General features: G+C 37.3%; 1 protein-coding gene and 4 pseudogenes across 1 annotated transcript; all 5 read left to right on the forward strand.

Annotated features, from left to right (window-relative positions):
- Window positions 23,198-30,777, forward strand: LOC18778056 (annotated as a pseudogene).
- LOC18777060 (olee1-like protein) lies at window positions 38,365-39,101 on the forward strand. The gene is made up of 2 exons (XM_007208749.2): window positions 38,365-38,560; window positions 38,663-39,101. The coding sequence occupies exons 1-2, from the start codon at window positions 38,392-38,394 to the stop codon at window positions 39,022-39,024; spliced, it is 531 nt and encodes a 176-aa protein (XP_007208811.1). The 5' UTR covers window positions 38,365-38,391; the 3' UTR covers window positions 39,025-39,101.
- LOC18775687 lies at window positions 40,184-41,221 on the forward strand (annotated as a pseudogene).
- LOC18777645 lies at window positions 46,092-47,068 on the forward strand (annotated as a pseudogene).
- Window positions 67,470-68,630, forward strand: LOC18777357 (annotated as a pseudogene).

The following is a 70,564-nucleotide window of genomic DNA, read 5'->3' on the forward strand; positions in this document are numbered from 1 at the left end:
TTTCGGATTAATTTTAAATTAATTTTGAATATTTTGATATAAAGACGACTGAAAAACCACGTCAGGGTTAAGAAATTGAAGACGTTGTAAATTATAATAGATGACTTATATATTAAAATGACGTCATTTAAAGTAGAAACCATGTCGGATATTTTACTGCACGACGTAACATATGTATTCCACGACTCAACCACCGTCGTTAAAAATTAATACCCTAAACCCTTAAAACTAAATTATATAATTTAAAATTTTAAGTTTATAAAAGGGTTTATGGTTTTACAGCCTAATATATACCCTATACTACTCAAAAATTATACTTTAAAAATAAACCCCAATAAATAACAACCCTAATCTCTAAACCCTAGACTCTAAACCCTAAAGCATAAAACTAGAAGTGATTTTATGACTCATCAAAACAATTTTGTTTTGGATGGTCATTTTAAATTTTTGTTATTCAAAATGAATTTTTTCAAGGTTTAGGGGGAAGAAAATATATCAATGACTTCATAGGAGTTGACTTTGCATTTTTCTGATTTATTTTAAATTTATTTTGAATATTTTGATATAAAAATAATAAAATATTCTTATCACAACAACAAACCACGTCGGTGTTAATAAATTGTAGACGTTGTAAATTGTAATAGACGACTAAGTTGTTAAAATGACGTCGTTTAAATGAGAAACCATGGCGGATATTTAACTATCCGACGTAAAATATATATTCCACGACTTAACCGCTGTCGTTACAAAGTACTACCCTGAACCCTTAAGAAATTGAAGACGTTGTAAACCATAAACGACTCAATTGTTCAAAAAACGTCGTCTAAATATCTTTTTACGTCGGATTTGTTTAAAACGAAACAACAAAAAACGACAGTTTTTGACTTTATTAGGTCGTTGGAAAAGTATTACACGTCGGTTACACAATTTGTATGTTTGTTTTTTTTTTTAATTTAAGAAAACCCCAACAAATTTTTACATTATATATTATAGACAAAATTTGTACATTATACATAAATATCAAGTGGTCAATAATTCCCCTATTCCATGTGAAGGCAAACAAACTCTGCCCATTCATTCCGGACTTCATCAATTGCTTCTTGGGGGTATGGCGCTTCCTGTTTTCCCTTGGCATACTGCATAAACAATGACTATTAGGGTTTATAAATAAAAAGAAATTCAATCACAGACGATGATATTTTTCATAACCGACGTAGTATATCTATTCAACGACGGTAATTTTACATGACCGTCGTTGATAATACAAAAAACGACGTAAAATGTATGAAGGTAATTTCTTCTTACCTTCTTCTCAAACCCCAAGGAAGGATCCATGATGATGTCCCTCATGAAACGCATCACATAATACCCGCATTCGACACTGCTGGGTTGCTTTGGTGTGCCTGACAGAGTTTTCCAAATTACTGTTTTACGGCCTGATCTGGCTATGTGAGAATTATATATTTTTATAGCACTGTTCACGATGTTTTTGCCCTCTTCATCGACCACACGATTTCCAGGCAGAGGATCCAGAAAATAGACGGTTTCCCTCTTTGCTCTCACAATCAGCAAGATCCAATGACAGCTGCACAAAATTAATATAAAAACGACGGTTATTTACAAAAATGACGTATTATAATATTTCACAAGACGAAATAAAGTAGCAATCGACGACATTATATATTTATCACGACGATAAATAACTACCGACGTGGTTAGTAGTTTCAAACAACTCAATAAAATAAAACACCGACGTGGTTAGTTTATACGCTGTCATTTATTGAAAATCATAAAAACAAAATCCTGTTAAAGAGACTAACCCTGGATTGTAAGGCATCATGAAAATCTGTTCACCATCAGTCTTCTGAAGTCGAGCTGCTACCAATCGTGATCTGTCAGCTATTGTCCCAGAGTTGGCACTAACTGTAGCAGGGTCGATAAAGCCAACCATGCTGCACATATTTGCTTGTTTCAAAAGATCATGTAAGTACCTAAATATATAAAATAATATAAACAAGTCAGCACAAAAAAACACACGACGGTTATGTATAACAAAACGACGTATTATAAAATTTCACACGACGTACTGAAATAGACAACGACGTTATAATATATTTATCACGACGGTACATACTAACGACGTGGTTAGTTAGTTAAGACGACGCAATAAATAAACCAACGACGTATTATTTTAGAATGACAAACCTCATATATACAGCAACCACAGTAGCTCCTATTTCTTCCATGCCTGCAAATTGTGTAATATCTTCAGGCAGAACGAAGGTATCGCGTTCTAGACCAAACACCTCCTTATCAATTGTAAAGTTCAGGGTCTTATCCTGAGGCACGAGTGTCGTTTCCACATAACGACAAAGGGATTTTAAAGAAGATGGCGCCTCCACATTTGAATAATCAACAACTTTAATAACCTGTTTAAAGAAATAAAAAAAATGACGTGGTAATTCAATAAAAACGACGGTTTAAGGAATAAAACGTCGTCTGAAAAGAATTTAAACGACGGTGAAAAAACCGTCGTGGTGAATAATTTATTACGTCTTAGAAAAAAATTCCGCCGTCTAAGTTGTAAACAAACGACGGTTTAAAGAAAAAAATTCCGCCGTCTGAAATTTTGAAAAACAAATAAAAAAGGCAAAGTTATGTGAACATACCTGGTTGTCATGCTTTTCTTCATCTTCTTTCTCCTTTTCATCTTGTTTTTCTTCTTTCTTCTCTTCATCTATTACGCCGGGAATGACTAACACCGTCGTCTAAAAACCACAAAGTTTTAAAAATAACGACGTTTAATGGCGTGTAAAACATGTAAACTAAATACGACGTGGTATTGAAATACAAACGACGGTTTATTTTTAAAATCGTCGTGGTATGTATTTCAAACGACGGTTTTATTAATAATAACGACGTCTAATAGTTTTTAAAAAAACAGAGAATTCAAAGTTCAGATATGTTACCTTTTCTTCCTGATGTTTCCCATTTTTGGCAGTATCATCCTCAAAATGTAGGGATCTCACATCACCTCCAGAGCAGCTTGCTTTGTCAGACATTGGATTTTTGGGACTTTGGCTAATTCTTGGTTTAAGCATGCTTGGATCAAAATTGAGAATTAATTGGAAAAGCTGACTCAGGAAATGCTCCCTCTCAGCCTCTACCAATTGTTTGGTTCTAGCCTCCATCCTTAAAGCCTCTTCCCTTGCCTTAGCTTCCATCTTTTTATTCTCTTCTTGAAGGAGAACTCTTAAACTGTCCTTTAAACGGTCGTCAAAGCTCATCCTCTGTGGTTTGGGTAAATTGAAATATTGCCTTGGGGAAATCCCAGCACCTACACCTCTCACTCTGCCTGGATGCTCGGGGCCCAAAGCCATGGTCAGCACATCATTGCTGCCAGATATACTGACTTTGCCTTCCGAGACTTGTTTTTGCAATTCATCCTAAAACAAAGATATATAAAAAAGTAAGATCAAAAAACACACGACAGTTATTTATATACAAACGACGTATTATATAATTTCAGACGACGCAATAACATATAAATCGACGTTATTATAATTTATCACGACGGTAGTTATACCGACGTGGTTAGTTTTTTAAAACGACGAAATGAATAAACCACCGACGTCTTATGCTTTATTTACAGGTAACAGAGGGATGATTCAATATTCACACCTTTAACGACCTTGTTTAAAACATTTCGACATAGTAATTTAATACAAACGACGCGAAAATGAACCATCGACATCTTATGCTATAATTACAGAAAATAGAGTACTGATTCCTGATTTAGACCTTTAACGACGTTTTTTAAAAAATTTCGACGTGGTAATATCATTCACACGACGCAAAATATAACATAAGACGTAATAAGAATTATTCACAGTTTAATAAAAATTTAAAACAGAGTGAGTAGGCTTACAATTAATTTTGCTTTCTCTGCCACCTTTGGATTCGGGATGTTACCATGTTTGTCCTGTCTAGCTCTCTTCCATAAGGTAGATCGATCAATTTCTACCCCAGGCATGGTTTCCTCCAATTGATCCTCCAAACCAGCATATCCTTTTCGAGACCTCTTCCCTTGCCTTAGCTTCCATCTTTTTATTCTCTTCTTGAAGGAGAACTCTTAAACTGTCCTTTAAACGGTCGTCAAAGCTCATCCTCTGTGGTTTGGGTAAATTGAAATATTGCCTTGGGGAAATCCCAGCACCTACACCTCTCCCTGTCATTGGTGTATCGAAGGATATAATGCCTCGTTAGTGTAGACTTGAAATCCTTCCATTTCTTGGCAGCAGAAGCTAACACAGAGTTCTTGCCCCCTTGACCTACCACAAAAGCAATGTCAACTGCTTCCCAAATCTGCTCCTTTATATCCTTGGGGATTTGAGCCCATTTCATGTCCACAAGTGGAACTCTGGAGCGTGCCAACACACCAATGTAGGACTGCATCTCACTATGTGCTTGGCCAATTCCTTTCCCCCTTTTATTGTACTCAACAATTGGCCTGAGTTTCTGAAGTTTTCTCTTCACAACACGAGGCATTGTGCTCATACCTCGACCAGACTTTGAATCATCAGAGATTGTTGTCGTGCTGGTTGGTTCTGTCTCAGCAGATGATGAAGCAAACTTCATCTTCTTCGAAGACTTCTCTTGAGGAGTTACCATTCCAAGCTCCTTACCTCCATTTTTCTTGGAGCCAGAGTCCTTACTTTGGTCTTGAGAAACCATTTTTACAGACAAAACTGCAAGTGAAAATATTTCAGGAAAAGATTAAGAACACAAACGACGGTTATTAATAAAATACGACGTATGATATGATTTTAAACGACGCAATGAAATAATCTCAGACGTAATAAATGTTTAAAACCAAGGTAATTAAACAACGACGAAATAATATAAAATAAGACGTAATAATAACTTATTACGTCGATATTTACCGGACGACGTGATAATTAACTATAAACGACGAAATATTTATATAACGTCGTGGTATTGATGTTCACACGACGTCAATAGTAATATACCGTCATCTATATAAGGATCCAAAACCCTTCTTTCTTTCTCTGTAAATGTTTGATTGCAGATTTGATTTTTCTGAACCATGGTTTTTGTTTTCTAATTTGATAAAATACAAGGCCAAGAAAGAAAATTTTGGAATCTTATATAGACGACGGTATTTTAATATGACGTCGTGGTATTAACATTCACACGACGTAAAACAATAAGATACTGTCGTCTATATTAGATACCAACCCTACTTTCTTTTTCTTTATATTTTATCAAATTAGGGAAAAACAAAAACCATTGTTCAGAGAAATCAAACCTGCAATTAAACAAGCAAATAAAAAAAAGACTATAATTTTAAAAACAACTTTGTCAATTTTCAGACGACGCTAGAACGACTGACGAACCGTCGTGGTCTACATATTTAACCACGTAAATAAGAAGCTACCGTCGTCTTATTTAGTTGAGGTAGTTGTCTTCAAAGTAGGAAACTTTCCCTCTTTGTCTGTATATTTTATCAAACTTGGAAAGAAGTAAAATGATTTTGGCCAGAAAAAAGGTAAAAAGATTTTTCAAATAAAAAACGTATGAGCATGCAAAACAGCAACCAAAATAGTGAAAATGAAAGCTTACCTTTTGCGTGCAATGAAAGCAAGAGGAAGACGATGTTTAAGTTTAGAGACGACGAAGAAGACGAGAGGAAGACGATGAGATACTCTGACAGTGTTCTGACAAGGAAAAAAGACAAAAAGTTTTCTCTGGGAGATTGAAATTTTTAATCGGGTTTGGAAATAGTGCATGTGTAAGTCAGGTAGACGAAAAGTTGCTTACATATAAAACCATTTTAAAAAAATAATACGGCGGTTACATATAACTACGACGTATAAATTACAAAATACGACGGTACATTTAACTTCGGACGTGATAAATAAATACGACAGTAGAGTTGTAGGTACCGTCGTAGTAAACTCAAAAATTAAAGTACATAAGTAATAACTCACGTCATGGTAGATTATTTAACACGTCGTTTTTATTAATGTACCGACGTGGATTTCTGTAATATATGTCGGTCATACCGACGTTGATTTTACAATTTAAACGGCGGTTTTTTTGTAAGGACCGCCGTTGGTTTTAAAAATTTATTCTATAAATTTGTCGCTTTCATTCATTTTCGGTTTACATTTAGGGTTCCAAGTTCTTCCTCTCTCAGAGACACTGTCTCTCACATCTCAAAGACAATAATTTGGATGTCTTTCTCAAAGAGAAATTGAGCTTACTCGCATCAAATCTATGTCCACAAGAAGAAGCTTGTCAACTAGCCTTCTCACTTCCTTGATCAAGCCTGATAGGACACTTAGTGCTTCTGAATACTCCTTGCTTTCCATCAAAAGAGATGCAAGCCTGGCCTCCACTCGCTGTCGAAGGAAAGTTCGCTTCTCAGGGAAATCTGAAGATCAGATGTGCCTGATCCTCTGCTTGATTTTCTTGGCTAAGAAGATCCGTCAAATTTATGATAGCCTCTTCCTTTATCCGTAGAGCTTCAGAAGAAGAAGATGGGATTCAAGAATGCGATAAAGAATAGAAATGGCTTCAGATGGCCTCTAAAGCATGAGCAATCGAATCAGTAGTTGCTGGGAGATATGATGAAGACATTGTCAATGCTTTGAACTATACAAGTCCTGCAGAAAGATAAAGGACCAAACTGTTAAAGAAACAGAAACAACGGCGGTTTTCTGTTCTACCGTCGTCTTTTCTCGTCGTCTATATTAAGGTAAGATGGCGGTAGATTTATAATTACCGACGTAGATTATTTTGTTAAACGTCGTTAAGTGTAATACAACCGACGTGGATTTTATTTTTAAATTATAAATAGAGTTTTTTTTTCCGAATTCTTTCAGTTTTAGTTTTCAATTACAAAGCGTGATAAATAGATTTTTCTTTCCCGAGGAAATTTAAAATGAGGGAAATTAATGTTCTAGAATTTGTAAACTAACACGACGCAATATTACTAACCCGAGGAAATTATAAATAGATTTTGCTTTCCCGAAGAAATTTTAAATTAATTCAGTTTGAAACAACGACAGTTTTTTGTTATGCAGTCGTTTTTAACTAACACGACGCAATATTTGTTTTGCGACGTGGAATCTTTTCATTTAACGTCGTTAGGTTTAATATAACCGCCGTGAATTTGAATTTTTAAATTATGAATAGAATTTTTTTTTCCGTGACCTTTCAGTTTATTTTTCAATTACAGTGCGTTATAAATAGAGTTTTTTTTCCGGAGGAAATTTAAAATGAAGGAAATTAATGTTCTGGAATATGTAAAGTTTTTTTTTTGGATGACAGATTTAAATAAAATAAGAATATAAAAACAACGACTGTTTTTGTATTACTGTCGTCGTTTTTCGTCGTCTTAAGTAAGACTCAGACGACGTAATATATTTGTTGAGCGACGTTGATTTGTTTTTTAAACGTCGTTAGGTATAATATAACCGTCGTTGAAAATTGTCTCTCTGATTGCAAATTTACAACGACGTTAGGTATAATATTTGTAGATACACAAACGCACACACATCATCAACTTCCAAAAAATTGTCTCTCTGATTGCAAATCTGTGTCATCTGTTAAGATTATGATGTGGAACAGAGTTCCATCTGGTAAGATTTCGTAACCCTTGGGATCTCAGAAAAATCTGATTATGTCGGCGGTTTTCTATATAAACCGTCGTGGTTATTTCAATTCTTGTCATTAAGTAGATCTACCGACGTAGGATAAGAAAATCAAAGAAAAAAATTGTTAACAAAAATTCTTATTAAGACGACGGTTTAAATTAAAGGTACGACGTATAAAATGAATAAATACGACGTTAAATTTTATACGATTTAAAGATAACGTCGTAGAACTATACGAGAATGACGTCGATATATTTATATTTTCCGTCGTTGTACATTAATTTAATACGGCGATATTTTGTATTTTAAAGCCGTGGATTTGTTTGTAATTATACGGCGTCTTATACGAAAACCTCGTCGTGTTATTTTATGAGTAAAAACGGCGGCTTTTATGGAAATCGTCGTCTTTACTTTCTACGTCGGTCGATTCATAACTTCTGCCGTTCTTTGTTGGCTTTGATTTTACACTGCGGAAATCTGTTTCAAATAGACGTCGGTTGTTTAATTAGGTACGTCGTTGTTTTTGAACAGCCATTTGAATCTCCATTTTTTAGTTGTCTAAGGTGGTATTACACGACGGTGTTTTTAGAACCGTAGTCTTTTTAAAAACCACGACTGTTTTCACTTTGACCGTCGTTGTTTTCTGGTTGTCTTTTTCACTTTTTGTAGTAGTGTCTTTTGGCCCTTTCAGGGCTAGGGCCCCATTCTTCCAAGAAAATGACATTTAGGATTTGGATTTTGGGGAATGCTATGGTGTTAGCATTTTCACCTCTATGACGATGAACGATATTAACAGACTTAGTTTCAATTAGAAGAGTTTCATAGAAAATACAAGGCTTATTCAATGGAGGAAGATTATCCCTTAAATATTTTTTACCCAGAAAATTTGGGTGTTTATCTAGATCATTCATTTCAATGATTGCTATAGACATATTCATATATTCACGGAATGGATTTTCAGCAATCTGCTTCTCCTTACCCTTATTATATGGAGAAGAAGACATTAGTGGCTTTGGATCATTAGGGGATGACTTGGTAAGAGCAGAAGAGCTTTTACTTGGAGTCATTTGTCTGGAACTTCTGGTTTGCACCTTGCAAAAATTCTCGAGTTAAAAAGTCCGGGAGTGTGTTAGTTTCATCTTTAATAAATTCAATATCAAAATCGAAAGCAGAAACAATTCCTTGCCATCTTGCAAAATTTTGTTTAGATGCTAGATTTTTAACATCCTTGAACAAAATGTCTTTGGCCGCCTTGCAATCTACTCTTATAAAAAATTTCTTGTTTAAAAGATCACTTTCAAATTTAGAGACAGCATGGATGATGGCTAACATTTCTTTCTTAACAGTGGAATAATTCTTTTGAGCTGGTTTCCAAACTCCAGATGTGAACCTAACTAATTGTTTCGAGTTATCAACCCTTTGTTTTAAGATTCCCCCATACCCTATTTCTACAATTTTAAAGGGAACTTATCAGCAAAGGATATTGCTCTATTAATCGGAACTATTAGTCGCTTATTAATATTATGTCCCAAAAAGCGAACTTTTGAAGAAAATAGTTTCATTTTCTTTGCCGATACCACTAATCCTGCATGTTTCACAACTTTCAAGAAAATATTCAGATGTTTAAAGTGATGTTCCAAAGAATTAGAATAGACTAAAACATCATCAATATAAACAATGGTGAAAGCATTGTAAGGATTAAATATATCATTCATAATATTTTGAAATTCAGAAGGGGCATTTTTCAATCCAAAAGGTAGAATGTTCCATTCATAATGTCCAAAAGGGACATTAAAAGCTGTTTTGTACTTGTCCTTTTCGGCGATCTGGATTTGCCAATATCCCGATTTCATGTCAAATTTAGAAAAGATAACTGCCTTATTTAGTCTGTCCAAAAGATCTTTCTTATTAAGTATCGGATATCTAACCCATTTTAAGGCTTTATTTAGAGGTTTGTAATTTATCACCAATTTGGGTACTCCTCTTTCTAATTCAGCTGCGTTTTCAACATAAAAAGAGAAACAGCTCCAAGGAGATGAGCTTTTCCTGATTAACTTCTTATTTAATAAAGCTTGTATTTCAAATTTACAAATTTTCATTAGCCTAGCATTCATTTGAATTGGCCTAGCTTTGGTTGGGATTTTCTTTTCATCAAAATCAGGCTCATAGGGTAATTCAATTATGTGCCTCTTTCTGTTCCAGAAGGCATTGGGTATTTCCGCACAAACTTGGCTTTCGAACATCTTTTGGATTTCAGCAATTTTTTCTTTTATCTTTTTATTTTGCAGCTGCTCTTCTATTTTCTTATGCTGCATTTCTTCTTTCAAATGGCATAGATAGTTTTCCTTCCTTTTTATTTTTTCTTGGATTTCATTAATATACTTATGCTTTTGGTTGAGAAAACCTAAAGATTATAGGTTGACCTTCTACCTCGGTTCTAATTCCTTCTTCAGAGACAGAAAAAAGGTAAAGCATATTAATGAATGGTGTTCCTAATATAAGAGACGGGTTTAAACCTTTCATCAGAACAAAAGGAGTTACAAAACAAATACCCTGATTGAGCACAGCAGCGTTAGATAATTTAAATTGAATTCCCATTTTTTGGCTATTAACGGCTGTATGTAGAACCTGGGTAGTCTTCTTGAAATACCTAGTGGGTACCACTTCCTCATTTATACAGTTAAGATCGGCCTCTGTATCTATTAGCCCTTCAATTGTATATTTATAGGTTCTATCAACCACAACAGTTATCATCGCATACCATTTCTGAGCTATCACTCTATCTATGCTAGTGATGATTTTCATGGTACAAACCTGTTCTTCTTGTAGGGATTCATTCACAGGTTCTATTTTCTCTTGAAATTCTTTCGTTAGATTTTCAAATTCTAATTGCTCCGATTTTTCCTCTGTATCTTTTTCCGAAAATGGGCTATAGAGTTCTAGAATTCTAACCCTATTTTTTAACTCTCTAAGTTCTTCTTTCACATCATGAACTTCGCACTGAAGATCATTGAGAGTAGGTTCTTTCTTGTGAATTATTCATCCTGTTCACTATAGTTTTCAACTGGTTGTCTCACATTAGTTGTAGCTGTCACTTGGTCCTACTTTAGCTAGTGAGATATAACTTTCTAACACCTCTCCCTTTTTCTCTGGATCCTCTATTTTGTCAATTAAGTCTATTACCAGACTCTCTTCTTTAGTTAAAACACATATTTTGAGATCATTGAATTGACAGGTGCACTCAGTTTCACTATCTGAACTAGTGTCAGTATCATATTCAAATAATTCTTCATTTTTGAGTTGAGCTAGTTCGTTATCATTATCTTGCTCAGAATCAGAGGAATTAAGCATTATTTGGCAAAGTTGTTGCTTGAGTTCTTTGCTAATGCTTAAGTTACTGATTTTATCTTTCATTTTACATTCGGATTTATAGTGTCCGACTTTTTCACATTTGTAGCATGTTGGGACCGCACCTTTCTTTCCTTTACTAGCCTTCTTACTAGTTTTTCCTGCGTATTTCCTTTTTTTAAAGGTCCTATACGGTTTCTTAGGCTCAGACTTAGACTCGTATTTCTCATATTTCTTAGTCCTACGCCCCCCAAATTTCTTTCCCTTTTTATGTGGTTTATGTGAATATGATTTTACTGGTTCAAAACTAAATTGTTCACAAAAGTCTCCTAATTCTTTTCTTCCCAAGGTTTTCTGCTTATCAAGCTGTTTCTTTAGTTTCATGTCTGTGCATTTGGGCTAAGTGCCACCATCCTTTCAATTGACCAACAAAACTCGCGATAATAGCTTCAGCCACCCTTCTATCTCCATTTCCTTTTTATCTTAGAGGCTGTAGCGTACATCATCATATGTTTCATTGTATTAATGATCTGATATTCTGTCAGACCATCAATATTCCATTCAACTATGGAGCTTCCGTCATATTGAGCGGAATTCCACATTCCATCTTCCTCAAATTGTAAATCTACTGGTGCAGGTCTAGGGTAGTAGTTTTTAGTTTTAGCAGTTTGAGTAAATCTATTTTCAGTCATTAACCTATTTATTTCAGGTTGTTCTTGTTTAAACATTGTTTCAAGGTTATCTATTTCCTCCTCAGTGAGAACCGACACTTGATGACCTTTTCTTTTATCTGACAAATTTAACCCTGATAATTTTTTGGCCAAGGCGTCAACAAAGTTTTCGTCTTCAGACAAAGTCCTTCCCATCTTAAAGTTTTTTATTATCTAAGGCAGGAGGTGGTTTAAAGAATGCTTGACTCACTTCCTTATTTCTTTTAGTTTCTGAGGGTCCTGGTTCTGATTTCTGTTCCTTCATTGAAACAGATGTTTCAATCCTGGTAACTTGCTTTCCTAAAGATTGCAAAAATAGGTTGGTGTAGTTATTCTGCTGAATGACCGCACCTATATCTTCTTTACTGGCTGTGCAAAAATTATTGGCACTATCTTCAAGGAAAGTAGTTTCTTTGTAGGGAGCTGCAATTACGTCCTTTTGTTTTATCACCATCTCGGGTGGATGTCTGGCTTTGACTAACTGTCCATCTTTGGAAGTATAAGTCAAAAATGGGCTTCCTATCATTTCTATATTATTCATGTATTCATGAATGTTATATTTTTTAGCACACCAATCTAACCAAGCAAAGAAAAAATAGTTGAATTTCTTTTCTTTCATGAAAGTGGTGTGGGCTTTCCAGAGATGGTCTTGCCTATCCTTCCTAAAGGTTGTTTCAAACCAAATTCTTTTATCAACATTTTCAATACTCAGATAATCTCTTTTAATCTTTTTGTGTTCGATTTCAAAAGATTTTATCATATTTATTTCAAATTCAACATCTAAAAATGTTGGTTCAGGTTGAGGCGGATTCCTTCTAAAACTTAGGTCTGGAATGGTTTGTTCGAACCTATAGGCTGGGCTCTGTATTTGTTCTTGAGTTCTCCTAAGTCCTGCTAGAACCATTCTTTCATGTTCTAGATCATAGGCTCTATCAGGGGAGGTGCTTGATCTATGTGGTTCTAGGTTAGATCTAGAGGGTGCCAAATCAATCCTAGTTCTTCTAGCACTGGAGAATTGTATATTTCTACCTCTCCATCAGCGAATTGCAAGATCCGTGTAGGCTCCTGATTTTCAAGGGGCTTTTTTGGGGCTACTTCATCCAAAATCCATTTTTCTGGTAGAGTTATATCACTCCATTTTATCATTTTTGGGACTGCCACGTTTGACTTTTCAAGGTTGGTTTGGAACAAGGTAGTTTCACCTTTACTGTCTAAGTCTTTAGCTTTGGGACAGACAATGTTCATAACCTTATATGAAACCCTATAAATGATTGCTAGATTTTGGGATCTTGGGTCCATATCATAATCCTGAGTTTGAATATTCAACGTTAAGGCTTTTAAGACATTTATATCAGAAAGTGCAACAGAAAAGTTTGGAAAACAGTTAAAATATATCGGGCCTTCCCCTAAGGTTGACCCGACTATTCCTAACAAAGAATCCGTGAACTTTCTAAGTCTTCCATCTCTTACACATAGCAAGATTGAATTGGGCAATCCTGTTCTGGTAAGTGGTTTCACCGCTATCTGCACCAAGCCTATGTGCAAATAGTTATATTTTTTATCCAGATGCTGGTTGATTTGACGCTGAGTAAATAGCTGGAAACTATCATTTTTATCAATGACAGATATAGTTTTTTCAACAGTTTTTATTGCATAATCAGATCTAAAATTGAAAGATCCTTTATAGTAGATATCAGTGATGGGTACTCTGGGTATATCCCAGTTGCATAACTCCTTTTCTACTTCTCGCATGGATATTTCTTGAGAGTTTTTCACCCTTAGGGTTTTATGGCTAGAACTGCTACTAACACCTGCATCTCCAGAAGAACGAGTAGACAAGATTCTCCTAAGGCTTGCAATTTTAATAGTCTGGGTTTTATGCTTTCCTTATGTTCTCCTCCTAATTCAAGGTTGCTAGTCCCTGCCTAGGTCACTTCAACGCCTTACACCTTTCTAGCAATGGCCAACGAGCCTATCCGACAGCTAGACAACTCGATGACTAGTGAGTAAAGGAAACTTGACAGAAAACCTTCAAACTAACAACTCTTCTAGGGACTTTAGGCTTTGATACCAGGTACTGGCTGGGCCTCTTAAGAGCAAATTTTTAATCAATTTTTTGCTTTAGTTTATGCGCGGAAGGTAGTGTAGAGATGTAGAGAATAAACAGAATAATTATCAAAAATTTAAACATACAAAGCCAAAAGCAGGGATAAGAATATAACGAAATTAAAAACGATATTAACGATAACATTAATATTTAGCAAACTTACATAAAAGTAGAAGGGCAGTAGTGCTTAACAAAAGCTTCGCAGAAGCAGCACTTGGAATATAAAAACACTCAAGCACTCAAACACTCAAAAGTACAAAGTTTATTTCTGGAGGCGATAATTTTGCGATATATATATCCTCTCATATAAGTCCAAATTATCTTGATATTTACCCATCGCATTATGATATTTGTCTTTAAAGAATTAATTAACATACATATCACCACGCAGAAAATTGATTTATGTCTTCAAGATGTCTATAGAGCATTATTAAACTAACCCGAAAATAAATCTATATTTTTATTCTTAGTGCAATGTGGAAATATCTTTAAAGAATAGAATATTTCACCAATATAGCAGAGCGGCTATACCCAACAAATAGAAAATTCAATACTCTAACCGAGCGGCTATACTCTATAAATAGAAAATTTTTAAATGTACAACTGCATGGCTATACGCTTTAAATAGAAATTTCAAAATTATAGCCGCCCGGCTATACTAGTTAGAAATTTTCCAACAGTATAGTCGCACGGATATACAAAATTGCTTTTCTCATCCAACGAAGTAGTTTTTCATTCTTATTTTTTTCGTAATGGGGCGGGTCAGGGAACTAATTCTGCAATGAAGGCTGGTATGGGCCAATGGCGGATTGAAGACCGGCATATTCTGAATATGGGCACCAATATACCGGTCGACTAGTTCTCCAAGCCAGTGGCAGTGGTTGCAGTTGATTTCCCCCATTATCACCTATTGGACAACCTTTGCCTTTTCTGTGTCTTGGTGTTTCACCATTTTGGCCAACCATAGTCTCCAGTACCTCGGCCATACTTAATTCCAGTCACCTTAAATGTAACCGAAAATACTTGCTCGAACTCATTCATTTTGGCCCGCCCTAGTTGACTCCCATTTATTTGTCTGCTATTCTAGATCTAGTCATTATCAATCACCATAATAAAGCTCCACTCTTGTAGTTTCAGTTTCACCTGTGCCTTTGATTATTTAGAACAATTTAGACTTTAATGATATGGTCACGGTTACAGCACAAAAGACAAATACCAAAAGCGGCCCTCGTGAAGAAGGGTATGGTCATTGGTCACCCTCAGTTTCACCTGTGCCTTCTCATCACTTTCATTCTCGCCTCCTCATCACTCTCTGTCGTCTGTGGTGCTCAGGAGCACCACCACCACAACGGCATTATCAGCCATGGAGCTCTCTCCGACACCGAAGCCCTCTACATCAAGCAGCGCCAGCTTCTCTACTACGGGGACGAGTTCGGCGACCGAGGCGACCTAGTCACGGTCGACCACCATCTCTGGTTTTTGAGAACCAGAGAATCAGAAATGCTTACATGGCTTTACAAGCTTGGAAGCAAGCCATTCTCTCCGACCCGCTTAATCTCACGGGTAATTGGGTCGGATCTAATGTCTGCAACTGTATTCAATTTAATCAACTGTAGGATTCATTTACAAGGCGAGTGGAAGGAGTCATCAATTTTGAATTAACAAGTTTCTACTTTAACGTATAACAACTATGTTCATATTTATTGGCTGGATAACTTGTTATATTCAGCCAATTACTTGGATAACGTATGCACTTAAGGTGCAAGTGCTTTGACATTTGTGCCACATAGAATTACATTCCTTTTTAAATATTTTATGATATAATTTTTTTTTTATTTTTAAAATTTTGAAATCATTTTTTGGTCCAATGTTACCCCTTATGACTTGAATTGGGTAATAGTCATTTATGTCATATTGCCTACTACCTATTGCATAGGTATATATATATATATATATTTTTTTTTTTTCATATTTTCGACAATGTGTCATAGTATTTTATGTACCTTTTTTTAATAGGTAACATATAATTTTATTTTGTCTATTTTTGTATCTGACTTATGGGTAGTCTTCTAATTTATGTTCCTAACTTATAGATAACACGATTTATCACTAAATATTTTTCGTTGCTAATAATAACACTATTTACTTGTATGTCATGTACATAATTTAATATGGGTGCTTGTCTGATCGATTGGTATAATATGTGGGTCTTTACTTTTTATTAATTAAATCGTATTTTATCCATATATTAGGAATATTATCAAAGAAAGAATTTAAATTTTAAATTATGAAATTCAATTACAAGGAAATAATGCATTAAATTTAGATTTTCAATGTGGTTTCCTTATTTGCCTCAAAGGGTAAAATTGACACAACAAAAAAAAGTAATAAATGTCAAAGGACTTACGTCTAAAACCAAAAACGCGAGCACTAAACCCAATGATAGCTAATCGTTTTGGGCCTAGATCTAAGAAGCCCTTTTATTTATTATCTAACATCGTTGCATGCCATTGATAGTGTGCCTATGGATGAGGAAGAGAAAGTTGTGCTTGACTGATGATTGACGGAAACTTTCGCAAGTAAATCCTCGATGCTACTGGTTGAAGGCCCTTTGATGTTAAAGTTAGCTTAAGGGGATGAGCGCAAGCTATCGACAATGCAAGGGCATAAGTGTCAAGTAGCAAGTCTTACCCTGTATCTAGGGTAAGGAGTTATATATATAGGGAATTCTGGGTTTTTTTGGGTGCTTAGTTTCGATGTGGGACTCGTGGGAGTGCCTTCCAAGGCTAACACGCGTCCCAGCAAATATCCTAGCGATGAACTCAAGAACATCCTGCAAGATGCCTTCTAAGGCGTAGAATTTGGCAAGGCATGCCGAACACACTTACCGGTCGTGGGCCGATCAGTGAACAATTGGCGAATGGAGCTAGAAGCGTCTGCCGTTTGTAGGATTAGACCTACCAGGATGGGTTACAGGGCCATGTTGTGCGTAGAATCGGTCGTGGGTGCCGAAAAGACCTACCGATTAGTACTACTGGGCTTGCCAGGGCGGGCCATGGAGCCTTCCTTCACGTGTCATGGCATGAGATGCGGGTCAGGTATGATACAAACAAACTTAAATTAATTAAACCCATCATGCAATGCATTCCCTTTCAATTTTTTGTGATAAACTCATAGATAATTGACTAAATAAACATCATCCAAAGTTTCAATAAAAATTACCAAGTTTTTTTTACAATTTCCGTAGTTTTTATTCAATTTTTATCGATATCGATAATATCCCGATATTTCCATCAAAATTTCCGTGTTTTTGAACTATCGATATTTTTAATACCATCAATATTTTATACCTTGGCTGTAGGCATTGATTATCAAACTAATTATCAGGGGACCAGTTGTTGGATGACACTTGGGCCAGATTAGAAGTGCATTAAATGTTTCCTTTAGTAATTCTTGGAAACCTGTGCAAGCTAGATTGCTTATAGAGGCGATCTGTGGTGGATTTTCCAGTTGTTTTTTATTTTCTTATGCTTGATTTAATCAAGAAGTGTGAAGGAGTTATTATCTAACATCGTTGCATGCCATTGACTATGGATGAGGAAGATAAAGTTGTGCTTGACTGATGATTGACGGAAACTTTCGCAAGTAATCCTCTCTAGCATTGCTCGTGCCGGAAGTGTAATTGAGGAGCTGTATGGGTTTGGTGTTGTGTGATGAGTATATTAAGGCGTATCAAGGGTATTTTTGGTAGTTAAATAGGATGTACTTAGTTAATTTTATATTTTAATTTAAATATTTGGGTGTACTTAGATCATAAGGTGTACTCAGTTAATTTTAGAATTCGTTTAACCACACTATATTATTATTAATAGTTTTCTATCAAAACAAACCCTTAAGGTCCTTAACTATTGGCTTGCAGCCACATATAATTACTGTGGTGACCTTCTCGAATCATCAATTTTTATTCATTTAAGTTGTTGATCAACTGCTGCAGGCAAGTTATTCTCCTGAACTCGAGTCCCATCAAGAGCGGGTCAAGGGGGTGAGTAATTGTCTCAATTCCACACGTAAACAAACAAAGGCTCACAAAACTCTCCAAAATATACGCATTAATTCTTTGCTTCTTTTCCCTTTATAAGAAGAAGAAAGCCGTCTAATTCATCATCACCAACACAAGCAAACTCAACATCAACAATGTCGACAAAGTCTAGCATTACCGTCCTTGCCTTTGCCTTTTGTTTCTTGTCCCTCCTCAGTTTCGCTTACTCCAACACCACCGACGACAAAATCTCTACCTCACCGGCCTGGTCTACTGTGACAACTGCCAATTGAAGTCTATGACCGAGATGAGTAAGATGATAAGATTTGAATATGAGATTTATGCATGCATGCATGCACATTGCCCATTGATCAGGTGCACATCTTTTTATCTTTTACTTTACTAATTCTTAATTAAGATTCAATTTAGGACCTATTTAAAGAGAAGAAAAATACGATTTAAAATATATCTTATAACCTAATAATCTCCTAATCAAAATATTAAACTTTTAAAATGTCACATATCAATTTAGCCCTTAATTATACTAAGCTTAAATTCCATGGTCCATACTAGTTTGATTTTTATTTTTTATTTTGGTGTGAAAATTTGGTATTTTCTTTAAAATAATGTGCTTGATAGCGTGAAAGTAGCAAATAAATAATGATGTGTTCAAATTGGATTTGAACACACATCACAACCCATATCATCATTAAGGCCCTAAAAATTAAATCATTATGTGCTTGGTTAATACGTTAAGTAGTTTATGAAGTGATTAAGATCAAAGAGGATCCATGACTTGTAATGGATCACTTGTTCATTTACTTAAAAATAAATAAATAAATAAATAAAAGCAAAGGACCCACTAGTGTAGTGGTTTGGAGTATTTACTCCCTTAGGTAAGGTCCTGGGTTCGAGTCCTAGCATCCGTGTTGTGTGTGTGAGTTTAATATGCTATCGCCCCTTTCAATAGGAAAGGACCTCAAAAAAAAAAAAAATAAATAAATAAATAAACTCGCAATACCGACTCCATTCGTAATTCCATCAATTACGCGACCAAAACTTCGTCGCTCAAAGTCTTGCGCGACGAAAAACAATTCGTAGCGCAAAGTCACTTCGCGCGACAAACTTTTGCGCGACGACAATACATCGTCGCTCAAAGTCTTGCGCGACCAAATTTTGCTCGACGAAAAAAATTCGTCGCGCAAAGTCACTTCGCGAGACAAACTTTTGCGCGACAACAATACATCGTCGCTCAAAGTGACTTTGCGCGACGAAACAATGAACTTCGTCGCGCAAAGTCCTTATAAAAATAAAATATATATATTTTAAAATCTTTGCATGACGTAATCCAAATATTTCGTCGCCTAAACTAATTTATTTTTGTTTTTTATTTTGTATGCATAACACTTAAGAAATTAAACAGTATATATATTTATTAAGTAGCTTTAAATTTATTATTTTAGATCAGATCGGATTTTTGTTAGAAAAATATATTATTGTTGTTCAGATTGGGTTTTTGTTAGAAAATATATATTTTAAATTGACGATCGAATTAGTTCATTGTATTCATATATGGTCAAGGAGTGTAGCTATAAAAAGCATCAAAATTGGAGTTAAAATAACCGTTAAATCGTGATTTTTCATTATAACCGTCGAAAAGTTTTGTCCCATTACTTGATCTCTGAATGTTTATTTTTTCTGATTTTTGGCGTATATGATCTCGAAGTATAAACAAACAAGTTTGACGGTTGGATCGTTGAAACTAGTTTTGGTGAATGCATATGCCATCAAAACAATATATTCACTAACAGTTAAGAGTTTATTTATACGTTCGTTAAATATAACATAAGATTTTGTGGTATCCACTAGTGTAAATATTTTAAATTGAAGATCAAATTCAGTCGTTGTATTCACATAGGGTCAAGGAGTGTAGCTGTAAAAAATCATCAAAATCGGAGTTAAAATAACCGTTAAATCGTGATTTTTCATTATAACCGTCGAAAAGTTTTGTCCCATTACTTGATCTCTGAATGTTTATTTTTTCCGATTTTTGGCGTATATGATCTCGAAGTATAAACAAACAAGTTTGACGATTGGATCATTGAAACTAGTTTTGGTGAATGCATATGCCATCAAAACAATATATTCACTAACAATTAAGAGGTTATTTATACGTTCGTTAGATATAACATAAGATTTTGTGGTATCCACTAGTGTAAATATTTTAAATTGAAGATCAAATTCAATCATTGTATTCATATATGGTCAAGGAGTGTAGCTGTAAAAAAAATCATCAAAATCGGAGTTAAAATAACCGTTAAATCGTAATTTTTCATTTATAACCATCGAAAAGTTTTGTCTCGTTACTAGATCTCTGAATGTTTGTTTTTTGCGATTTTTGGGGTATACGATCTTGAAGTATATACAAATAAGTCTGACGGTTGGATCGTTGAATGGTGTGTGTATATATATTTATTTATTAAGTAGCTTTAAATTTATTTATTTTGTACGTATAACACTTAAGAAATTGAATAGTATATATATTTATTAAGCAGCTTTAACCTTATTTATATTTTAAATTGTAAAATAAAATAATTTTATTTTTATTATTCCTAACAATTATTTTTATAAATATTGTGTTACGAACCAATTTTTCGTCTCTCAAAAGTTTGCGCAACCAACAGTTTGTCGCGCAAAACTCTAAAAATTTGGACGGGTACCAAAAATGGGACGCGGGATTTTTAAAAAAAATAAAAAAAATTTAGACTTTGTGCGACCAATATTTTTTGTCGCTCAAAACTTTGCGCGACCAATATATATTTTTCGTCTCTCAAAAATTTGGGCAGGTACCAAAAATGGGAAGCGGGAATTTTTTTAGACTTTGCGCGACTAGTATGTATTTTTCGTCGTGCAAAAATTTAAAAATTTTGGCAGGTACCAAAAATGGGACGCGGGGATTTTTATTTTTTTAAATAATTTTTTTAGACTTTGCGCGACCAATATTCCTATATTCGTCGCGCAAAAATTTAAAAATTTTGGCGGGTACCGAAAATGGGACGCGGGGATTTTTATTTTTTTAAATAATTTTTTTAGACTTTGCGCGACCAATATTCCTATATTCGTCGCGCAAAAATTTAAAAATTTTGGCGGGTACCGAAAATGGGACGCGGGGATTTTTATTTTTTTAAATAATTTTTTTAGACTTTGCGCGACCAATATTCCTATATTCGTCGCGCAAAAAATTAAAAATTTTGGCTGGTACCAAAAATGGGACGCGGGGATTTTTATTTTTTTAAATAATTTTTTTAGACTTTGCGCGACCAATATTCCTATATTCGTCGCGCAAAAATTTAAAAATTTTGGCGGGTACCAAAAATGGGACGCGGGGATTTTTATTTTTTTAAAATATTTTTTTTAGACTTTGCGCGACCAATATTCCTATATTCGTCGCGCAAAAATTTAAAAATTTTGGGGGGTACCAAAAATGGGACGCGGGGATTTTTATTTTTTTAAAATAATTTTTTTAGACTTTGCGCGACCAATATTCCTATATTCGTCGCGCAAAAATTTAAAAATTTTGGCGGGTACCAAAAATGGGACGCGGGGATTTTTATTTTTTTTAAATAATTTTTTTAGACTTTGCGCGACCAATATTCTTATATTCGTCGCGCAAAACTTTGCGCGACCAATATGTTTCGTCGGGCAAAAGTTTGCGCGATCAATATTCCAATATTTTTCGTCGCACAAACCTTTGCGCGACCAACAATATTTTTCGTCGCGCAAAGTGATACGGTTTTTAAAACCGAAATAACTCATCCACCATTTTCTCAATGCCTTTCTCTACTCTTACCTCTCCTTTCTCTTTCCCTCTCCCCAAATCCCACCATTTCTCTCACTTACTCCTCTCACTTAATCTCTCATCTCTCTCTCACTCACTCTCTCATCTCTCTCACTCACTCTCTCATCTCTCTATCACTATCTTCTCTAATTCTCTCACACTCACTTCTCCCTCTCATTCTCATTCACTCTCAATCTTGCCAAAAGGTATATTCTCTCCAAATTTTAAATTTTTTTCATTAATATGTGTTTTTGGAGTTAATTTTGAGTTTGTGTGGGTTTTAGGGTTGAGTAAAGGGGAGGGATTGGAGTTTGGGTTGGATTTGTGGTATAACAATTTTAGGGGAGATTATGCCTTCTTTTTTTTTTTTTTTGTGGTTATTTGACCATATTTATTTTTTTTGTAGGGAATCATCGAGACTTTGACGGCTAAAGTTGAGGATTAGGAAGCTATCAAAACATCTCCTCTGCCACTACCACCACAATACGCTTGTATTAGGGTTTTATTATTGTACTTTGTTAATTTATGTGAACATTTTGAATATTATATATATATATATATTTATTGGATAATTTAATCACTATTTTTCATATGTAATTTTATTTTGAATATGTCAATTTAAATTAAAGTAATTAAAAAAATCATACAATTAAATTAAATTTAAAAAGTAAAAATTAATATCAATTTAAATTAAAGTAATTTTAAAAAGAAATCATACAATTAAATTAAATTTAAAACGTAAAAATTTGAAAAAATTCATATAAATAAATTCATATTAAAGAAATAATAAAACAAAAAGTCAAAAATCTTGCGCGACAAAATATTTCGTAGCGCAAACTATTAAATTAGTTTATTTTAAATTAAAAACATTTAAAACAAAAAATATTTCGTCGCGCAAAACTCAAAAAATTTGGGCAGGTACCAAAAATTGGACGTGGGAATTTTTTAGTTTTTTAAAATTTTTTTTAGACTTTGCGCGACCAATGTTTTTCGTCGCGCAAAACTTTGAGCGACCAATATATTTCGTCGCGCAAATCTTTGCGCGACTAATGTATTTCGTCGTGCACAACTTTGCGCTACCAATATTTTTCGTCGTGCAAAGTCACTTTGCGCGACCAATCTTTTTCGTCGCGCAAAGTCGCTTTGTGCGACCAATATTTTTTCGTCGCGCAAAGTCACTTTGCGTGACCAATGAAAAAATTCGTCGCGCAAAGTCTTTCTTCACGATCTTTGCGCGACGGATTCTGCGCGACGAAGTTTCTGTCTCGCTGAAATTTGTGCGACTACAATGTATTTTGCGCGACGAAATTCTCTTCGTCGCGCAAAGTGTAAAATGTAGTAGTGGTACCAGTTGTGCTTATTTACTTTTTACCATGGCTCTCACAAATCAAGAGACCTCTGCTTAGCTTTTCTTTTTATTTTGGCCATTTGCTCCTCTCAAGCATCATCTCACTAAATTTATGATGAGACTGGATGGCTCAATTTGGGCCAGTTTTTTTTATAAGGATGCTGAGGAGAAGGAGAGGCGATTCATGATAGTCAAGGCCAACTTGGAGTTCATTAAGGCTTTTAACAAACACATGAGCCAGAACTACTTCACACTAAGCTTAAATGAATTTGCAGACCTAACCAATGAGGAGTTTCGGGAAATTCGTAATGGTTACACGAAACGATCCTCCAAATCGATCATGTCCAATTCCACGAAAGCTACATGTTTTAGATATTGAAATGTCACTGATGTGCCACCTTCAGTGGATTGGAGAGAAAAGGGTGCAGTGACACCTATCAAGGACCCAGGCAAATGTGGTAAGTATTAAACAAGTTGTTAAATGATGACGCATTCACTGTTTCACAACCTAACATGTTATTGAATGATGAGGCATGTTATTTCAATTTTATAGGGTGTTGTTGGGCATTCTCAGCAGTGGCAGCTACAAAAGGGGTTAACATGCAAGCTCAAAGCCAGAAACTTAATCTCACTATCAGAGCAAGAGCTTGTGGATTATGACACTACAGGTCAAGATCATGGCTGTGAAGGTGGTCTAATGGATGACGCTTTTCAATTCATCCACGCAACAAAGGCTGACAACTGAAGCTAATCACTTCTACCAGGGTTACAACACTCAGAAGGCTGCATCCCAAACAGTGTCCATAAATGGGTACGAGGATGTGCCTAAAAACAACCAAAATGCTATGTTGCAAGCCGTCGCTAACCAACCAATTTCTTTTGGAATTCAGACTATGATCTGAATTATAACTTGCCTTCTACAAATACTACTGAATGAGTAAAGGTTTCAGAGAGATTTTCAGAATGAGAGAGAGCTCGAGGAAAGAGCAAAAAGATGAATTCTATTCTTCTTCTCACGCACACACTGTGCACTAATAACAGTTGGAACAGGAAATTCCCAAATTACATCATTCAAATCTAGCCATCCATTCTTCTATTCTAAGATTACATCTTAGCTGTCCACTTGGATTGTAATCCAAGGGCTCACATTTAAATCTGTAAATTTGAACTAAATACAACATCATATCAGCAAAAACAGTTATATTTCAACACTCCCTTCTAAGTGTTTAGCTGAGATTACTCCAAGCTTTCTTCTCAGGTATTCAAACCAATCTCTTGCTAGAGCCTTAATAAAGATGTCTGCAGTCTGCTCTTCAATTTTGCAACATAGTAAATCAATCTCTCCATTTTGCAAAGCATCTCGGATGAAGTGAAACCTCCTGTTTATATGCCTTGTCTTATGATGATGCACATGATTCTTGGTTATGGCAATAGCAGAGGTATTATCACATAGAATTGTAGTAGCACCCACATGTTCTTCACCAATGTCTGAGAGAATGAAGCGCAACCAGATTGCTTGTGCAGTAGCTTCTGCTGCACTAACATACTCTACTTCTACTGTAGACAGAGCTACACTACTTTGCTTGACTGAAGCCTAGGAAAACATACCTGATCCAAGATTAAATGCAAATCCAGAGGTGCTTCTCATGTCATCCTCGCTCCCCGACCAATCACTGTCACAGTAGCCAATGAGCCTTGCTTCTTTGCCTTTCTCATATGCTATGCCACAATCAAATGTGCCTTGAATGTACCTCAATACCCTTTTGGCAGTTCCCATATGTTTTCTAGTAGGTCCATGCATAAATCTAGCCAAAAGACTTGCTGCAACCATGATGTCTGGCCTTGTTGCAGTCAAGTACAACAGATTTCCAACTATCTGCCTATAAACCCCTTCATCAGCTTGTTCACTTCCATCTTCCTTGGATAGCTTTTCATTCATTGCAAGAGGAGTAGCCACTGCTTTATAGTCCTTGAAGCCAAATTTGTCTAGCAATGTCTTAGCATATTTCTTCTGGTGCAAGAAAATGTAAGACTCAGTTTGTATCACTCCTAACCCCAAGAAATGGTGAAGCAAACCAAGATCAGTCATTTCATACTGCATCACCATTTCAGTTTTGAACTCCATGATCAAGGCTTTTGAGCTTCCAGTGTAGATAATATCATCTACATATAAAGAAACAATAATAATACTACTTTCTGCAGCCTTTACATATACTGTTGCCTCACTAGGACTTCTCTGGAAACTTGCCTTGATGAAGTAAGAATTGATTTCTTCATACCAAGCTCTTGGAGCTTGTTTAAGTCCATATAATGCCTTCTTGAGTCTATACACTCTATCCTCTTTGTTCTTAATCATAAAACCAGGAGGTTGATCCACATACACCTCTTCATGCAATACTCCATTCAAGAATGCAGACTTCACATCTAACTGAAATAGTTTCCACCCCTTTTGTGCAGGCAATGCCACCAATGTTCTAATGGTATCCAGCCTAGCAACAGGTGCAAATGTTTCATTGAAATCTATCCCTGGCTTTTGAGAATAGCCCTTTGCCACTAGCTGAGCCTTGTCTTTTTGAACTGTACCATCTAAATTCAGCTTGGTTTTATAAATCCATTTGACACCAATTACTGGTTTATCAGTTAGTCTATCAACCAACTCCCAAGTTTTGTTCTTCTCTATAATTTCTATCTCATTCTCCATTGCTTTCTGCCATGCTTCATCCTTAACAGCCTCTTCAAAGGTCTCAGGCTTGATAATACACAAGTTACATCTTGCATACACTTCTGCAATACTCTTGTATTTCAGAGGTGTGTGATCAACATCCAGTGATCCTGAGTCAGGATCAACATGCCCCTCTTCTGAAATCTCTTCTTGACTCAGGCTAGAATCATTAGATTCCTCTTCTCTCTCAGTGAGTGTCTCATTAAGAGGTATTGAGATATCACATTCCTTTTGTGCATTTCAATCCCAAATAGATGCCTCATTGAATATCACATCCCTGGAAATAATCATTTTTTTCAGATGCAATGTTATATAGTCTGAAGCCTTTTCACAGTTGCCATACCCTTCTGCCTTTGTTGATTTGGAACATGTGCATAGCACAAAGAACCAAACACTCTTAAATGCTTAACTCCTAGCTTTCTACCACTATAAGCTTCAAATGGAGTTTTCTTGTCTAAGGCCTTAGTTGGACATCTATTCTGGACATACACTGCAGTGTTTACTGCCTTAGCCCAAAATTCTAGAGGCATCTTCTTCTCAATCATCATGCATTTAGCCATCTCCATAATTGTTCTGTTCTTTTGTTCTGCTATTCCGTTTTGCTATGGTGAATATGTCACAGTTAGCTGCCTTTCCATTCCCATGTCTTCACAAAATTTGTTGAATTCATTGGAAGTATATTCGCCCCCCTGTCACATCTTATTTTCTTCAATTTATATCCACTTTGCAGCTCAACAGTGGCTTTAAATTTCTTAAAGACATTAAGGACTTTTGATTTGTATCTCAAGAAATAGATCCAACACATACGAGTACAATCGTCTATGAAGGTAAGAAAATATCTATTTCCAGCTTTGGTAATAGTCTGCATTGGTCCACATACATTTGTGTGTACCAACTCGAGTGGGATTCTGGCAATCCAAGTACCATTCCCTGATCTTGCAGCAGCTTCAAACTGGTGAAGTTTAAATGCCCCATTCTTCTATGCCAAACTAAAGTTGATGACTCTACATTTGCTCTTAATGCAACCTGTAAAGTTGTGTGAAGCTTCAAAGGAAAACTTATGTCGCCTTTCAGTTGCACCTTAGCAACTAGATTTGATAAAGAACAATCATCATAAATTTCAACCTTATTAGCTCCAAAAATCAGAACATATCCATGCTTCATCATTTGCCCTACACTGAGCAAATTCTTCTTGAGACCAGCAACTAACAGCACTCCTTTGACATACCTTCTTCCCATCTTAGTGTCAACAACAAGATTTAATTTCCTTTTCCAACAACATTAACCAATTGTCCTGTCCCCATTGCAACTTTTGCAATTATATTCCTATCAACATCAACTAATACATCTTCTCTCCCAGTCATATGGTTGCTAGATCCGCTATCCAAATACCATATTGTTCACCCGTTTTGTGTTTGTTCCTGTGATGGTAGGGCAAAATTCCCCATTGCCTTGAAAATCATTGACTGGTCAACAAGTCAACTTTCTTTAGTGTGCGAGCGTGCCACTACTAGCAATGAGAAATCCTAGAAGACTTTAAAAATAGATAACTTGCACCCCAAGTTACTGATTTCTAATCAAACAGTTGTGAATTTGGGTGAGGAATATCTCCCAAGTAAGTTCTTTTCTTGCCTCAGACTGGTGAGTACTTCATAATTTTTCACAGTATAAAACTGGTAGTTCTGGCCAGAATAAATGATGAGAAAATGAACTGTTTTGAGGTAGAATTGCCTTTTACAAAACTCAAAAGGGAAAAGCCAACTCTAGAAAGACAAAAAGAAGGCTGGACTTCCATTTCTGCATGGATAGATGCTTCTGATCCAGGCTGGACTAGACTATCAGCAACTTCAACTGTCAAGTTTCAGCTGTAAATCGATACCAACGTTCGAGTTTGGCAGAGCTTTAATCTATTTCAAGCCCTGGAAGGCTTTTTGAACGGACAGAATTACGGCCTATTCAGTCTGAAGGGTGCAGAAGTGGCTGGACTCAAGGATTATTGAGCTGGAACTGCATTGTGATACTTGTTCTACTTGATCAGGGTTCTCCATAAATTTGTTGAGGTTTTCATTTTTGTGAAAACCCAAGCTCTGCTTGTTTTGGCTTTTGCTGAACCAAATTTGTAACAAGAGAAATCTCATTTTAAATGACTTTTCTCTAAGTCTGAAATTGATTTGTAGTTGGCTTCTTTCTTCTTGAAATTGATTTGTAGTTGGCTTCTTTCTTCTGGCTCAATGAGCTTTTGGTTGCTTCAGTTTGTTTGAAGGTTCTTTGAGATCAAGTGATCATTTTGAGTTTTTGTCTTTTGACTGATTTTTTGGTTGTTTGATTGATTGTCTGATCTTTTGCTCTGTTCACCCTCTCCTATATTTATAAGAGATGCTTTGTAGTGGTGCTTCTAATTCTTTTAATAATGGGCGGAAAAATTTCTCAAAAGATCTTTCATTTTTAAATGCAAAGAAAAAGGGTTTTTATCAATTCTGGCAGATAAGCTTTCTATAGTCAGTTCCTAAGGCAGTCACTTCCCTGTATTTCTTGAAAAAGAAACCTAACCCTTCTTCCAATTTAACTGCTCTTTGTAAGAGTTCAAACTGTGATGGTTTAGTTTTGATCTTCCAGATGAACAACTCCCTGCTTCCCACTTATCTTTTTAGAAAATATGGCCTGCTTATCCCTTGGAAATGATATCTAACGAATTTTTTTGGATATAGAAAAGGATTCTGATCTTTTAGCCCCAAAGTTTCAGGGAAGTCTCTCTGCTAATGACCTGCTTTCATTAATTACCAATCTACTCTCTTGTGACAGTTGAAATTGTTGACTTTTTAAAGTCAGGTATTCACGTGGGCTCTGAGAATAGACTTTCCAAAAATCAGCTGATCTTATACTCCGTGTTTTGAGATAAATGGTGAGTACTTAGATGCTGGGCCCAATCCAATTCTTTTTTATCTACTTTAGTGGTCAATTGCCACTTAATTTGGCCTTCTTTTTTTTTTTTTACAACTTTGCCATTTCGTAAAAGACGTGGGCCTTTCTTCTTTTTTAATTATGCCAAGCCCAGTTTGAGTTGAGCTATGGGCTGATTTCTTTCTTTTCTTCCTTTTCGAAGCCCAAGTTTATTGTCGTGGTTTCGATAGATCACGGGCTGGGCTTTTTTGAATTTTGGGCCCTCGATTCCTGTTTATTTTGCAAAGCCCAGACTGCTTGGGCCCTGTGGCTTTATTCTGGGCTCTATAGTGTTGGGCTAGGTGCACAGGATTTTGGCCCCAACACATACATCATCACATCCTTTTACACTAGCAGAACCTTTATTACTAGCATAAAACATGGTTGGTGTGGATTCGGTCTGAGTAGCATAGTTGAGCTGTTGTGCTGGTTTCTTGCTATAGCAATCTTTTGCAATATGACCAAATTTGTCACAGTTGTAACATTTTGGTTTTCCCTTAAACCGAAAATCACCAAAATGTAGTTCGCCACAATGTTTGCAGGGGTTTCTGGCTCCATCAGTTGATATATTATCCCACTTTTTGCCTTTTGTCCTCCAATTCCTTTGATCCCTAAAACCACTTTGACTTCCACTGTAATTTTTTGATTGGGATTCACACAAAGACTAGCAAATGCTTTCTCAGTCTTATCTCCAAAGTGCCTATCTAGCCATAATTCAAAACTCTTCAAAGAGGTTACCACTTCTTGTACCTCAATTTCATCCAAATCCTTAGAATGCTCAATAACAGAACAGATTGAATCATAAGCTGATGGCAAACTGATTAGTAATTTTTGAACAATCCTTGCTCTAGCTAAATCCTTTCCATAGCTCCTCATTTGGTTTATCAGATCAAACGGTTTGGTAAGATAAGCAGAAAGGGACTCATCATCTCTGATTCTTGTATATTCAAATTCTCTACATAGACCTTGCAATTTAACACTTCTAACCTGTTTATCACCATGGAATTCCTTCATCAAGATATCCCAAGCTCCCTCAAAGGTTTCTTCATGAGAGAATCGAGGGAAGATCTCATCAGACGCTGCTCCTTGAATAAGACCCAGAGCTTTAGCATTCTTCATGAGTAGCTCAGTGAGAGTCATCTTCCAAGCACCACTCGATTCTTCCTTTTCTTTCTTCTTTGCATCAGATTCTCCAGCTCCCTTCGAATTTGAGCACTCTATTCCCTTCTCAACCAATTCCCAAAGCCCATGAGATTTGAAAATGGTTTTCATTCTTATGCTCCAATTTTCGTAGTTATCACCGCCAAAGATCGGCACTCTCAGCTCACCACCTCCATACCCTGCCATGTTAGACACAAATCGCGAAACCACTTTTCCAAATTTCAGCTAGTTTTCTTCACAGATTTAATCGCCCAAAGTTAAACAATAGAACCTGGCTCTGAGGCCATGTTAGAATTCAAACTATGATCTGAATTATAACTTGCATTCTACAAATGCTACTGAATGAGTAAAGGTTTCAGAGAGATTTTTAGAATGAGAGAGAGCTTGAGGAAGGAGCAAAAAGATGAATTCTATTCTTCTTCTCTCGCACACACTCTGCACTAATAACAGCTGGAACAGGAAATTCCCAAATTATATCATCCAAATCTAGCCATCCATTCTTCTATTCTAAGATTACATCTTAGCTGTCCACTTGGACTGTAATCCAAGCGCTCACATTTAAATCTGTAAATTTAAACTAAATACAACATCATATCAGCTAAAACACTTATATTTCAACATTTCGGTTGCCATTGACGCAAGTGGCTGTACATTCCAGTTTTATTCAAGTGGTGTGTTCACTGTGGTATAAACTTAGATCATGGTGTTACCGCAGTTGGATACGGGACTAGGACTAGTAGTGATGGGACTAAATACTGGCTGGTGAAGAATTTTTAGGGCACATGGTTGGGGGAGGATGGATATGTGACGATGCAAAGGGGCATTCCTGCCAAGGAAGGACTCTGTGGCATTGCTATGGAAGCTTCTTATCCAACCGCATGATTAATTAAAATGCATATATGTCATAATATAGTGTGGTGTATAAAATATGTATAATTGAATAATATAGAAAGACGCTAGCTATGAGCTGCTATCCTTCCACTTTGAAATCCATGCCTCAAAACATAGAAACAATTAACCCATGACGTGGATTTGCTCTTAAAATCTCACTCAATGAATTAGCAGCTATAGCTATGAGGTTGACATGTTTTCATTACCATTGCAAGGTTAAATCAAGTTAGATTAAGGGTGCATATTTTTGCTCACCATCATTCTTAATATTTGACATGTGTCTATGGGTATAACCATATAGTTCTATAAATATATAACTATGATTATGTCAATGAACACGTGTCAAGTGTTAAAATGGGTAGTGAGAGTACACATTTGGTTAAAGTGGTGAGTAAATATATTCCCTTAGAGTAATCACATGATCATGTCACTGATCCTACAAGGTAAAACTGTGAAACGACGTCATTACACTTGTTCGGAGGTGGCATGGATTGGAAACACGTAATTAACCATATATATAACATCAATTTACAACTTAATTATACTTATTCTTAAAGCCATTTCTGATCGGACATTTTTGGAGAAATTAATTTCTCAGGCAAGTAAATGGCAGCAGAAGAGGACCGGAAAATTTAGGTGCCAGTAGAAGAGAAAAACTCTCTCGCACGTACCTGGTTTATGGAAGTTTGCTGTAACAGGAGAGCTAGATAAAACTTAATTTGAAAAATTCTAGGATACGTAACTAGAGCTTACAAGGTGGTGTTGTTGACTGGCTACAACTTCAAATACAAACCGTTGAGCTAGCTTGCTGTGCGCAGTATATAAAGATTATTTAGGACTAGCTAGGCTCATAATTAATATATACATATATATATAATTACTTTATATTTTTAAAGAGGGGGAAGTACAATATTATGATGAAGAGATGAGTCTTTTTGCCAATTAAAATGCACCATTTATATATTCTGTATCCAGATTACCTTTTGCATGATCTTGCCATGAACATCCAAAAATGCACCAATCTAGTTAAAATTCAAAACAAATTTAAAGATTTTTACATCGTAGTTAAAGGAAATTCATTGTTCCTATAACTTGTGCTTCCTATACACACACAAATTCCATGAATCAATTGACAATGTGATATTAATATTACCATATAACATTTTCAACATTTTCATCTCGTCCTAGCATTCAAGTAAAGAAAAGAATACACGTATACTTGGATTGTTGATGTCTAACTTTGACTCAACGGATTAAGATCGTAAAAACGACACATTCACATCATGACACACACTCAAGTCAGGCTACGTCCATAATATACAATTAGTGAACTGAATTACATGAATCTACAAGTACGGGATATAAAAGCTACAAGCCCTACATGCTACAATATCTGTCCTATTTTTGGGTCAACTGTTCCTTATTCTCTTTGATAGTACAATCGAGTTTACATGTTAGGATCCTAACGGGGATATTAAATGCTGAAAAGGAAATAATCAATTCCCAATAAGCCCTTAAGATCGTCTAACCAAGATACAAGCCTCATATATATCTTAACAAATCTTTCTAGTTCTTAAAGGTTATAGCATCCATCTCTCTCTCTCTCTCTCTCTCTCTCTCTCTCTCTCTCTCTCTCTCTCTCTCTCTCTCTCTCTCTATATATATATATATATATATATCCTCTCATATAAGTCCAAATTATCATGATATTTGTCTTTAAAGAATTAATTAACATACTTATCACCGCGCAGAAAATTAATTTATGTCTTCAAGATGTCTATAGAGCATTATTAAACTAATCCTAAAATAAATAAATATTTTTATTCTTAGTGCAATGTGGAAATATCTTTAAAGAATAGAATATTTCACCAATATAGAAGAGCGGCTATACTCAACAAATATAAATTTTCAATAGTCTAGCCGAGTGGCTGTACTCTATAAATATAAATTTTTTAACAGTACAACCGCATGGCTATACTCTTTAAATAGAAATTTCAAAATTATAGCCGTCCGGCTATACTAGTTAAATAGAATTTTTCCAACAGTATAGTCGCACGGATATACAAAATCGCTTTTCTCATTCAACGAAGTAGTTTTTCATTTTTATTTTTTCTGTAACGGGGCGGGTCAGGGAACCAGTTCCTTAATAAAGGCTGGTATGGGCCAATGGCGGATTGAAGACCGACATATTCTGAATATGGGCACCAATATACCGGTCGACTAGTTCTCCTAGCCAGTGGCAGTGGTTGCGGTTGATTTCCCCCATGATCACCTATTGGACAACCTTTGCCTTTTCTGTTCTTGGTGTTTCACCATTTTGGCCAACCATAGTCTCTAGTACCTCGGCCATACTTAATTCCAGTCACCTTAAATGTAACCCAAAATACTTGGTCGAACTCATTCATTTTTGCCCGCCTTAGGTGGCTTTTGGCAGCGCTTAATTTTTTTTAAAAGCAACTTTAATACAAATTTGGCATGAGTTGGGTGTTTGGTAAACCCAAAAAAACACGCTTATTTTAAAAACACCCATCATAAAAAGCAAAAACTCAACGTCAGGTATATGGAGCTTTCAAAAGCTGTTTAAAAAAAGAGCTGGTTTTCTTGTTAATGAAAGTTTCATTATCCCTATAGTACCCCTAAGTATTTCACAAAATGACAACGTTTGACCCTCTCACAAAATAGATCTCGCGACCTTCACACTTTCTGACCTCACTCTCAGACTGCTCTTCTCACTATTCTTCTTCTTCCTCCCCCTGCATCTCAAAACTCCATCTCAATCAAGGACTTTAATTGCCAACAACAATCAGCTACTTATCAGTGAGTTCATCTTCCCATTACATTTATGATTTTTGGGTTTATATATGTTATGAAATTAGGTTTTTCATTTGGTTCTATGCAATTGGGGGCTTTGTGTTCTTGAGGCTTTAAGGGGAAAATACGGGAGAGACAGAGAGAGAGTTTTGCTGCAAGTTTTGTACTGGGTTTGTCTCTCCTTGCTCTTTGACAAGGAGAGATTTCTCCCTAGCTTGGTTCAATTGGCCTTTGGGTCAGATACTTCTCTCTCTGTTTCTATTTCTCTGAAACATGTCTGTCCTGGATGCTTTTTTTCTATAGATTACACAACCATCATTGTTCATAGATTTACTCATTGTATAGTTTGGTACAGTTCCAAAATATCAAGAACAAAACCCGTTATGCTAATCTGGTTCTTTATATACATAAATATAAATATAAATAAATATATATATATATATATACAGTCCCCTTCTATTGAGAGATCTCTCAAATAATTTTATTTGAGGGACGCCCTTAGGGTACCCTACAATTTTCTTTCCAATGATCCAAACCATCTATTTTTTAGGTCTTCATTCATAAATCATCCTTACAAAAAATTAGATAAATCGGAAACCGTTTTGACATCCAATTGTATCTTACAAAATCAATGAACACGTTCCTTCAAGAAAGTACTAAAATTTCAATAACTCAAATGAGTGGTCAAATGATATCATATTCGAGTAATTTTTTTGTAGAGATGATCTTTGAATGAATATCTACAAAATAGACTGTTTGGATTAGTTAAATACAATTCGGAGTGGGGCCTATAAGGAGTGTCCCTCAAATACTTATTTGAGGGATCCCTCAATGGAAACTCTCTGTATATATATATATATATATATATATATATATATGATTGCAACCCAAGTCCCCAAGTCAGGTCCGTGTTGATTTTTCCATTGTCCTAACCTTGTTGTCTTCAAGCTCAAACATAATTCCTTTGGACTTTAGTTTTAGTTCTCTTTTAGTTAGAAGACAAGAAAAGAGTGAAGAAGCCATTAGCTCCAGATCTGGGGCTTCTGTTTTCTCAAGAATTTTTTTAAAAAAAAAAAAGATCCTATTATGTGAAACTGCTGTTCCATCTAAGTTGTCATCCATTATTGTGTTAGAAGATTTTTGGTAAACAAAGCTTTTATTTTTTAGTGGTCATAGTTTCAAGTTCTTCCTTATTATTATTTTTCAGTGTCGGTGGACTTTATTATTGTGTTAGAAGATTTTTGATTGGGTAATGGTTTGAAGTTCTTCCTTCTATTTATATTTTTTTGTGTTGGTGGGCTTTATCAAAAGTGATTGTAGCATGCTGGTCATTGTGGTGGGGAACTCATAAACTGACATATGGTTGAAATATAAAAATTTTGTAAATTGGTATGAAATTGCATTCTCAGTAAATTATGGGAATGCAATATCATCTTGCCTTAGAACATATGATAGAAACAAAACATTTTAACCACAACACAGACTTAAGAGATTCAATAAACTGTTCCCTAGTAAGCTGGAAATATTGGCTAAGACTTTATGTTATCTTTGTCTCCTCTTGGCAGAATAGGCTTGCTAGTTCCTCAAGTAATATATGTTAAAGATTAGGAAAATTATATAGTTCTTGTTCTTAGGTCAATTGTGAAGGTGATCAGTTTATTTTCATGTGTGGATTCTTTTCGTTCTTGGTTTTCTTTCATGAATCATTAGGAATACTCTATGCTTGGACTCTTTGTCCCTTGTTGAGAATGAGAAGTGGGTTTAAGGAAGTTTTGTTGGGAGCCATCATCATTTTTAAACATATAGCATATAGTGGATAATATAGATGAATATTCATACCTGTGGGAAAAGGAAAGTTTGTTATTTTTATGCTTTTAGTATAATGTATATCTTGGGACAATTATTTGCTATTATCTATTTCTCATACTCAACACATATTGCTTTAGTAAGGATGGGAAAGAATGTGAGAAGTTCATCAAAAGCTCCAGCGACATGGAATAACCATAATATATCCATATTCTGTGATTTGTGCATCAAGGAGATATGCCTAATTATCCATTCAACAAGCAAGTGAAGATAGTCATTGCTACAATGACACTTCATAATTATATAAGGAGGCATGCCCAACGTGATAGACATTTTGATGCTTCAAATGATATCTTAAGTGAAGAGATAGGTGAGGATGTTGATGTACAACAAGAAGTTCATAGTCTTAATGACAATGGAACACAAGAGATGGAAGCATTGAGAAATAGCATCGCTACAAGTTTCATGAATGCATCTAATTAGCTTCTTTTATATTGTAGTGATCCATTTTGGCATGTTAAAATTGAACAATTTTTGTATATTTGTTATGCTAACCCTCTCCGAAGCCCTCAAAACACATTGTTATTATTAATATAACAATATTTAGAACTACTTTTGTTACAATATTAATTTATAATTTATGGTAATATATGTGTGCTAATTGTAGATTACAAATTTTGATAAATTAAAAATGTGTAAATTAAAAAAGAAAACAAATTTATGTAGTGAAGTTTGTTTTCTTTTTTTTAAAGTAGAAAAAGAATGAAGAAAAAAAGAAACCGTTTCATCATCATGTCCTTTTCGTTCATTATACATACTAAAAGCACTTCTGATAAAAATTTACCGAACACTTCGACTACTCACAGCCTTTTTTCATATACAGTTTACCAAACGCCTAGCTGTTTTTTTTTCATAGCTGATTATTTTCGCAGCACAGCAGAAACAGTTTTTTTTTAAAGCACAACAATGCCAAACTAGCCCTTAGTTGACTCCCATTTATTTTTCTGCTATTCTAGATCTAGTCATTATCAATCACCATAATAAAGCTCCACTTCTTGTAGTTTCAGTTTCACCTGTGCCTTTGATTATTTAGAACAATTTAGACTTTAATGATATGGTCACGGTTACAGCACAAAAGACAAATACCAAAAGCGGCCCTCGTGAAGAAGGGTATGGTCATTGGTCACCCTCAGTTTCACTTGTGCCTTCTCATCACCTTCGCTCTCGCCTCCTCATCACTCTCTGTCGTCTGTGGTGCGCAGGAGCACCACCACCACAACAACATTATCAGCCATGGAGCTCTCTCCGACACCGAAGCCCTCTACATCAAGCAGCGCCAGCTCCTCTACTACGGGGACGAGTTCGGCGACCGAGACGAGCTAGTCACGGTCGACCCATCTCTGGTTTTCGAGAACCAGAGAATCAGAAATGCTTACATGGCTTTACAAGCTTGGAAGCAAGCCATTCTCTCCGACCCGCTTAATCTCACGGGTAATTGGGTCGGATCTAATGTCTGCAACTGTATTCAATTTAATCAACTGTAGGATTCATTTACAAGGCGAGTGGAAGGAGTCATCAATTTTGAATTAACAAGTTTCTACTGTAACGTATAACAACTATGTTCATATTTATTGGCTGGATAAGTTGTTATATTCAGCCAATTACTAGGATAATGTATGCACTTAAGATCCAAGTCCTTTCACTTTTGTGCCACATAGAATTACATTCCTTTTTTAATATTTTATGATATAATTTTTTATATTTTTTATTTTGAAATCATTTTTTTGTCCAATGTCACCCCTTATGACTTGAATCGGGTAATAGTCATTTATGTCATATTGCCTGTCACCAATTGCGTAGGTATATATATGTTTTTTCATATTTTTGACAATGTGTCATTGTATTTTATGTACCTTTTTTTAATAGGTAACATGCAATTTTATGTTGTCTATTTTTGTATCTGACTTATAGGTAGTCTTCTAATTTATGTTCCTAACTTATAGATAACGCGATTTATCATTAAGCATTTTTCGTTGATAATAATAACACTATTTACATGTATGTTAGGTACATAATTTAATGTGCTTGTCTGATCGATTGGTATAATATATGGGTCTTTACTTTTTATTAATTAAATTGTATTTTATCCATATATTAGGAATATTATCAAAGAAAGAATTCAAATTTTAAATTATGAAATTCAATTATAAGGAAATAATGCATTAAATTTAGATTTTCAATGTGGTTTCCTTATTTACCTCAAAGGGTAAAATTGACACAACAAAAAAAGTAATAAATGTCAAAGAACCGATATCTAAAACAAAAAACGCGAGGACTAAACCCAATGACAGCTCTTGACAGTGTGCCTATGGATGAGGAAGAGAAAGTTGTGCTTGACTGATGATTGACGAAAACTTTCGCAAGCAAAACCTCTCTAGCATTGCTCGTGCAATTGAGGAGCTGTATGGGTTTGGTGTTGTGTGATAGAGTGTATTAAGGTGTATCATGAGTATTTTTGGTAGTTAAATAGGGTGTACTTAGTTAATTTTACATTTTAATTTAAATATTAAAGTGTACTTAGATCATAGGATGCACCCAATTAATTCTAGAATATTCGTTTAACCACACTCTATTATTATTAACAGTTTTCTATCAAAACAAATCCAACCTTAAGGTCCTTAACTATTGCCTTGCAACCATATATAATTATTGTGGTGACCTTCTCGAATCATCAATTTTTATTCATTTAAGTTGTTGGTCAACTGTTGCAGTCAAGTTATTCTCCTGAACTCGAGTCCCATCAAGAATGGGTCAAGGAGGTGAGTAATTGTCTCACTTCCACATGTAAACAAACAAAGGCCTCACAAAACTCTCCAAAGAATACGCATTCTTTGCTTCTTTTCCCTTTATAAGAAGAAGAAAGCCCTGTCTAATTCATCATCAGCAATACATAGAATAGAACCAACACTAGCAAACTCAACATCAACAATGTCGACAAACTCTAGCACTACTGTCCTTGCCTTTGCCTTTTGTTTCTTGTCCCTCCTCAGATTGGCTTACTCCAACACCACTGACGACAAAATCTACCTCACCGGCCTGGTCTACTGTGACAACTGCCAATTGAAGTCTATGACCGAGATCAGTAAGATGATTCCAGGTACGTAACGTTAATAAGTAGGTAACAAACTACATAAATGTGGATTATAAGATTTGAATATGAGATTTATGCATGCATGCATGCACATTGCCCATTGATCAGGTGCAAGGGTGCGATTGGAGTGTAGGGAGGGCGGGAACATAAAATCCAGACGAGAGGGCGAAACCAACCCGCTTGGAATGTACGTGTTTGTGTTGGAAAAATCTAAGGAGCCTTTGGATGATTGTCAAGTGACAGTGCTACACAGCCCCGACCCTGAATGCAAGATTTCCCACGAGGTCGACCCTAACAACAAATCGAAAACTGCGCCGGTGGCCACCCGGAAGCTCAACCTTTTGGAGGGAGACAGCGTCGTTTTCATCGGACCAAGCCACCGCGTTTCCTACCCTCTTGGTTTGGTCGTTGAGAAAGCTCGTCCGGAGTGCGAGCAGTTCGCCAAAGCACGCAAGCATTTTCAGAACTAATTTAAGGAATTGAAGACTAAATGAAGGCGAAAACCGTCTGATATTAAATCAATTTTCAATTTCAGTGAATTTTTATTTTTGATTGCAAAGATAGATAAATTGTGGTTTAAGAAATCAACAGTTATGATTATGATATATGCTCGGTTATGATTCGTGAATTCACAACTAGTATAAACAAAGAAGTGTAATTAGAAGTGCACTCAAGTATTATATCCGTGAAGATACTGCCATGTCGATTAATCTAGTCTTTTTATTTTTTACTTTATTAATTCTTAATTAAGATTCAATTTAGGACCTATTTAAAGAGAAGAAAAATATGATTTAAAATCTATCTTATAACCTAATAATCTCCTAATCAAAATACTAAACTTTTAACATGTCACCTATCAATTTTGCCCTTAATTATACTAAGCTTAAATTCCATGGTCCATACTAGTTTGATTTTTATTTTTTATTTTAATGTGAAAATTTGGTCTTTTCTTTAAAATAATGTGCTAGATAAGCGTGAAAGTAGCAAATAAATAATGATGTGTTCACATTGGATTTGACACACATCTCAACCCATATCATCATTAAGGCCCCAAAAATTGAATCATTATGTGCCGGTTAATACGTTAAGTAGTTTATGAAGTGATTAAGATCAAAGGGGATCCATGACTTGTAATGGATCACTTGTTCATTTCCTTAAAAAAATAATTAAATAAATAAACTCGCAATACCGACTCCATTCGTAATTCCATCAATTACTCATCTATCAAAAAAATTAGTTAGTTCAGCTAATCTTCTTATACTGTTAGTAAAGGATAATGTGAAATTAGCAAAAAAATAATGATTAACGGCCCAAAACATTGAATTATTGTGTGCCTAAGTTAGAAAATCTTCGAAGGCACGTAGAAAGACAGGTCCCCCATCTAGTATACTATGAGGAAAAGGACGGCTCACAAGAAGTTTATGTACTATAAAATCCCAGATGCTCATTGAATGTCTTGTGCCCATCCAAGATTAAATATATTTCCATAGAATACGTACCAATTGTGCTTATTTACTTTTTACCATGGCTCTCACAAATCGAGGCCAATACCTCTACGTAGATTTTCTTTTCATTTTGGCCATTTGCTCCTCTCAAGCATCGTCTCGCCAAATTTATGATGAGAAAACCATGTTGGCGAGACATGAAGACTAGATGGCTCAATTTGGGCCAGTTTTTTTTATAAGGATGCAGAGGAGAAAGAGAGGTGATTCGTGATATTATCAAGGCCAACTTGGAGTTCATTGAGGCTTTGAACAAGCACATGGGTCAGAACTACTTCACTCTAGACTAAGCTTAAATGAATTTGCAGACCTAACCAATGAGGAGTTTCGGGAAATTCGTAATGGTTACATGAAACGATCCTCCAAATTGATCATGTCCAATTCCACGAAAGCTACAAGTTTTGGATATTGAAATATCACTGAAGTGCCACCTTCAGTGGATTGGAGAGAAAAGGGTGCAGTGACGCCTATCAAGGACCAAGGCAAATGTGGTAAGTATTAAACAAGTTGTTAAATGATGACGCATTCACTGTTTCACAACATAACATGTTCTTGAATGATGAGGCATGTTATTTCAATTTTATAGGGTGTTGTTGGGTGTTCTCAGCAGCGGCAGCGACAGAAGGGGTTAACCAGCTCAAAACCGGAAACTTAATCTCACTATCAGAGCAAGAGCTTGTGGATTGTGACACTACAGGTCAAGATCATGGCTGTGAAGGTGGTCTAATGGATGACGCTTTCCAATTCATCCAACGCAAGAAAGGCTGACAACTGAAGCTAATTGCCCCTACCAGGGTGTAAATGGAACTAGTTGCAACACTCAGAAGGCTGCATCCCAAACAGTGTCCATAAACGGCTACGAGAATGTGCCTAAAAACAACAAAAATGCTATGTTGCAAGCCGTCGCTAACCAACCAATTTCGGTTGCCATTGACACAAGTGGTTGTACATTCCAGTTTTATTCAAGTGGTGTGTTCACTGGAACATGTGGTATAAACTTAGATCATGGTGCGGGACTAGTAGTGATGGGACTCTAAATACTGGCTGGGGAGGAATTCTTGGGGCACGGTGGGCGGAGAGTGGATATGTGACGATGCAAATGGGCATTCCTGCCAAGGAAGGACTCTGTGGCATTGCTATTGAAGCTTCTTATCCAACCGCATGATTAATTAAAATACATATATATGTCTGTAAACACGAATTTCCTGCGACAAATGAGAAAAAAACACATATACAAAATAATATTTGTATTAATGAAATTTAGGGTTACAATCTCTGTATTGAATCCTCTGATTCGATCTCCAAAGTGTTTAAAGAAAATTTGCGATTGATAGAAGGGTCGTAGAGACTTGATCTTGATCAAACGGGTAGCACAAGGCTTGTTTGGTGTTTGGATTTTTCTAGGATGGAGGAACCGGCACATATTTGTTGTGCTTGATGGCTCTTCCAAAGTGAGGTGAAGAATGCAGAGAGTTTTCTGTTTCTTCTGAATGCTTTGTCTGTCTAGGCCCCCTTCTTTCGCCTTGAGGCCTCCTATTTATAGGCTCCTACAGGATGCTTGACCTAAATAGCTTTCCTTTTTTAGGACCCTGCTTTGTGGAATTCTGATTTGATTTAAAATCAATTCCAATAATTTGGCAATTTAACCAAATTATCTTTGATTGATTGACTTGATTAATATTTGATTTAAATCAAAGTCAATCACAGAAGATTCTTTCCTTTAATTTTGTCTTCACTTCGAACTGTTTGATGCACTTCGTCGGATGTCAACATGTATCACTTTTGACAACTAATCTGAATTTGATGAGTCGTACGCCACATGAACTAATTATGGGCCCCACAATTTAATCAACCAAACCCTAATTATTTTCTTACTTAGTGAATTTAATTCACCAAAATTTCCATGTCTACAATGTCATAATATAGTGTGTTGTATAAAATATGTATAATTGAATAATACAGAAAGACGCTAGCTATGAGCTGCTATCCTTCACTTTGAAATCCATGCCTCAGAACATAGAGACAATTAACCATGACGTGGATTTGCTCTTAAAATCTCACGCAATTAATTAGCAGCTCTAGCTATGAGGTTGAAATGTTTTCAATACCATTGCAAGGTTAAATCAAGTTAGATTAAGGGAGCATATTTTTGTTCATCATCATTCTCAATACTTGACACGTGTCTATTAGTATAATCATGATTCCTTAAATTTATACAGCAAAGAATTAACTATGGTTATGCCAATGAACACGTACCAAGTGTTAAGATGGGGGGTGGATTGGATCTAATGTCTACAACTGTATTCAATTTAATTAACTGTAGGATTCATTTACAAGGCGAGTGGAAGGAGTCATCAATTTTGAATTAACAAGTTTCTACTTTAACGTATAACAACTATGTTCATATTTATTGGCTGGATAAGTTGTTATATTCAGCCCATTACTAGGATAATGTATGCACTTAAGATCCAAGTGCTTTGACTTTTGTGCCACATAAAATTACATTCTTTTTCTAATATTTTATGATGTAAATTTTTTAATTTTTTAATTTTGAAATCATTTTTTGGTCCAATATTACCCCTTATGACTTGAATTGGGTAATAGTCATTTATGTCATATTGCCTATTACTTGTTGCATAGGTATATATATGTCTTTTCATATTTTCGACAATGTGTCATAGTATTTTATGTACCTTTTTTTAATAGGTAACATACAATTTTATTTTGTCTATTTTTGTATTTGACTTATACGTAGTTTTCTAATTTATGTTTCTAACTTATAGATAACACGATTTATCACTCAGTATTTTTCGTTGCTAATAATAACACTATTTACCTGTATGTCAGGTACATAATTTAATGTCGGTGCTTGTCTGATAGATTAGTATAATATGTGGGTCTTTACTTTTTATTAATTAAATTGTATTTTATCCATATATTAGGAATATTATCAAAGAAAGAATTTATATTTTAAATTCTGAAATTCAATTACAAGGAAATAATGCATTAAATTTAGATTTTCAATGTGGTTTCCTTATTTACCTCAAAGAGTAAAATTGACACAACAAAAAGAGTAATAAATGTCAAAGGACCTACATCTAAAACCAAAAAAACGAGGACTAAACCCAATGGCCGCTAATCGTTTTGGACCTAGATCTAAGAAACACTTTTATTTATTATCTAACATCATTGCATGCCATTGACAGTGTGCCTATGGATGAGGAAGAGAAAGTTGTGCTTGACTGATGATTGACGGAAACTTCCGCAAGTAAATCCTCAATGCTACCAGTTGAAGGCCCTTCGATGCTAAAGTTAGCTTAAGGGGATGAGAGCAAGCTATCGACAATGCAAGGACATAAGTGTCAAGTAGCAAGTCTTACCCTGTATCTGGGGTGAGGAGCTATATTTATAGGGAGTTCTAGGTTTTTTTTGGTACTTAGTTTCGATGTGGGACTCGTGGGAGTGCCTTCCGAGGCAGAAACGCGTCTCAACAAATATCCTAGCGATGAACTCGAGAACATCCTACAAGATGCCTTCTAAGGCGTAGAATTGGCAAAAGACCCTTAAGGTTGTGCGTAGAATCGATCGTGGGTGTCGAAAAGACCTACCGATTCGTACTATTGGGCTTGCCAGCATGGGCCATGGAGCCTTCTTTAGTGTCATACCCCTTCCACGTGTCATGGCATGAGATGCGGGTCAGGTTAAATTAATTAAACCCATTATGCAATGCATTTCCTTTCAATTTTTTGTGATAAACTAATAGATAATTGACTAAATAAACATCCTCCAAAGTTTAAAAAAAAAAATACCAAGTTTTTCTTACAATTTCTGTAGTTTTTATTCAATTTTTATCGATATCGATAATATCCCTATATTTCCATCGAAATTTCCGTATTTTTAAAATGAGACACACCTATTTTCAATTGACTACCTAATTAGTTAACAAATTATGAAATAAATAAATAACAAACCATACAATCATGTTTTGATTCTAAGATGCTGACAAGTATGTATGTTTTTGGGAAAATATATATTAGGGAGAAGATATTATTGTACCACATTATGAATCACTTTTCTGATAGATATGAGACCTACTTATATTGGTAGGTCATACCTTTATTAGAGAGGTGGTACATTATGCAATACAATGATGTAGTTTCTCCAACATTACTTTTATCTTTAATCAACATGTAGAACTGTTTCGAACTTGGAATTGCTTTCAACATTGGGCTACGTGGGCAGGAATTCTAGGCTTGGCTTACAATTCTCTCATTCTCCAACCTCTTGGATTTGCTTGCTTGGATTACCTTATTGCTGGCTCATTTGGCTTCAGTTGAGCCACATTTAGTGCCAAATCAAATCGCATCTTTGTCATGCCTTTGGCCTTCGAATCCACTATGACCTATTTTGCTCTTCTTTCAACAGTAGTCATGTTTGATCCAACCTTGGCTAAGGTTTGATTCGGCTTAGCTAAATTTGCATTCACCATGTTGGTCTGGGCAGATGGGAAAGGGTCCTTGTTGATTGGACTCTTGTCACCCCCAATTCGAAAATAAAGAATATTCCTGAATTAGGGTACGTGAATTGAATGAAATAAAATAAAAAGACTGAAAAATTAGTTAAAATACATTTTTCTTATATAAAAATAATAATAAACTTACAAGTGTACAAGATATAAATCTTTTTTATTTATTATCTAACATCGTTGCATGCCATTGACAGTGTGCCTATAGATGAGGAAGATAAAGTTGTGCTTGACTGATGATTGACGGAAACTTTCGCAAGTAAATCCTCTCTAGCATAGCTTGTGCCGGAAGTGCAATTGAGGAGCTATATGGGTTTGGTGTTGTCTGAGTGTATTAAGATGTATCAATGGTATTTTTGGTAGTTAAATAGGATGTACTTAGTTAATTTTACATTTTAATTTAAATATTAGGGTGTACTTAAATCATAGAGTGTACTCAATTAATTTTAGAATTCGTTTAACCACACTCTATTATTATTAATAGTTTTCTATCAAAACAAACCCTTAAGGTCCTTAACTATTGGCTTGCAGCCACATATAATTACTGTGGTGACCTTCTCGAATGATCAATTTTTATTCATTTAAGTTGTTGATCAACTGCTGCAGGCAAGTTATTCTCCTGAACTCGAGTCCCATCAAGAGCGGGTCAAGGGGGTGAGTAATTGTGTCAATTCCACATGTAAACAAACAAAGGCTCACAAACTCTCCAAAATATACGCATTCTTTGCTTCTTTTCCCTTTATAAGAAGAAGAAAGCCCTGTCTAATTCATCATCAGCAATACATAGAATAGAACCAACACTAGCAAACTCAACATCAACAATGTCAAGAAAGTCTAGCACTACCGTCCCTGCCTTTGCCTTTTGTTTCTTGTCGCTCCTCAGTTTCGCTTACTCCAACACCACCAATGACAAAATCTACCTAACCGGCCTGGTCTACTGTGACAACTGCCAATTGAAGTCTATGACCGAGATAAGTAAGATGATTCCAAGTACGTAACGTTAATAAGTAGGTAACAAACTACCTAAATGTCGATTATAAGATTTGAATATGAGATTTATGCATGCATGCATGCACATTGCCCATTGTTCAGGTGCAACGGTGCGATTGGAGTGTAGGGAGGGGGGAACATAAAATCCAGCCAAGAGGCCGAAACCAACCAGCTTGGACTGTACGTGTTTAAGTTGGACAAATCTAAGGAGCCTGTGGATAATTGTTAAGTTGAAAACTGCACCGGTGGCCACCCGGAAGCTCAACCTATTGGAAGGAGACAGCGTCAATGTCATCGCACCAAGCCACCGCGTTGCCTACCCTCTTGGTTTGGTCGTTGAGAAAGCTCATCCCGAGTGCGAGCAGTTCGCCCAAGCGCGCAAGCATTTTCAGAACTAATTTAAGGAATTGAAGACGAAAACCGTCTGATATTAAATCAATCTCCAATTTCAGTGAATTTTTATTTTTGATTGCAAAGATATTAAGGCACGTAGAAAGACAGGTACCCCATCTAGTATACTATGAGGAAAAGGACGGCTCACAACAAGTTTATGTCTATAAAATCCCAGATGCTCATGAGCCAGAACTACTTCATTCTAAGCTTAAATGAATTTGCAGACCTAACCAATGAGGAGTTTCGGGAAATTCGTGATGGTTACATGAAACAATCCTCCAAATCGATCATGTCCAATTCCACGAAAGCTACATGTTTTGGATATTGAAATGTCACTGATGTGCCATCGTTAGTGGATTGGAGAGAAAAGGGTGCAGTGACGCCGATGAAGGACCAAGGCAAATGTGGCAAGTATTAAACAAGTTGTTAAATGATGACGCATTCACTGTTTCACAACATAACATATTATTGAATGATGAGGCATGTTATTTCAATTTTATAGTGTGTTGCTGGGCATTCTCAGCACTGGCAGCGACAGAAACTTAATCTCACTATCAGGTCAAGATCATGGCTGTGAAGGTGATCTAATGGATGACGGTTTTCAATTCATCCAACGCAACAAAAGGCTGACAACTGAAGTTAATCACTCCCACCAGGGTGTAGATGGAACTAGTTGCAACACTCAGAAGGCTGCATCCCAAACAGTGTCCATAAACGGGTCGAGGATGTGCCTAAAAACAACCAAAATGCTATGTTGCAAGCCGTCGCTAACGAACCAATTTCGGTTGCCATTGACGCAAGTGGCTGTACATTCCAGTTTTATTCAAGTGGTGTGTACACTGGAACATGTGGTATAAACTTAGATCATGGTGCGGGACTAGTAGTGATGGGACTAAATACTGGCTGGGGAGGAATTCTTGGGGCACGGTGCGGGGAGAGTGGATATGTGACGATGCAAAGGGGCATTCCTTCCAAGGAAGGACTCTGTGGCATTGCTATTGAACCTTCTTATCCAACCGCATGATTAATTAAAATACATATATGTCACACTTTTCTAACCAAATTGTGAAGTGCCCATGTATTTCTTTCTCTGTATTTTTCTAATTTTCCTTTTCTCACTATCATTGCTACCCTTTCACATCTTTTATTGTCGTACTTCGATTTGTAGTGATAAATTGCCGTTCAAATTTTCTTTGTGTGTATTTTTAATAAATTACATTTCATTTTATTTTTTCCATGGATTGATGTTCAGTAGATAGTTTTAATATAATATGTAAATAATATAGTACAAAAATTAGAGATTTTGTATCAAGTAAAAAATTAGTTTCATTGTCACCCTAAAGAAAAATATATTTCAATATATAAGGTGCCCCCTATGTGAAAATTTTCTGGCTCCGCCACTGTCCAGGTTACCTTTTGCGTGATCATACAACAAACATCCAAAAATGCACCAATCTAGTTAAAATTCAAAACAAATTTAAAGATTTTCACATCTTAGTTAAAGGAAATTCATTGTTCCTGTGCTTCCTACGCACACACAATTTCCATGAATCAATTGACAATGTGATATTAACGTTACCATATAACATTTTCAACATTATCATCTCGTCCTAGCATTCAAGTAAAGAAAAGAATACACGTATACAGAGATTATTGATGTCTAAATTTGAATCAACGGATTAAGACCGTAAAAACGACACATTCACATCATGACACACACTCAAGTCAAGCTACGTCCATAATATACAATTAGTAAACTGAATTATATGAATCTACAAGTACGGGATATAAAAGCTACAAGCCCTACATGCTACAATATATGTCCTATTTTTGGGTCAACTGTTCCTTATTCTCTTTCATAGTACAATCGAGTTTACATGTTAGGATCCTATCGGGGATATTAAACGCTGAAAAGGAAATAATCAATTCTCAATAAGCCCTTAAGATCGCCTAACCAAGACACAAGCCTCATATATATTGTGGGAACCGAATTAAATTAGAACCCTAGGTCAAATAATTCATTCCATTTGAGGATTGTTTGACCTAATTGGGAATTATTCAACCTAATTGGGAGTTACTCAATTTAATTAGGGATTACCCAATTAAATGGAATGTTACCTAATTAGGTTGAGAATTGATTTGATTCCTATCACAATTCCCAATTAAATGAGGAGTTACCTAATTAAATTAGGAATTGATTTGATACCTACCACAATTAGGGATTTGATTTACCCTTATTAATCAAATCAATTCCAAATTGGGGAGGAATAATTTCATTCCATCTACGGAATTATTCCTCTGAAACCCTAGCCTCCAAGACCACTATAAAAAGATGGCCACACACAAGGGTTGAGGTACGTCTGAAATTTCTACGGAAACTCTGTAGAAAATTCCTCTCAAACCCTAGCCACCTCCTCTCTCCCTCTCTTTTACATAAGGCTACGGCCACCCGGTTTACACCATAAACATATCTCCGTACCCTATTAGCTATTGTTTTTTATATGATTCAATTGAACTAATTTAGGCATCGGAGGGCCTTTGGCCAGCACCCCCGTGTGTGGTCCTCTTATTTGTTCTATTTTGCAGGGAGAAAGAGGCGGCGAAGAAAGAAGGAGAATCTTTCCAATCGAATATTCTCGTAAGGAAATTTGCTCCCATAAATTGGTGCTTTCAATGAGAGCACAAGATATACTCAAAGTGTGCTCCAAACTTATTTTCCAATCCACCGAAGCCTTCCAAACAACCATGGTTGGAAGCAAGAAGACGAGAGGTAAAACCATAGCGATGGCTAAATCCGCCACGGCCCAAAGCCACTCCACCCACTATCCCGCGATCGATATGGTGGCATCACCACCTCTCACCACCGTGCCACCCACCGGACTTGCAGCTGAAACCACCGCACCTGCCACCGCTGCCGAGCATGGTGGAACCTCCCATCAAGGTGGGCTCATTACCACCGCCAACCTAGGACCAATCTTGGAGAAACTTCAAGCATTCCCTCCATTGCCTCCACGCTCGACGCACGCTCCCGCGTACACCTCCAAAGAAACCCTAGCCCGTGTGCGAAAAGCTGGGCCCATGACTTGACATCTGCTCTAGCCTGGGCTCGCATGGAAATGTACATCAAAGGTTAGGCCCCTAGGGAGATTAGCCAAACAACCATCGCAAAGAGGATCGTGAAGAAAGATGCTCAGCTGTCTGCCCGCAGAGGAGCATTCATGAAAGGCTAGGTCCCGAGGGAGGTCAACTGGATAACCCTCACAATGAGGACCATGGGGAAAGGCGCTCTGCTGCAAACTCTGAAAGAGTTCATTCTTGTCGACAAGCTACAGAAAATCCTTCACAAGCGCAGTCCACACGCCTCCTAGGCAGCGCAGGCTAGAAGGTCGACCCTCGAAAATCAATGAGGAAGTCAGTCAGCATGGCCCAAATCATGAAGGTCGCCAACGTGGCCGACCAGCAATGTGTGCGGAAAACATTGAGAAGCTTGTAAATGACCGACTTTGAGACTTGAAGACCGGCGAAAATTTCGAACATGCACTACGTAAGGAGATAGACTAGACAAACTCTACACCTTTCACTGCCGAAATCGAGCAGGCAGCAACCCCGAAGCGATTCTCAACGCCTACCTAAAACACTTCAAAAGTGTCATGATCCTCCACAAGGCCGACAACACACTAATGTGCAAGGTGTTTGCGATGACCTTGCGAGGAGCCGCCCAAGACTAGTTCCACACTCTACAATCCAGGTGGATCAGCAGCTTCAAGGAGCTGACTTAGGTATTCACTAAAGAATACACCTCTTACTGGACAATCAAGAAGAACCCTGACCACCTGTACAACCTGCACAAGAAGTCCGACAAATCCCTTCGAGATTACATCAAGAGATTAAAAGCATAAAAGGCCAACATTGTAGGATGTGACGATTGAATTGCGTCCTCTGCTTTCAAGAAAGGCCTTCCGACTGAGCACGAATTGTACCGCGAGCTGACCATCACTCCCAGCTAGACTCTGGCAGAGATCTACGAGGTTGCGGAACTCTATGAGCTCTGGGATGATGATCGAATCGCCGCAAAGAAGTCTACTAACCAAGACGATCAGCCGACTAAGCAGGCAGGCCAAAGAAGCGACGAATTTAGCAACAAGAAAAAAGACAAGCGTAGGTCGCACCCACAAGGGAACACTACGGCAGGAGAGAACTACATCAAATTCACCATCCCCATACATTAAATCTTAGCCCAAGTGAAGAACGAACCTTGGGTAAGAAGACCACCACCCTTGAAAGGAGATCCGGACAAGAGGGATGCTAGCAAATACTGTGCCTTCCATGGGACGCACGGGCACACCATGAACAACTTCTTCGCTTGGAAAGCGCATCTTGAAGAACTCGTGAGAGAAGGTCACTGCACGAAATTCATTGCGAAGCAGGCCATCCAGCAGATTGAAGATCGTGACACCGCCAAGGAACCGCTCTAAAAGGTCATAAGAATTAACACAATCCTAGCCAACTCCGAGGAGTATGGGCTGACCGGGAAGGAAAAGAAGAAGAAGATCAAACAAGCCACCGTGATCTCCCAAATCTCGACCGACCTTCCACTAGTAAAAGACGATCCTGTAATCGGCTTCCAAAAGAAAGATATGATTGGCCTCGACATGCCACATAACGATGCCCTTGTCATCAGCATTCAAATCGCCCAGGCCATGGTCGATTGAATCCATGCAGATGAGGGCAGCGCAACCAATATCTTGCAACTGGCGGTCATCCAGCAGATGGGCTTGGAGGCAAAGATCAACAAATCAGCCAGATCGATGACCGGCTTTAATGGTGCAACAACGGTTACCGTGGGCACGATAGACCTCGACGTCTACTCCCCACCTGTAATCAGCTTGTAAACATTCAGGGTCATTAATGAGGTCTCACCCTATAATGGCATCATGGGCAGACCATGGATTGGCAAGATCAACGCCATGACTTCTGCCACACATCAGAAAATTCGATACCCAATTCCAAGGGGCAGTGTCAGCCAAATCAACAGCGATCATGCAATGGCGAGGAAATGCTCCGCCTAAGGGCTGAAGAAAAGCAAACAAGCACAATTCCTCCAGGTGAGCCAGGCAGATCTGAAGGAGGTTGAACAACCGAATCTTGCTCCCTTATAGCACTAAAAGCGTCATGACCAAATCGAGGACATCTGTCCAGAGGTCTCTTCTGAAGAAGGATGGAAACCTGAAGAGGACGTCGAGTTAATACCCTCGGATCCTGACCAGCAAGACAAAAAAGTGCAGATCGGCTCGCGCCTAAGCCCAGACGAGAAGGTGGAGCTGACCACCTTCCTCCAGAACAACAAAGACATGTTCACATGGTTGCCGTCAGGTATGCCTGGCATCATCCCGAACATCATCTGCCATCGACTCTACGTCAACCCTACCAGCAAGCTAGTGGCACATAAAAGACGCAACTTCGCTCCCGAGCGGGTCGCTATCATCAATAGCAGAGATTGACAAACTGCTAGCTACCAGCTTCATCGAAGAGGTCTCCTACTCGGAGTGGCTGGCCAACATTGTTCGGTGGCCAAACAAGAAAAAGGCAAATGTATAGTCTATGTCGATTACACAGACATCGACAGAGCATGCCCTAAAGACAAGTTCCCATTGCCGAGAATCGACTAACTCGTGGATTCCACTTCTGGCAATCAGCTGCTCAGCTTCATGGATGCCTACTCCAGCTATAACCAAATCCTAATGCACGAGGATAACAAGGCAAAAACCTTTTTCATCATCTAGAGAGGAACCTATTGCTCCCTTTGGACTGAAGAACGCCTGAGCAACCTACCAAAGGCTCGTGAATAAAATCTTCAAGGAGCAGATCAGCAAAACCATGGAGGTCTATGTGGACGACATGCTGGTCAAAGCCCCAAAACGTGCAGATCACATCAAAAATCTCGCTGAGACATTCAGCCTGCTTCACTAGTATTGCATAAAGTTGAACCCGAGTAAATGCACATTTTGTGTATCCTCCGGCCGATTCTTATTATGCCTAGTCACACAACGCGGTATCCAGGCACACCCACGTCAAATCAAAGCCATTCTCGAGATGAAGTTGCCTTCCACAGTGAACAAAATACAAATTCTGACGGGCAGAGCAGTGGCCCTCAACCGATTCTTCTCAAGATCAACCGACAAGTGCAGACCATTCTTCAAAGCTTTGAAGCAATGTCAAAGAGACAAATGGGATGAGGAGTGCGAAGTAGCTTTCCAGAATCTGAAGAATTATCTCACATCACCTCCCCTGCTCTCAAAGCCAGTCCCCGGTGAGGACTTGTTCGTGCACCTGGCAGTGTCCAACTCAGCTGTCAGCTCAGCTCTCATCCGAGAAGAGCTAGGGGCCCAACATCCGATATTCTACACGTCAAAAGCTCTCCTCAATGCAGAGACTTGCTACCCGAAATTGGTAAAGCTCATTCTAGCTCTTATAGTTTCCGCGAGAAAGCTGCAACCCTACTACCAAGCTCATCAAGTCATCGTCATGACCGACTATCCTTTGAGATCAATCCTCTTTGGCCCTGACGCTTCTCAGCGACTTATGAAGTGGGCTACAGAGCTAAGTCAATATGACCTCCTCTATCGGCCAAAAACTGCAATAAAAGCCCAGGCTTTAGCTTTAGCAGACTTCGTCGCAGAATTTACCCCATCAGATGAAGAAGAGAAGCTGGTCAACAAAAAGGAAAGTTTGAAAGTAGACGGAACCTCTACTGAACCTAGCCAACCCAGAGACATGTGGCAATTGTGTGTAGACGGAGCGTCGAACCAAAAGGGAGTTGGAGCAGATGTGGACGTCATAGTTGGAACCAAGGAGCTGAAGATTGCATTTTTTGTGGTAGACACAACTTCTACCATTTACAATGCATTGCTTAGCAGGAACTGGTTCCACCAAAGCTTATGTGTTCCTTCCACTCTGCATCAGCAATTGGCCCTTTGGGATGAAGAAGGTGTCATAGAGATAGTAGAGGCTAATCCATGGCCATTTCTACCATCTGCCATGTGTTTTGAAGCAAGGTATTATCATGATGACCTTGGTCCTTTCACATTCTTCGGAGTCAACCACAACGGCCGCCGCCATGGTGTCACGACCCAGAGACTCATTGAAGATGGCCTAGCCAATTCTCTAGAGGACTAGAATAGACCTTTTGTTCTGAACCTCCAGAACTTTGATGTTTACTACCAATCAATAAGAAAAGGATCGAGCTGCAACAATCCGATCCATTACAAAAAGATTATTGATATTTTGGGAAGAAATGAAGCTCTTCATGCAGAATCCAACCATGGCAGAATTCATCCATGAGAGCACTGAAGAACAGGAAGATAGTTTATAGGAGGAAGTACTAGATTTTGCACCAGCAGCACTAGATGACTCTTTACCGGAAATGGAAGATCCGTTACAGGAGATAAACTTAGGGACATAAGAGGATCCAAGACCCACTTTCATTAGTGTGCTGTTAAAAGAGCCACTCAAGGGTGAAATCATTGCCATGAGATGCCTGGACTGGATAGAGAATTGGTAGAACACAAGTTGCCAAAAGGATACCTTCCAGTCAAACAGGCCAAAAAAAAATGTCTATGGAAACTGAACTGAAAGTTAAAGAAGAGATAGAAAGACTGGTTAAAGCAGGATTCATCAGACCAGCCATTTATGCTGATTGGCTAGCCAATATTGTGCCGGTTCTGAAAAGAAAAACAAGGGCAGTTAGGATCTGTGTGGATTATAGGAATCTGAATGAAGCAACTCCTAAAGATGAATATCCTATGCCAATGGAAAATCTGCTAGTCGATGGAGCTGCTCATAGCCAAATGCTATCTTTTATGGATGGAAATGCAGGATATAATCATATTATGGTGGCAGAAGAAGACATCCACAAGACAGCCTTCATGTGTCCAAGACATATAGGTGCTTTTGAATACACTGTAATGCCTTTTGGCTTAAGAAATGTAGAAGCCACTTATCAAAGAGCAATGAATTCTGTTTTCCACGACATGATTGGTCATTCTTTAGAAGTTTATATAGATGATGTGGTGATTAAGTCCCCAGAAGAAGGAGATCATGTGTCAAATCTAAAAAGAGTATTCCTAAGAGTGAGACAACATAAGTTGAAAATGAATCCCAAGAAGTGTGTTTTTGGAGTTCAAGCAGGAAATTTCTTAGGTTTCTTGGTCCACCAAAAGGGCATAGAGATCGATAAAAATAAAGCAAAATCCATCATAGAAGCTCTACCATCCCGGAACAAGAAAGAACTGCAGAGTCTCCTAGGAAAAATTAACTTTCTAAAGAGATTCATATCCAATTATTCAGGAAAAATCCAGCATTTCTCCTCCTTGTTAAGGTTGAAGCAGGAACAAACATTCAAGTGGGAGGAACAACACCAGCATGCTTTTGAGGAAATCAAATTCTACCTCTCAAATCCTCCAGTTCTGTCCTCCCCAAAGAGAGGCATACCACTCAAATTGTATGTTTCGGCATTAGGACTGTCCATTGGGAGTCTGCTCGTTCAAGATAACAAGGAAGGGAAGGAACAAGCAGTCTATTATCTAAGTAGAACTCTGACAGAAGTAGAAAGGAAATATTCTGCAATTGAAAGACTTTGTCTAGCCTTATACTTCACTGCTGTAAACCTGAGACACTACATGCTACCATTCACCATCTACATCATTGCCAAGACAAACCTAATTAAATACATGTTAACAAGGCCAATGTTGAGGGGCAGAATTGGCAAATGGACTTTGGCTTTGACAAAATTTGCTTTCAGATATGTTCCTTAGAAGGCTGTCAAAGGACAAGCTGTAGCAAATTTCCTAGCAGATCATCCAGGAGAAGAGATTGAAAACATGGATTCTTTGGATATAGCAAATGCAGATCTGTTGACTAGAGCTCATACTTGCCTTAACAATCCCATCTATTATGTTCACCTCACACCTTGGAAGCTGTACTTTGATGGATCAAAGACTGATGTAGCCTCTAGGGCAGGAATTGTTTTAGATGAGCCACTAGGGATCAGACACTATTATTCTTTCCAGTTAGATTTCCAATGCACCAACAACATAGCTGAATATGAAGCTTTAATCATTGGCCTTGAGATGCTGGTGGAATTAGGAATCCAATCTGTGGAAATCTTGGGAGATTCTATGCTTGTGTTGAAACCGATTGCTGGAGAATACAAATGTCTAAATCCTTCTCTAGCTATCTATCTAGTGGCAGCCATAAATCTTCTGACAGAATTCAGGGAAGCTACTTAGGAACATATCCCAAGGGAGGAAAACTTCTCAGCCAATGAAATGGCTCAGATAGCAACAGGGGTTCAAATGCCTGAAGACTGTGTGCAAAGGATCATTAAGGTAGGAAAGAAAAGTTTACCATCTGTTCTGGCCAGAAGGATGGAGATAGATGTCAATTCTGCCATAATCACTGAAGATGACTGGAGAATTCCCATCATAAATTCTTGCAATATCCAACCCTGCCTTCTGAGAAAAGAGTCAGAATCATGACTTTAAATTTCCTTATGTGAAATGGAGATTTGGTCCGAAAAGCAAAGATGAGGTACTTTTGAGGTGCCTGGGAAAGAAAGAATACATGAAGGTCATGGGGGAAACCCATGAAGGAATATGTGGAGCTCATCAAGGTGGAAGAAAAATGTGCTGGTTAATTAGAAGGTATGGCTACTTCTGGCCAACCATAATGAAGGATTGCATTGACTATTCCAAGGGATGCGAGGCTTGTCAAAAGCATGGTCCAATCCAGCGAGCTTATTCAGTTCCCATGAATCCAGTAGTTAAGCCATGGCCATTCAGAGGATGGGCAATGGATCTCATTGGCAAAATCTATCCAGCCAATAGCAAACAACACTGTTTCATCATTGTAGCTACAGACTATTTCACTAAATGGGTGGAAGCCAAAACTGTTAAATCCACTACATCTCAAGAGATCATCACCTTCATAGAAGAACAGATTATACAAAGGTTTGGCATTCCATAATCAATCACAACTGACAAGGGATCTTCTTTCATGTCTGGGGAGATGCTAGATATGGCACAAGCTTTCAAATTTAAGCTACTTCAATCCACTCCTTATTATGCTCAAGCTAATGGACAGGCAGAATCAAGTAACAAGGTGAACATCAACATTATCAGGAAAATGCTTGAGAAAAATCCAAAGCAATGGCATGAGAAGTTATCAGAAACTCTTTGGGCATATAGGACTTCAAAGAGAGAAGCAACTGGCATGACCCCATATGCTCTAACTTATGGTCATGATGCAATTCTGCTTATGGAAATAGTAGTCCAATCTCTTAGAATTGCTCACCAACACAATCTGACTGGAGAAGACTACTCTCAAGCCATGCTGCTAGAATTGGAGGGATTGGATGCAAATTGATACCCTCAACAAACTCTTAGCAGGGAAACAGGCTATGTCAAGGGCTTACAACAAAAGAGTTAAAAACAAGAGTTTTGAAGAGGGAGAAATTGTCTAGAAAGCAGTTCTGCCCCTTGGAACACACATAGTTGGTTATGGAAAATGGTCACCTACATGGGAAGGGCTTTTCATAATTAAGCAAATCCTTGGATTAGGGGCATACAGATTACAGGATCGAGATGGAGACATCCATGCTACACCTATCAATGGCAATGGTTGAAGAAATTCTACCCAACTATGTGGGATTCACAGGCTGTGCAAACCAATCCTGGGATAGAGAGGGAACGAGATGGAAATGTTGTTTAAAGTTTTTTTACAGTGTTGTGCTTCTAAATATAATATGTTAAAAGCATATTTTGTCTTCTGTTTTCTTTCGTTTTATTTAAGCAAGAGATTGAAAAAGCAAAGTTCCACAAAATAAATAGCTTTTATTAAATATAGTCATTTTCATGACTAAAGTTTTATTACATTCAAAAATTTAAAATTAAAACCCTAATTTCCTAAGGGTTTCTTGCAAATTGGTCTTCTTGATCGAAAGTTCCTTTTGGAGCAGCACCCCCTGGTGGATTGAAGCCTCTGCAATCTCCAATGCTGGCATGGAAGCTGAAACCATACTCTACACAAGGAAGGTAGCCTTGGTCTTGGAACTCAGTCCAACCCCGAGCCTGTTCTGCACCTCCCTGCATTCTGCCAACTGCTTTTGAAGCTCTTCAATCTGCTTCTCCAGCTTATCTCCAGTGGCCTTAGCTTCCTTGTATCCTGCAACCATCTGGTCCTGTTTTGCCTTCAGTTTTGCGTAATCAACCAAATTGGCTTCATAAGTAGCCTTGCAGAACTCAGAGGTTTTGAAAGTGGACTTGAGATCCTCATAACAGTCGTGAAGGTTGAGCACATCTCTAGCCAAACCGAGGCTCATCTCAAGTATAGGCTTAGGAGCCATGTTCTGTCTGTGCAGTAGGTCCAGATCCTTCATCAATTGATCAACAGCTTCCCTATTCTCATCCAGTTCCAGTTCAGTGGATTGCCAAATCTTCACCCTCTCCATTGCCTTATCCACCGCCTTGGACTTGGCCTTGCCAAGAGTGGAGCTGAGCTTCTCTAGTTTGTCCAGCTGGGCATCTAGGTCCATGGCTTCAAACTCTGCCAATTCTAGATGAGCAAAAGAGCCTGTGGTAGATGAACTTGGAAGAGAATGGATGGGCATCTGCAAAAAGAGATTGTAAATTAGCGCCAAGTAGAATCAGAAAAGAAAGAGGGGCAAACGCTTACAACAACAATGGGAGGCTTCAAAGGACTGGTCATCACTGCCAATATCCCAGCAGTTCTGGGCACTTCTACCTGGAAAGACTGATCGTTAGAGAAGCAAAGATAGGACAGAACTGTAGGAAATAGACATACATAGTTAAAATAAAAAATTACCACAAGTTTAGGAGCAACGGCAGTTACCTTCGCTCCAGCATCTGGGGCTGCAACAGAAAGTTCTACCTGTTCCATAGGTTCTGAAACAGATGGCTCTGCCTACTCCATAGGCACTTGAATTGCAGCAAAATGTTCTGCCTCCACATCATCGAATAGGGCCAGTTCTGAGCTTGTGGGTTCTGCCCTCTGAGCTTCTTCTTGTTGTTTAGCAAAGGCAATGCTTTCTACTATCACCTCAACAAGAATCTCCTCCTACAAACAGACAAAAGTCAGAAGTTAGAAGAAGAACTGACCCAAAAGTTCATACAGTAATGAATAGAGGCTCGCCTCTTCTTCAAACTCTTTGTTCTTCTCCTTTAACGGGACATCCCCTTCTTCTTGCTCCTTCTCATGCTCTACAGCTTCAAAGGCCTCCCTTAGTTCTTCATCTGTGTCAGAAGTGATTGTAGGAGCTGCTACATGTTCTTCTGTGGCCACGTGCTCCACCACAGTCCTTCTTCTAAGTCTTTTTGACTTAGTAGGAAGAGGAGGAGGACTTTCAACTGCAATAAACAGACAAAAAATGGTTAGAGCATGAGTCGAAATTAGGCAAGATAGAACAGAACAAAATCAAGAGGACACAAACTTTCAAAATTTACCTGAAGTCGCAGGCTGAACAACACCACCATGGACTGAAGCAGTCTCTTTTCTTTTGTTCCTTCTGCCAGAATGAGTCGCCTCAACAGCTAGTTGTTCCGCAAGAGTTTCATCCTCTTCATCCCCAGAGGAAAGCTCCAAGTCTCCGACAGCGATGACAGAAGTGACTGCACAAGAAACAAACAAGTCAGAAGTCAATCCAGCAGAAGAATGATAGGAGGAACAGAATCATGGAAAGCTTACTAATCACTTCTCCAGCTTGGAAAAATTACCCTCATATGTTCTTTGTCAGAGAAGGATCTGTTGTAGGCAGAACAAAACGTTAGAAATCATCACAAAAGTAGAATAAGCAAAGCACAGACAGAACCAAGAATTTACCTTCTATGGCTTGAGCATTAATATCTTTCATGGTCTGCACCATGAATCTATGGGTTTCCTCTCCTGCGTGAACAGTCCAAGAGTCCCAACCATCAAATAGCACTTTTAGGGCAGTGCTCGAGGCAAGCAAACCATGAAATCTGGCCTTCCACCAAATGTCAAACTCAGCAGAACTGCAGGAATTTGGTTCCCAGGATGGATAAAAGAGCATCTGCACTATTGTTTATCTTGTTCACCACACATCTAGCATCCTTATGCACCTCCAGGTCATCTGAATCTCTCCAGGAAGAGGCCTGATTACACCTTCTATATGATTTAAGTGGAATGAGCTGACGGCAGCCAAGCTGTCTCGCGCAGAAGTTAGGATGATAGACTTCTGCCCCCAAATGATAATTTAGAGGCTTTCCACCTCCACACGGCAGGTCTCTTGGTAGGGTTACGCTCAGGAACTTCTTCCTGAAGCCAATTCTTCCTCTGGTTCCTTCTCAAATAATCTGAATCCAGGTTGAAACCAAGGGTATGTTCTTCTAATCACCACCTACCACTGAGCTGCAGATCTCTTAGTGCAGTGCCTAAAGAACATCAAGTACTCTTTAATGGAATACTTGGGCACTTCTACCAACATCAGGGGAAGAGCCAGAACTTGTTCTTCAGGTAGAACTATGTCTGGAAATCTCAACTCTGGAAAGTAGACTTGCAGCCAGATCTGGATCATCCAGAACGCACCAGGAGCAGACAGGTTCAAAGGGTTCTCCAGAGTGGCAGTATGCAAGTTCTTGAACAAATGAGCCAGAACTGTGGGTCCAAGCCCTATGTCAGTATGGTTGTGCAGATCTTCTGCCAAATGCCTATACTCAAGCAGAACTGTTGATGAGCGGGTCGGGAAAATAAACCTGTTTAGCCAGTATAAAAAGAACAACATGTGCTGCTGATCCTTGTCCTTCTCGGAACTAAATTTCTTCGGGTAGTTGGAGAAAGAGCAGTTCTGGTTAATGGTAGCTGGAGAGATGGTGAAAGGCTTCACTAGCTTTTCCTGATTCTTTCTCTTGTGGTAATCACCAACTGCATCCACAGGTCTTCCATGGGGTCTGAACCAAAAATCTAAGCCATATCCAGCAGAGTTAGAGTCATTGGGCCCAGGCGAAAGTCGAAAGTGTTGCTGGCAGAATTTCAGAAGCACAGAGTAGTAGCCAGAAGGTTCTTATCCCTATTTATCGGCTGCTTGGATAGAAGAATAGCGTCATATATGCCAGCCCTCTTCCAGTGAGCTCCATATCTAGGAAGGAGCCTATCAATCTAGTCTACCCACTTCACTGGACTGTTCCTCACTTCGCTCGAGGGAAACGAGCGGCTCAGGTTCTTGCTAACCCAAGTATGGGATGCTAAGGTAGAAGAGCTCTGGAAACACAACGGAGCTTCAGCGTCATCTTTAAACATAGCAACCATTTCAGTAGGGACATAACCGAACCAATAAGGGCCTATAACTAGGGTATTCTCGAACAAATGAAGGACATTCTCCTCCATATTTTTCTTGGCAAAATGGTGGAGCTTGCTTCTGACCTCTATCACATGGTTATCAACCCCAGTACCAGTGATGTAATCAGGAGGAATTGAAGAAGAGGAACCTTGGACACGGGTTGTTGGAGATGACATTTTCAAGAGTTCGAGTTGGAACAGAGGAAGTAAGTAGGAAAGGATCGAGGTCTGATCAAAAGAAAAGGGCAAAAGGTTCTGAGAAATTGGAAACAAGTACGGAGGAGTTAGGTTTTCGGATGAACAAGAGCTAGGGGTTTGAATTTCTTTTAAAAAGCTCAGAAGAAGGCAAGGCGTCATCCGTTGATAGCTAAGCTAGTAGCTCGCTAATAACTACCCAGTTTCCCACGAAGCCTAGCTCAGTAGACAAGACGTGGTAGACGTGGGTTAATTGAAACAGAAGAGAGTGGCACGCAATATTAAATGGCCAAATCGATTCAATCTGAACCGTTACAAATTGGAAACAATTTCCAGAAAAACAGTTCAGATTCAAGGGGGCATTGTTTGGACCAACAAATTACGGGCCCAGCCCAGCAATAGGAGCCCAAGAAGACAAAACTCAGGACCCAGGCAGTTTGGACTAGAATTGGAATCGAGGGCCAAAAGTTAAAAAGCCCAAACCCAAGTCAGATTTTTTACCAGAACCCAAAAACTGGAAGGAAGCCCAGTACATACGAATTGCTCAGCCCTGCTCAGCCCACAGCCCCAAAACTCAAAATTGAGCTTAACATGGTTAAATGAAGGTAGAGAAAAGCCCAAAATTGAAGAAACCTAAAGCAATTTTATCAAAATTGCCAGCTCTCTACCCAAGTTGAAAAAAGGGGCCAAAACACCACTTTAAGCAAGAAGTGACGCACTCAGCCTTGAATCACAGAGGAACCCACGTGACTATCTGACTTTGAGAGGTAAACAATTTCAACTTGTCACAGGAGAAGTTGATTGGGAATTAATGAAGACGGGATTTCAGAAAGACTTTTCTGAGACTCTGCAGCTAAAAGATCATACTCCCTTTCTATATAATTCTGCATTAGAATAGGTGGTCTTCCCAAAAGATAGGCAAACTACGATTTCAAGAGATAAGTAGAGGGAGTTGTTCAAACAAGAAAAGTAAACTAACCATCATGGTAGATTGTTTTCTTTCTCTCTACGAAGAGCAACAGGGGACAAAGAAGAGTTTGTTTTTCTTTCAGAAAAAGCAAGGAAAAGACCTTCATGAAAACTGATCATTGATGGTTCTTCTCTGCCAAAACAGATGACTTCCCTTTTTCTTTACATTTAAAATAAAAGATCTTGCCTTTTGAAAATTTGCCGCCCATTATTAAAAGATTAGAAAGCCCCACTCCAGCATTTTCTATAAATATGAGAGGAGGTGAACATATCAAGGGACAGCCAAAAAAATAATCAAAAATAAAAACTCAAAATGATCACTTGATCTCAAAAACCTTCAAAACACTGAAGCAACCAAAATCTCATTGAGCCACAAGAAAGAGGCCAGCTACAAATAAAAAAAACTTCTAGTTTCAAACTTAGAGAAAGAGTCATTCAAAACGAGATTTCTCTCGTTACAAATTTAGTTCAGCAAAAGCCTAATCAAGCAGAGTCTGGGTTTCTACAAATAGACAACCTCAACAAATTTATGGAGAGCCCTGATCAAGCAGAACAGGTACCACAGTGCAGTTCCAGCTTAGTAATCCTCAAGTCTAGCCACTTCTGCCCTTTTCAAACTGAAGAGGCTGCAATTTTGCCAGTTCAAAAAGCCTTCCAGGGCTTGAAATAGATTAAAGCTCTACCAAACTCGAACGTTCGTATCGATGTACAGCTAAAACTTAGCAGTTGAAGTTGTTGACAGTCCAGTCCAGCACAGGAACACCCAGTCCAGCCCGGATAAGAAACTTCTATCCAGGCAGAAATAGAATTCTAGCCTTCTTTTTGTCTTTCTAGAGTTGGTTTTTTTCTTTTGAGTTTTGTAAAAGGCAGTTCCGCCTGAAAATAGTTCACTTTCTTACTATTTATTCTAGCCATAACTACCAACCTTGTACTATGAAAAATTGTAAAGTCCTCATCAGTCTGAGGCAAGAAAAGAACTTACTTGGGAGATATTCCTCACCCAAATTCACAATCGTTTGTTTAGAAATCAATAACTTGAGGCGTAAGTTATCTATTTTTAAGAAGTCTGCTAGGATTTTCATTGCTAGTAGTGGCACGCTCGCACACTAAAGAAAGTTGACTAGTTGGCCAGTCAATGGTTCTCAAGGCAATGGGGAACTCTACCCTACCATCATAGGAACAAACATAAAACGGGTGAACAGGACCTACATCTAAAATCAAAAAAGCGAGGACTAAACTAATTATTTTTGACCTAGATCTAAGAAGCCCTTTTATTTATTATCTAACACCGTTGCATGCCATTGACAGTGTGCCTATGAATGAGGAAGAGAAAGTTGTGCTTGACTGATGATTGACGGAAACTTTCGCAAGTAAATCCTCAATGCTACCAGTTGAAGGCCCTTCAATGCTAAAGTTAGCTTAAGGGGATGAGAGCAAGCTATCGACAATGCAAGGAGTACATAAGTGTCAAGTAGCAAGTCTACCCTGTGTCTAGGGTAAGGAGCTATATTTATAGCGAGTTCTGAGTTTTTTTTGGTACTTAGTTTCGATGTGGGACTCGTGGGAGTGCTTTCCGAGGCTGACACGCGTCCCAACAAATATCCTAGCGATGAACCCGAGAACATCCTACAAGATGGCGTAGAATTGGCAAGGCGTGCCAAACACACTTACCGGCCGTGGGCTGGCCAATGAACAATTGGTGGATGGAGCTGGAAGGTGTCTGCCGTTTGTAGGATTAGACCTGCCAGCATGGGTTACAGGGCCATGTTGTGCATAGAATCGGTCATGGGTGTTGAAAAGACCTACCGATTCATACTATTGGGCTTGCCAGCGTGGGCCATGGAGCCTTCCTTAGTGTCATACCCCTTCCACATGTCATGGCATGAGATGCAGGTCATGTATGATACAAACAAACTTAAATTAATTAAACCCATCATGCAATGCATTTTCTTTCAACTTTTTGTGATAAACTAATATATAATTGACTAAATAAACATCCTCCAAAGTTTCAATAAAAATTACCAAGTTTTTCTTACAATTTTCGTAGTTTTTATTCAATTTTTATCAATATCGATAATATCTCGATATTTCCATCACACTAATTATCAAGGGACCAGTTGTTGGATGACACCTGGGCCAGATTAGAAGTGCATTAAATGTTTCCTTTAGTAATTCTTGGAAACCTGTGCGAGCTAGATTGCTTATAGAGGCGATCTATGGTGGATTTTCCAGTTGTCTTTGATTTGCTTATGCTTGATTCAATCAAGAAGTGTGAAGGAGTTATTGTCTAAGTATGAAGCTCGGGTGGTTTCGATCGTGAGTGGATATCATCGAGCCGACCAGATGTGATACCCATGGTCTAGAGATTTGATCGAATCAGTTGGTCTGCTTAATAGACTATGACAGGTCAGGTCAGTTCTTAGAGGTATCTAGCTGCTTGGTCACGTGGCACCATACTATTGGCTCAGTGATATGACGTGTCAACAAAACCCTCACACCGAAAACAAAATAGAAGAAGTTTTTTTTGAGCTAATAATATTCCGGATAAACCATATTCTTGAAGTTTTCTCTAAAACCATATTCTTATCGACGCTATTAAGTTGACCGATTCGTCCATGTATAATTTTGTTCGCACAGAAAAATGAGGCACACCTATTTTCAATCGACTACCTAATTAGTTAACAAATTATGAAATAAATAAATAACAAACCATACAATCATGTTTTGATTCCAAGATGCTGACAATGTATGTTTTTGGGAAAATATATTAGGGAGAAGATATTATTGAACCACATTATGAATCACTTTTCTGATAGATATGAGACCTACTTGTATTGGTGGGTCATACCTTTATTAGAGAAGTGGTACATTATACGATACAATGATGTAGTTTCTCTAACATTACTTTTATCTTTTATCAATATGTAGATCTGTTTCGAACTTGGAATTGCTTTCAACATTGGGCTACGTGGGCAGGAATTCTAGGCTTGGCTTACAATTCTCTCATTCTCCAACCTCTTGGATTTGCTTGCATGGATTACCTCATTGCTGGCTCATTTGGCTTCAGTTGAGCCACATTTAGTGCCAAATCAAATCGCATCTTTGTCATGCCTTTGGCCTTCGGATCCACTATGAACTATTTTGCTCTTCTTTCAACAATAGTCATGTTTGATCCAACCTTGGCTAAGGTTTGATTCGGCTTAGCTAAATTTGCATTCACCATGTTGGTCTTACAAGTGTACAAGATATAATCTTTTTTATTTATTATCTAACATCGTTGCACGCCATTGACAGTTTGCCTATGGATGAGGAAGATAAAGTTGTGCTTGACTGATGATTGACGGAAATTTTCGCAAGTAAATCCTCTCTAGCATTGCTCGTGCCGGAAGTGCAATTGAGGAGCTGTATGGGTTTAGTATTTTGTGATGAGTGTTTAAGGTGTATCAAGGGTATTTTTGGTAGTTAAATAAGATGTACTTTGTTAATTTTATATTTTAATTTAAATATTAGAGTGTACTTAGATCACAGGGTGTACTCAGTTAATTTTAGAATTCGTTTAACCACACTCTATTATTATTAATAGTTTTCTATCAAAACAAACCCTTAAGGTCCTTAACTATTGGCTTGCAGCCACATATAATTACTGTGGTGACCTTCTCGAATTATCAATTTTTATTCATTTAAGTTGTTGATCAACTGCTGCAGGCAAGTTATTCTCCTGAACTCGAGTCCCATCAAGAGCGGGTCAAGGGGGTGAGTAATTGTCTCAATTCCACATGTAAACAAAGGCTCACAAAACTCTCCAAAATATACGCATTAATTCTTTGCTTATTTTCCCTTTATAAGAAGAAGAAAGCCCTTTCTAATTCATCATCAGCAATACATAGAATAGAACCTGAATTCAAGATTTCCCACGAAGTCGACCCTAACAACAAATCAAAAACTGCACCAGTGGCCACCCAGAAGCTCAACCTATTGGAAGGAGATAGCGTCGATGTCATCGCACCAAGCCACCGCGTTGCCTACCCTCTTGGTTAGGTCGTTGAGAAAGCTCATCCCGAGTGCGAGCAGTTCGCCAAAGCGCGCAAGCATTTTCAGAAATAATTTAAGGAATTGAAGACGAAAACCGTCTGATATTAAATCAATCTCCAATTTCAGTGAATTTTTCTTTTCGATTGCAAAGATAGATAAATTGTGGTTTAAGAAATCAACAGTTACAATTATGATATATTCACAGTTATGTTTTGTGAATTCACAACTAGTATAAATAAGGAAGTGTAATTAGAAGTATTAAATCCGTGAAGATATTGCCATGTCGATTAATCTTGTCTTTTTATTTTTTACTTTATTAATTCTTAATTAAGATTCAATTTAGGACCTATTTAAAGAGAAGTAAAATATGATTTAAAATCTATCTTATAAACTAATAATCTCCTAATCAAAATACTAAACTTTTAACATGTCACTTATCAATTAGACCTTAATTATACTAAGCTTAAATTCCTTGGTCCATACTAGTTTGATTTTTATTTTTTATTTTAGTGTGAAAATTTGGTCTTTTCTTTAAAATAATGTGCTAGATAGCGTGAAAGTAGCAAATAAATAATGATGTGTTCAAATTGGATTTGACACACATCACAACCCATATCATCATTAAGGCCCCAAAAATTGAATCATTATGTGCCTGGTTAATACGTTAAGTAGTTTATGAAGTGATTAAGGTCGAAGAGGATCCATGACTTGTAATGGATCACTTGTTCATTTTCTTAAAAAAAAAATTAAATAAATATACTCGCAATACCGACTCCATTCGTAATTCCATCAATTACTCCATTGTGTGTCTAAGTCAGAAAATCTTCGAAGGCACGTAGAAAGACAGGTCCCCCATCTAGTATACTATGAGGAAAAGGACGGCTCACAACAAGTTTATGTCTATAAAATCCCAGATGATGCTACACAGCCCTGACCCTGAATGCAAGATTTCCCACGAAGTCGACCCTAACAACAAATCGAAAACTGCACCAGTGGCCACCCGGAAGCTCAACCTATTGGAAGGAGATAGCGTCGATGTCATCGCACCAAGCCACCACATTGCCTACCCTCTTGGTTTGGTTGTTGAGAAAGCTCATCCCGAGTGCGAGCAGTTCGCCAAAGCGCGCAAGCATTTTCAGAACTAATTTAAGGAATTGAAGACGAAAACCGTCTGATATTAAATCAATCTCCAATTTCAGTGAATTTTTCTTTTTGATTGCAAAGATAGATAAGTTGTGGTTTAAGAAATCAACAATTACGATTATGATATATTCACAGTTATGTTTCGTGAATTCACAACTAGTATAAACAAGGAAGTGTAATTAGAAGTGCACTCAAGTATTATATCCGTGAAGATATTGCCATATCAATTAATCTAGTCTTTTTATGTTTTACTTTATTAATTCTTAATTAAGATTCAATTTAGGACCTATTTAAAGAGAAGTACAATACGATTTAAAATCTATCTTATAACCTAATAATCTCCTAATCAAAATACTAAACTTTTAACATGTCACCTATCAATTTAGCCCTTATTTATACTAAGCTTAAATTCCATGGTCCATACTAGTTTGATTTTTATTTTTTATTTTGTGTGAAAATTTGGTCTTTTCTTTAAAATAATGTGCTAGATAGCGTGAAAGAAGCAAATAAATAAGTCAGAAATTCTTCAAAGGCACGTAGACAAGTCCCCATCTAGTATACTATGAGGAAAAGGACAGCTCACAACAAGTTTATGTCTATAAAATCCCAGATGCTCATTGAATGTCTTGTGCCCATGAAAGATTAAATATATTTCCATAGAATACGTACCATTTGTGCTTATTTACTATTTACCATGGCTCTCACAAATCGAGGCCAATACCTCTCTGCTTAGCTTTTCTTTTCATTTTGGCCAGTTTTTTATAAGGATGCATAGGAGAATGAGAGGGGATTCGTGATGTTCAAGGCCAACTTGGAGTTCATTGAGGCTTTTAACAAACACATGGGCCAGAACTACTTCACTCTAAGCTTAAATGAATTTGCAGACCTAACCAATGAAGTTTCGGGAAATTCGTAATGGTTACACCAAACGATCCTCCAAATTGATCATGTCCAATTCCACGAAAGCTACAAGTTTTAAATATTGAAATGTCACTGATGTGCCACCTTCAGTGGATTGGAGAGAAAAGGGTGCAGTGACGCCTATCAAGGACCAAGGCAAATGTTGTAAGTATTAAACAAGTAGTTAAATGACGACGCATTCACTGTTTCACAACATAACATGTTATTGAATGATGAGGCATGTTATTTCAATTTTATAGGATGTTGTTGGGTTTTCTCCAGCAGTGGCAATGACAGAAGGGGTTAACCAGCTCAAAACTGGAAACTCAATCTCACTATCAGAGCAAGAGCTTGTGGATTGTGACACTACAGGTCAAGATCATGGCTGTGAAGGTGGTCTAATGGATGACGCTTTCCAATTCATCCAACTCAACAAAGGTTGACAACTGAAGCTAATTACCCCTACCAGGGTGTAAATGGAACTAGTTGCAACACTCAGAAGGCTGCATCCCAAACAGTGTCCATAAACGGGTACGAGGATGTGCCTAAAAACAACGAAAACGCTATGTTGCAACCAACCAATTTCGGTTGCCATTGACGGAAGTGGTCTACATTCCAGTTTTATTCAAGTGGTGTGTTCACTGGAACATGTGGTATAAACTTAGATCATGGTGTTACCACAGTTGTATACGGGACTAGTAGTGATGGGACTAAATACTCGCTGGTGAAGAATTCTTGGGGCACGGGGTGGGGGGAGAGTGGATATGTGACGGTGCAAAGGGGCATTCCTGCCAAGGAAGGACTCTGTGGTCCTTTAACTGTAGTTTCTTTAGGACAAATGATCTTACTGTCAATTTTGTTAACTTTTCTGTTAAGTGCAGGGGTAAAATGGTATTTTTGCATCAAAATTGATTAAAATATGAATAAAAAATTAAAATTAAACTCTCTCCTTCCCCCTCTATCTCGATTCTTACTCCCCCAAAACTTTAAATTTTTTTTTTTTGGTTGGTTTTTTATTTGATTTTCTTTTATTGTTATTTTAAAGATATAATTTTTTATTCATTTTTTTGGTTTTAACGTAAAAATACCATTTTGCCCTTACATTTAACAGAAAAAGTTAACAAAATTGACGGTAGGACCATTTGTCCAGACGAAACTAAAGTTAAAAGACCATGGGAACCGTTTTGGAAATTGAGATACTCAAATACAAATTTGGTCAAAATTCAGGGACTAATAAAATGATCAACTCAAATATATATAATTGAATAATACAGAATCCATTTTGAGAGCATTATTAAACGAACCCTAAAATAAATCTATATTTTCATTCTTAGTGCAATGTGGAAATATCTTTAAAGAATAGAATTTCACCAATATAGCAGAGCGGTTACATTCAACAAATAGAAAATTTCAATAGTCTAGCCGATCGGCTATACTCTATAAATAGAAAATTTTTTAAAAGTGCAACCGCATGGCTACACTCTTTAAATAGAAATTTCAAAATTATAGCCGCCCGGCTATACTAGTTAAATAGAATTTTTCCAACAGTATAGTCGCACGGATATACAAAATTGCTTTTCTCATTCAACGAAGTAGTTTTTCATTTTTATTTTTTCTGTAACGGGGCGGGTCAGGGAACCAGTTCCTCAATAAAGGTTGGTATGGGCCAATGGCGGATTGAAGACCGACATATTCTGAATATGGGCACCAATATACCAGTCGACTAGTTCTCCTAGCCAGTGGCAGTGGTTGCGGTTGATTTCCCCCATGATTACCTATTGGACAACCTTTGCCTTTTCAGTGTCCTGGTGTTTCACCATTTTGGCCAACCATGGTCTCCAGTACCTCGGCCATACTTAATTCCAGTCACCTTAAATGTAACCCAAAATACTTGGTCGAACTCATTCATTTTGGCCCGCCTTAGTTGACTCCCATTTATTTGTCCGCTATTATAGATCTACTCATTATCAATCACCATAATAAAGCTCCACTTCTTGTAGTTTCAGTTTCACCTGTGCCTTTGATTATTTAGAACAATTTAGACTTTAATGATATGGTCCAATGTTACCCCTTATGACTTGAATCGGGTAATAGTCATTTATGTCATATTGCAATTGCATAGGTATATATATGTTTTTTCATATTTTCGACAATGTGTCATTGTATTTTATGTAACTTTTTTTAATAGGTAACATCCAATTTTATTTTTGTCTATTTTTGTATATGACTTATAGGTAGTCTTCTAATTTATGTTCCTAACTTATAGATAAAAATTTTTAAAAGAAGCAAAAATGGACAAATTTGCCCTTATTTATTTTTTGATTTCCTAAGAAATCCTTTACATTTGCATGTCTTTGATTTGAAAGTTGAGAGGTTATTCTGTCTTTTTTCAAAAAGTTTTGGCTTTTTCCAAAAGTGAAAGTTTTTTTATGAGTAAAACCTAAATTTACTTTAATGTGTAATGTGAAATTGTATTTTATCCATATATTAGGAATATTATCAAAGAAAGAATTTAAATTTTAAATTCTGAAATTCAATTACAAGGAAATAATGCATTAAATTTAGATTTTCAATGTGGTTTCCTTATTTACCTCAAAGGGTAAAATTGACACAACAAAAAAAGTAATAAATGTCAAAGAACCTACATCTAAAACTAAAAACGCGAGGACTAAACCCAATAACAGCTATTGACAGTGTGCCTATGGATGAGGAAGAGAAAGTTGTGCTTGACTGATGATTGACGAAAACTTTCGCAAGCAAATCCTCTCTAGCATTGCTCGTGCAATTAAGGAGCTGTATGGGTTTGGTGTTGTATGATAGAGTGTATTAAGGTGTATCATAGGTATTTTTGGTAGTTAAATAGGGTGTACTTAGTTAATTTTACATTTTAATTTAAATATTAAGGTGTACTTAGATCATAGGGTACACCCAGTTAATTCTAGAATTCGTTTAACCACACTCTATTATTATTAACAGTTTTCTATCAAAACA

This window comes from Prunus persica, chromosome G5 (genome assembly GCF_000346465.2).
Source record: "Prunus persica cultivar Lovell chromosome G5, Prunus_persica_NCBIv2, whole genome shotgun sequence".
Lineage (NCBI taxonomy): Eukaryota > Viridiplantae > Streptophyta > Magnoliopsida > Rosales > Rosaceae > Prunus > Prunus persica.

Bases quoted from the DNA above. Each gene is read 5' to 3' on its own strand.
- LOC18777060 (XM_007208749.2), top strand. From the start codon at position 38,392: ATGTCGACAAACTCTAGCACTACTGTCCTTGCCTTTGCCTTTTGTTTC. The intron at 38,561-38,662 runs GTACGTAACGTT...CCCATTGATCAG, and splicing joins GATCAGTAAGATGATTCCAG to GTGCAAGGGTGCGATTGGAG.